Source organism: Manis javanica, chromosome 7 (assembly GCF_040802235.1).
Source record: "Manis javanica isolate MJ-LG chromosome 7, MJ_LKY, whole genome shotgun sequence".
Lineage (NCBI taxonomy): Eukaryota > Metazoa > Chordata > Mammalia > Pholidota > Manidae > Manis > Manis javanica.
This window is the reverse complement of record NC_133162.1, coordinates 78502186-78563133: the sequence shown is the minus strand read 5'-3', so window position 1 is coordinate 78563133 and position 60948 is coordinate 78502186. Positions and strand designations below refer to the sequence as shown.

General features: G+C 38.4%; 1 protein-coding gene across 2 annotated transcripts; it reads right to left on the bottom strand.

Annotated features, from left to right (window-relative positions):
* Positions 1-1092: 1092 nt before the first annotated feature.
* ZNF33B (zinc finger protein 33B) lies at positions 1093-53950 on the bottom strand. 2 transcript variants are annotated; one of them, XM_036999322.2, is made up of 5 exons: positions 53208-53950; positions 52287-52342; positions 41525-41669; positions 41165-41260; positions 1093-10200 (listed from the first exon to the last, which is right to left on the bottom strand). In XM_036999322.2, exons 1-5 carry the CDS (start codon positions 53497-53499, stop codon positions 8135-8137), a joined length of 2655 nt encoding a protein of 884 aa, XP_036855217.2. In that variant the 5' UTR covers positions 53500-53950; the 3' UTR covers positions 1093-8134. The 2 variants fall into 2 exon arrangements, with proteins under 2 accessions (XP_036855217.2, XP_036855216.2); XM_036999321.2 differs by having other exon boundaries at positions 1093-10203; positions 53208-53948.
* Between the last annotated feature and the right edge of the window lie 6998 nt (positions 53951-60948).

The window sequence follows — 60948 nt, the reverse complement described above, 5'->3', positions numbered from 1 at the left end:
TACTTTGTACACACTGGAAAAGATATTTACTCTGTGCACGGATTTGCCTTCTCTGTCTGCATGTGTCGAAACATCAGTGAATTTACAGCATGCCTCATCCACCACCATCATGTTCCATAAAGCTTTGGACCGAGAAACTCTACATGTCCTTGTAATCATTGGTTTACTCTGTTCCCCATCAATGATATAACATGGAGTGGCCATCTGAACACTCAGAGAACTAGGTAGGTGGGCTTGTGTAACATCTTTCAAGTTGTGGCATATGCTTAAAATCAGTACCCACTATTTGGTCCTGTTTCTCCCATAGTCAGAATTTATGGAGCCGGAGTCAAAGGAGTAGAAATGGGAGAGACATCTCTATTACTTTCCTGGTGATCTACTGGCAAAAATTTTGCTTCCGATTGACTCAACTTTAGGCTCTGCTGGTCTAGAGGTCTTATTCCAATATAAAGAATACTTCCACCATGAAACAAAATGATTCCACTGAACTGGAAGCTTAGACCTGGCCACTTACAGCTCCACAAGCCAATGAATCAACAGGCAAAAGAGATCACTGTACCAGCTGAGTGACTGATCCTGACTACTAATGGGAAACTGATTAACTTCTATCCAGAGTGGGTAACAAGGTGTATTTGACTGTAAGAGATCCTCTGCAGTGATTCTTATTACCCTTGTGCCCTATGATTAACTTAATGGAAAATTGTGACAATTCAATTCAGGCTGGAATGCTAATGGCCCAGATACTTCAGGAATCAATGTTTGGGTCAACCCAAAGAATCATGACAAGCTGAGGTGCTTGCTCAAAGCAAAGGTCAATGGAGTATGTAGAAGAGGTTCACTATAAATACCAGCTATACCCATGTGATCAATTGCAGAAATAAGTACTGTAACAGTTATTTGTACTTCTCACTTATTTTGAAATGGCAGTTTGTTTATATATTGACCAAATGTTTTTCTTTACCTTTCTCACCCCTTTATCAATTAACATCAGGTATATTAACAGTAGTTACTATTTAATTATGTCAGTATTTAAATTACAGGCTATCAGTGGATGAGTATGAGTCAGGTAGAAAACTGAACATCACCCAAAGACAGAAAACAACAAACACAACTTTGTTCCCTCTCCTGAGGAAAGCAGAAACATGTTTTTGGTTGTCTGCAGGACAGTTGTTCATGTTAGGTAAAAGCATGACTTTGTTTTTACTTGGAGATTATGTATGGCTTGGCGTTGTTTATAGGCTCAATTTGACAAGAGATGGACTGATGTGGAACTGTAATGTGTGAAGAAGGTTAGGTGAAACTACATTTCCCAAAATTTCCTTTCCTATGTTTCTAGTTGCAGTGCACCACAACTGAGATTCCTGTGCAAGAAGGGAATAAGTGAAGCTGCCACCATTTGCAAGTTCACACCCAGTGTCACTGATCTACTGACTCACTTCACCATATAAGTGGCATCTGGGCCTGCACATTCTCCTGTAGCTACTCCACTTTCCTTTGGATCCTACTTGAGGCTCTCCAACTCCTGAGGAGTATATGTTTTTTTACTGACGAAGGGCCCTGGTTTCTGCAGGACTCCTATACTACCAGGGGCAGAGGAAACAGAAACAGACCTCGGTTTCAGTTCATCCTTGTAAGTTCCAGCTTTTCCCCATGGGTGCTGGCTTGTTCTTGCTCTCCCATGTCACATCTATCTTCCTTTGACAATCGTCTGCTCTGTGGACTTTCAAGCTCCAGTATCAGATGTGCAGACAAAAGCCTTTCAGAGACTGCTTAACCAGCTACATTGCCTAAGGTCAAATTCCTGTAAAAAATTCTGTATTTTTATCTATGTCCTAATGGTTCCACTTCTTTGATTGAACCCTGACATATACATTCTGGTCAATGCAGCTTCAAAATTTGTGATTTCATGACTATAACTAGGATTAGGATTTCTGGTTCATAGGTAGGTACTCTTCAGAATGACTGCTTCCATTTATCCTCCCAGTGCCAAGAGAATTTAGGCAATAGTTCTTCTGCTGGTTAAGGTGAAACATACCTTTTTGTCTGAAATGGCTTGCTTTGTTTGGGCTGATGTAACAAAATACCATAGACTGGGTGGCTTATTAACAACAGAAATTCATTTCTCACAATTCTGCAGGCTGAGAAGTCCAATATCAAGACACCGGTACATCTGGTGTCTGGTGAGAGCCCACTTCCTGTTCACAGATGGCTTTTTGCTGTGTCCTTATATGGCAGAAAGGCAAAGGAAGCTCTCTGGAGTCTCTATTATATAAGGGCACTAAATCCCATTCATGAGGGTTCTGCCCTCATAACCTAATCACCTCCCAAAGGCCCCACCTCCAAATAACATCACATGGGGGATTAGATTTCAACTTATAAATTTTGAAAGGACACATTCAGTCTATAGCACCCTTTTACCTTCAATAACTTCTCTAAGATTTTATGGACTAACAAGATTAAATTTATGGAATGTCCAGGTGTAACTGTAATTTGAGTCCCATATTAAGGCTATGAAAGTTTGCCAATGGTACATATCAATAGATATTCATGTTAATTCAGCAATTATATAGTAGAGGTGGAAGAGCCAAAGGTGCCCTTTTATCATTTGTTGTATAAATAACTTTAGTAAAGTTTTGTATTTCCACTTTGGTCAATCTGTGGACCTTTCCTCTCCCTGTACCTAAGTCTTCATCTTTCTATCCCTTCATTCTTCCATTCTTTTTTTTTGTGCTCACCAGATATACTTCAGGGGTTCTTCCTCCTCTTTCTGATCAGATTTACAAATCTCCAGAAGGATCATCAGGGTTAAAGGCCTGCTCCATGGCAATGGCTGCTTCATATGGCTTCATTAAGTTGCATCTGAATTCCACTTTTGCTGGGCCACAGGGTGCTGGTGCGGGATGAGGGGTCCCCTCTAACCATGATGATGAGGATTCATTTTGTTTATTTTAGGAACAGCAAAGGCATTGCTTTTGGTTGACTGAATATCTGCTCTGCCTTTCTCTCCTGCCATGCAGGTTTCCTTCTCTCCAATCTTCCTCTGTACAAATTTCCTCAGAACACTTTGGACAACTAGGAATGTAAAGTCCCAGCTTTCAGCTTTGCCTCTATCCAAGCACCCAGGGAATAGACCTGCAGGGTGTTACAGAAGAAAGTACCAGAGCCCAGCAGTTGGCCTCCAAGGATGGGGATGCCAGTCAATCTCCCTGGGATCAAGGTCATTTTGTCTATGGCCTGAGTCAAGGCCAGCAGGCCCCACAATTGCCAAGATTAGTCCTTTGAGGTAAACAGCAGTGCCAGGCAAAACCCAGGTACACTGGCTAGGGGCTTTGTATTCAAAGAGCAGTTGAGATACCTCCTCTCTAATGTGGGAGTGGTTCCATTTTCCTTTCTCATCAGTGGGCCACAGCCCCCCTGACTGTGCTCCTCAGCACCCCTAGCATCAGGGGAGTATGTGCAGTGGCACCACAAGGAACAGCAGAGGGAGTGGGGAGGTTGTACCTGTGCCTGAATAATAACTCACAAGCAACTGGGCTGCCCAGGCTTAATTCTCCCCGGGGTGGCAGTCTCCTGCCTTTCCACAGACTTCACAAAGGACCACGACATGCCCATCCCAGAGGTACACAGAAACAAACAATGGTATATGTGGATACCCCAAGCAGCCATGGATGGTCACCAATCTAGCCAGACCCCTGGCAGATGGGACTCAAATGCTGAACAGTTGGGGCGTTGTGTTGTCACTGCCTTTACTGGTTGGAGCCTCAGCTGGCAAACAGACTGAATCCAATGGCAAGTCACCCAGGGTTACAGCCAATGAACCATTCTCCCTTAGGGACAAGAGCCTTTCAAAAAAAAAAAGAATGTAGTGCAGGTCCAAGTGCAAGTTTGCCAGCCATTGATAGTTCTGTCCCAAGTGTCATTTGCTGTATCACAGAACAAGTTAGCCAAAAGAAACTAGTTAATGCTGACTCGGTGAATTCGGTCATAGATCCCTTCTACATGACGACTGCGTTGCCTCCTATTCACTCTGTTGCTAGAGGAATGCCTGCCCTGGGCTTATCAAATGGTTGAACACATGACACCTGACACTGGAAAGACGAGTTCTACATAAGTTTATTAGTCACACACACTCAACAGACCAGGGGAGGACACCACATGCCAGGCAGGGCCACACAGGTTGTTACACATGCAAACAGAGGGACCAACTAGAGGTTTGGGAAAGTGGCTCTGTAGTATCAGGAGGATGCTGTGAGACCTGGGTCCTCAGAGAAAATGTGAATGGCTTGTTTGGAAAATTCTGCAGGCTGCCAGGGAAATACAATTTGCTAACCAGGGATAAGAAAGAACTACACCTACACCTGGTCCCCTTGATAAGGCAAGAGGATCATCTGACTACAGGACCTTACCTATAAGGAGAAGAAAGGAGAGGAAAGCTTACAGTTAGGCAATTAGAGGCCCTTTCAATGTCAAGAGATCCTATTATACCGGGCATTAGTTCTAGATCACAGTTAACTCTAATTTAAAACATTTCAAAGACTATAAAAACACTCAAATGTTTATCATTGATGATTATATCTGCAGTGCAGAGACATAAAAACTTTAGTACAGAAACAAGATATTACCAAAAGAGCTAGAAACTTAAAATTCCAAAAAAAAGATAATAACACTTACAAAAGCAGAAAGCTAGCACTTTAGTAGTGTCTTTGTATGAATTCTGAGAATGCATTTCCTCCCCCACCATGGAAAAACTGGTACTGAATGATGTGAGCTTTTAATTTAGTAAATACATAATAAAAAGGGTATCTTATAAATACATAAGAGGGTCCTCACAGATTCACCTATATTGCTGTATGCTGACATGATCATTTATTTAATATACTTTAGTTTTTAGAGTAGTTTTAGGGTTATAGAAAAATTGAGCAAAAAGTACAGAGTTCCTATATACCCCTTCACCTCTATCCCCTTCTAGTTTCCCCTATTATTATCATGCCTTAGTATGGTATGTTTGTTACAATTGATGAGCCAATACTGATTCATTACTATGAACTCAAGTCCATAGTTTACATTGGGGTTTACTCTTGGTGCTTTACATTTTAAGGGTTTTGACAAATGAATTACCTGTATCTATCATTAGTGTCCTACAGAGTAGGTTCACTGCCCTGATAAATCCTCTATAACTTATTTTCTTTCCCTAACTCACCCTGAACCCCTAGCAATCACTGATCTTTTTACTATCTCCATAGTTTTGCTTTTATCAGAACATATTATAGTTGGAATCAGAGTATAAAGCCTTTTCAAATGGTTTCCTTCATTTAGCAGTATGCATCTAAGGTTCCTCCAAATCTTTGATAGCTCATTTCTTCTTGGCACCCACCCAGGCATAATGCCCTGTAACCTAACTATAATTGCTAACTAGTGTTGGGAGCATTTTTCATTGCTGATTCTTTGTGGAGTTTTCTACATAAACAATCATGTTATCTGTGAACATAGTTATTCTATCTCTTCATCCAAAATTTATGTGCCTTTTATTTCTTTTACTTGTCTTACTGTGTTAGCTAGGACTTCCAGAAGGATACGGCAAAGGAGTGGTGAAAGAGGACTTACTTGCCTTGTTCCTGATCTTAATGAGAAAGCCATTAAGTCTGATATTAGCCATAGGGTTTTTATAGATGTTTTTTACCAAGTTAAGGAAGTTACCCTGTATTCCTAGTTTTCTGAGACTTTATCATGAATGGGTGTTAAGATTTTGTCAAATGCTCTACTCCATCTATGGATATGACCATATGATATTTCTTCCTTAGCTTGTTAATGTGATGGGTTACATGAGCTGATTATCAAAAATTGAACCAGCACTGTAAACCTGTAATAAACTCCATTAGCTCATCACATATGATTCTCTTTATACACTGTTGGATTCAGTTTGCTATTTTGTTCAGGTTTTCTACATCTATGTTCATGAGAGATATCTGTAGTGTTCCTTTCTTCTAATGTCTTTGCCTGGTTTTGCTACTATGATAATGTTGGTTTCCTGGAATGAGTTAAAAAGAATTTCATTTGCTTTTATTTCTTGGAAAAAACTGTAGACAATCAGTATAATTTCTTCCCTAAATGTTTTGTAGAATTCACCAGTGAACACATCTCTCCCTGACACTTTCTGATTTGGAAGACTATTGATTCAATTTCCTTAATAGATATATGCCTATTCATATTTCTCCTTGAGAGTTTTAGCAGATTGTATATTTCAAGGAATTGGTCCATTTCATCTTGATTATGAAATCTATGGCACAGAGCTGTCCATAATATTCCTTTATAACCCTTTTGATGTCCATGGGATCAGTAGTTTGGGCTCCCTTTTCTCTCTGATATTGGCATTTTGTGTTCTCATTTTCTTAGTTAACCTGGCTACAGGTTTATCAACTTCATTGACATTTTCAAAGACCCAGCTTTTGGTTTTATTTATTTTGTTTTATTTTCAGTTTCACTGGTATCTATGCTAATTATTATTATTATTATTATTATTATTATTATTATTAATTTTTAGGTACCTTGAATTTAATTTGCTTTAAGTTTCCTAAGATGGGCACTCAGTTTGTATAATTTAAGATCATTAATCTGTATGACCTTATTATTTATGTAATCTGATCATGTGATTTAATACGACACCTTTATTTACACTGTCAACAAAAAACCCACTCTAGCTCTCTTCTGGCCCTGTTTCAGCCTCAAACCTCCTTCTCACCTAGAAGACTCTAAGGGCCTAAGATCCCTCTTGGTACCTTGGACCCCAATTTACAGACTTGGGTGTCATCCAGTCTGTTTGTGGCTTCTTTTCTGGACCCTGTCTTGGAGGGCAATTGCTTACAGAGGGTTTGGACAAAATTTAGGCTGAAAGCTAGACAACTGACAGTAGTACATTCAAAGCGCCTCATGTTTTGGAATAAAGCATGGGTAAAAAACAGGAGGCAATGGGTTTAGGGTGTGGATATCCCCATGCATGGAATATGTTTTAATTAACATTCTGTTATTCTGATTTGTAAGTTTTAAGTGATTAGATATTATCTTTGTGGGCCTCACTTAAAACTGTTGCTCCAGGCCCTACACACCAACAGCAAAACTAGAAGTATCATTTCCTATTCACAATTGTATTAAGTTCCATTATGCATATGAAACATCCAGTTTATGCAACATGCCATTTATACACACATTAGTCCTGTAAACTAAAGGGATAGTTCACATATGCATTAAATGCTGTTGCCCAATTATTCAATCTGCCTCTGCTTTTAAAAAGCTTCATATTCAAAGGGCTGCCAGGATTAGGGTTGCAGAAAGGGTATGATTGTTAATGCACAGGAACCTCTTGTAGTGAAATCCTGATTCCTTTGTAATGATACAACACAGATTCCAAATTTCTTTCTGATTTTATAAACTGTTATTGATTACTAAAATATATGTGATAAAATTTCATAAAACTACACACACAAACATAAACTGCATATAAAAACTGGTGAAATCTGAGTAAGTATCTGACTTCATAGTAGAGTACCAATGATTCCTTGTACTTGATAACAAAGTACTGTTATGTCCCATATTATCATTAGAGGAAGCTTGGTGAAGGGCACCTAATAAATCCATGTACTATCATTGCAACTTATTGTGAGTTCTTTTCCATCTTCTTTTTTAGTTTGTCAGAGCTTATTGTATAGTACACATCTATAAATTATAATTTGTTACTTTTCCTAAAAATAACTATGGCATCAAAATGAAAAATACAAATTCTAAGGTCATATTCTAAAGAAAATGTTCAAGCTATATATCTCCATTGACAGATTTTTCCTCACTATAAATTCCAACATAACCTAGTTTTTTGCAAAAAACGTTTACAAAATCAAAAAATCGGTAAGATTTAATACCAGTATTGCTACCTGACATTCAATGTCATGTTACTTCTTAACAAAACCATCCTACATTTGTTGCAGTCTTTGGATTTGTCCTGTTACCATTGCTTTGGAGTAAAATAAGGCCAGTTTGTAGATGAAAGCCAGTGAACATTCAAGATATCAAAAGAGCTTTTTCCACAGGGTAAATTCTCTGAAGCAGTGAGTGCTGAACTGAGGTGACATTTCTAATAGTCACCTCAATTAGATTTTTCTTCTGTGTGTGTTCTCTGATGTACAATGAGGTTTGACTTCTGAGAGAAATATTTTCCACACATGTTACATTCATAGGGCTTCTCCCCTGTGTGTGATCTCTGATGTTTAGCAAGATCTGATTTACGGTAAAAAATTTTCCCACATTCATGACATTGACAAGATTTCTCCCCTGTGTGAGCCCTATTATGCACTGTGAGGGATGACTTGTGGCTAAAGGCTTTCCCACATTCAACACATTCATAGGGTTTCTCCCCTGTGTGTTTTCTGTGATGTAAAATAAGTCCTGACTTCACACAGAAAGATTTTCCACATTCATTACATTTATAGGGCTTTTCTTCTGTATGAGTTCTCTGGTGTACAATTAGAGCTGATTTATGGCAGAAAGCCTTTCCACATTCATGACATTCATAAGGTTTCTCCCCTATGTGAGTTCTCTGGTGCTGAGTGAGCTGTGACTTCTGGCAGAAGGTTTTCCCACACTCATTGCATTCATAGGGTTTCTCCCCTGTATGTGTTCTGTTATGTTTAGTTAGGTATGACTTGTTATAAAAAATTTTTCCACACTCTTGACATTCATAGGGTTTTTCCCCTGTATGTGTTCTGTAATGTTGAGAAAGAGTAGACTTATGGCTGAAGAATTTCCCACATTCAGGACATGAAAAGGGTTTTTCCCCTGTGTGAGTTCTCTGATGTACTGTGAGGTCAGACTTTAAGCAGAAGGTTTTCCCACATTCATAACATTCATAAGGTTTTAACCCTGTATGAATTATCTGATGTCTAGTGAGTACAGACTTGCAATAGAAAGTTTTTCCACATATAGTACATTCATAGGGTTTATCCCCTATGTGAATTCTCCGATGTTGTGTAAGATGTGACTTCTGGCGGAAAGATTTCCCACACTCAGGACATTCAAAGGGTTTCTCTCCTGTATGAGTTCTCTGATGTACTGTAAGGTGTGAATTCATACAAAAGGTTTTCCCACATTCATAACATTCATAAGGTTTCAGCCCTGTGTGTGTTCTCTGATGTTTAGTGAGATCTGACTTCTGGTAAAATGTTTTCCCACATGCATTACATTGATAGGGTTTCTCCCCTGTATGTGTTCTTTGGTGTAATGTTAGGGCTGACTTGTGGCTGAAGGCTTTCCTGCATTCCTTGCACTCATACAGTTTCTCTCCTGCGTGTGAACTCTGATGTTCAGTGAGGTTTGACTTCTCCCAGAAAATTTCTCCACATTCATTACATTGAAAACACTTCTCTTCTGTGTGTATCCTCTGATGTCGAATGAGGTGTGACTTCTCCCAAAAAGCTTTCCCACATCCATTACATTCAAAGTGTCTCTCTCCTTTATGAGTTTTCTTAAGTTCTGAGAGGTATAACTTCCTCCTGAAATAATTCTCACTTTCATTACATTCATAATGTTTAATATGATGTTCCAAAAGGGTAGAGTTCACACAAAAGGATTTCTCACAATCACTAAATCTATAGTGATTTTCCTTTGAGGAATTTATCTGATGCAACAAGGATGAGTTATCACAGAAAGTTCTCCCATATTCATTATATGCACAGTCGTTCCCTTCTGTGATGTCTTTCTTTTGTGTATTAAATAGTGCCTTTTCAAGGAAGGTTTCTTGATGTATGTTATACTCAAAATTTTGCTCTAAAGTTTTTATCTTCTTATGCTGAATAGGGTCATTATGACAGAAAGTTTTCCCATATTTAAAAAATTCACCTTTCTCTCTAGTCTGAGTTTTCTCATGTTTAATACTGAGTAGCAATTGTCCACAAGCATTAAATTCATCAGTCTTTTCTCCTGAAGAATTTTTCTTATTGATAACCAATTCTGAAATGTAGTTGAAACTCACTCCACAGGAGTCACACTGACAGAGTATTTTCCTGGAAGGAAAAGAATCTGTGCCCAAGTTAAATGGTTTCCCTATTACATTACCTTGTTCTTTAGTCAGCATTTTGTTATTGATGAAAACAAATTCCCACACAGGTTTATTCTGGTTATCCTGGTTCCTTCCTTTGATGTGATCAATTTTCCAGACTTCTAGAAATAAGAGAAGTTAATCTTACCTTGTAAATATTAACACATTTCTTATAAAAGGTGCTCTACATGCATATGCCCTGTATTGTAGCTGACTTTGATTTCCTGCCTAGTCTCCAGGGCTGTAAATAACTGTAAACACACAGATTTTTATTCTCTTGATTTTGAATTGGAAAAATAAAAAGAAACCTGGTTTAGTGAGGAAAAGGAGAGAAAAGTTAGAACATATATATTTGGTTTCCAATGTCTAAGGAATAATAGCAAATTCTTAAATATGAATGTGTCTATGTATCCTCCAAAAAACTGTAAGGGTTGATAAAAGGAGAGGAAATACAATTACCTACACCAACCCATGACTTCGGCATAACTATGAGATACAGAATACTACACTTCAAATCCCTACTAAGCAGGGAAGTAAATACTCAAATATAGAAGAAACTAATATAGAGCCCAAGTCTGTGAAAAGACTCAGCTAGTGACTGTGGCAACCACATGTGAAGGAAGATACAGAGAACTCAGAGATTATTAAATACAAATAAAATGACTCCCAGAAAGGGAAAGTCCCACTGTGAGTGAGATGATGGTTCAGACTACTGGGTAATACAAAAGAAGAGACTTATACTACAGGGGAGCCAAGGAGGCAAAGGATATCAAAAAGTGAGAATAAAATTATGAAAAGAACAAAGTGATCCTAGAATGAGGACTTAAAATTACAAGGAGCCTGTTATGAACTGAATTGTGTCCCTTCCAAATTCATAATGTGGAAGCAGGCCTAACCCCAATGTGACTGCATTTGGAGATGAGGCCTACAGGGAGGTAATTAAGCTTAAATTAGGTCATAAAGGTGAGCCCTAATCTGATAGGAATGGTATCCTTATCAGAAAAAAGAGACAGCAGAGCTTGCTTGCTCTCCAAACATGCACAGAGGAAAGGCCAAATGAAGAAACAGCAAGAAGGTACTGTCCACAAGCTGAAGAGAGCTCACCAGAAACTAGCCCTGCTGGCACCTTGGACACAGAGACTGTATGTGTGAAAAAATTAATTTCTCCTGTTTAAAACATGCTATCTGTGATATTTTGTTATAACAACCCAAGCAGACCAACAGGGCCCAAAGGGAAAATAGACAACTTAAATTTTAATAAGTAGCATTGAAAAAACAGGTATGAAAGCAGAAAAAAGAAAGGTTAAAGAAAGAAAATGGGATCAGAAATAAAGTTCTGGAGAAGAAAGGTGGCCTGTTAAAAAAAAAAAACAAATAAATAAATTTTAATTTAGTTATATATATTTATGATTATGATCTCTAAAGATAAAAAAGTAATCTTGTATAAAAACCATAACTAATAAAATTGTCCAGAAATAAAAAAGATTTGATCCATTATATTAAAAAACTGACATGCAGCAGTTAAGACATACCTTAAAGATGAAAAAGTCTTCTGGGCAAAAAAGATGAAGTCTCAACGAACAAAAATAAGGTTATAGCACTTATTTTTTCACCAATAAAGCAAGCCTAAGCACAGCAAAATTTTCAAGAAAAGGAAAATTATAAACGCTATTGGAAAAGGTATAAAATAGGTTTAAATATACAAGTAATACGGTGATACTATAATCATAAAACCTTCTAGAGGACAAACTTTAAGCAACCAAGGTTTGGACAGGAAAAACTGGCAGGAATCTGAGCAGTGCATATATTTACTGGATATCTAAGATCAAAACAAAGGTGAGAACAAGAATAGAATAATAATACATAAATGTTGTATTTTATGGTGAAGCAGAAAAAATGAAACAAAAAAAGCTGTAAGACACCACTCAATTTTATCAGACATTTGGAAAACACATAATACCCATTCTCCTTACAGTTTTCTAAAAAACAGAAGAGGAGGGAATACCCCAAACTCATTCTATGAATGCAGCATCACTCTAATACCAAAACCAGGCAAAGACACCACAAAGAAAGAAAACTACAGCCCAATATCCCTGATGAACATAGATGCAAAAATACTCAACAAAATATTAGCAAACCGAATTCAAAAATACATCAAGAGGATCATACAACATGATCAAGTGGGATTTACCCCAGGGATGGAAGGATGGTACAACATTTGAAAATCCATCAACATCATCCACCACATCAACAACAAAAAAAAAAGGACAAAAACCTCATGATCACCTCCATGGATGGTGAAAAACCATTCGACAAAATTCAACATCCATTCATGATAAAAACTCTCAACAAAATGGGTATGAGGGCAATTACCTCAACATAATAAAGGCCATATATGACAAACCCACAGCCAACATTGTACTTAACAGTGAGAAGCTGAAAGCTTTTCCCATAAGAAGGGGAACAAGACAAGGATGCCCACTCCCCCCACTTTTATTCAACATAGTACTGGAGGTCGTAGCCACAGCAATCAGACAATGCAAAGAAATAAAAGGCATCCAGATTGGTAAGGAAGAAGCCAAACTGTCACTGTTTGCAGATGACATGATATTGTACATAAAAAATCCTAAAGACTGCACTCCAAAACTATAAGAACTAATATCTGAATTCAGCAAAGTTGCAGGATACAAAAATACACAGAAATCTGTGGCATTCCTATACACTAACGATGAATTAGCAGAAGGAGAAATCAGGAAAACAATTCCACTCACAATTGAATCAAAAAGAATAAAATACCCAGAAATAAACCTAACCAATGCAGCAAGATCATGTTTTACAAAATGTATAAATCCAAACACATGCCATCTACAAGAGACACACTTTAAAAGAAGAAACAAGGTGAAAATTTTTTAAATAGGAAAAGATATTACCAAATACACAATATCCATAAGGAGGCTGGAGCAGCTACACTAATAGAAAAAAATACACTTTAATACAAGAAATGTTAGTAAAGATAAAGAGGAGCACTATAAAAGAAGATATAAATCTAAGTATACATACTGCTAACAACAGTCTCAAAGTGTAACATATACCAGATGGACTTACATTTACAGAACATTAAATCCAAAGTAATCAGAATACACATTCTTCTCAAATGCACAAGTGACACTTTCAAGGACAGATCATATGTTAGGTCACAAAATACATCTTAGAAAATTTAAGACTGAAATCATACCAAGTTTCTTTTCCAACCACAATGGTAAGAAACTGAAAATCAATTACAAAAAGCTAGAAAATTCACAAATATGTAGAGATTAAACAACACACTCTGAATACCCAATGAGTCAATGGAGTAATTTAAAAAAATAGCCTGAGACAAATGAAAATGAAAATCTAACACATAGCAAAACTAATGGAATACAGTAAAATCAGTTCTAAGAAGGATGGTCACTGTGATAAATGCTTACAATCAAAAAACAAGAAAATTTCAACCTCACTTTACAACCTCAAGGAATGAAAAAGGAAAAAATGAATCCCACATTAATAGAAGGAAGAAATATCAAAAATAAAAATGGAAATAAATGAAAAAGGAACTAAAAAGGTGACAGAATAGATCAAAAAAACTAAGAACTGGTTCTTTGAAAAGATAAAATTAACAGACCTTTAATCAGACTCACCAAGAAAAATAGAGGACTCAAAAAAAATCAACAATGGAGATATTATAACAGATACCACAGAAATACAAAGGATCATAAAGACTACTATGAACAATTATGCCATAACAAATTTGACAATCTGGAAAATGGATAATCTCTACAAACACACAACCTACCATGACTGAATTTTTAGCAAACAGAAAATCCAAACAAACCAATTATTAATTAAGACTGATCAGTAGTCAGAAACCTCCTGCCAAACAAAATCCAGAACCTGAGAGTTTCACTGGTGAATTCTACCAAACATATAAAGTAATTTATGAAAAAGGAGCCAAGGACATACAATGGGGAAAGGAGTCTCTTCAATAAATGGTGTTAAGGAAACTGAACCATTATCTTCCACCATACACGAAAACAAACTTGAAAATAAAACTTGAGAGTAAACCCTGAAACCAAAACTACTAGAAAACATAGGCAATAAACTTCTTCACTTTGGTCTTGGTGATTTTTTGGATTTGACACCAAAAGCAAAGGCAACAAAGAAAAAATAAACAAATGGAACTACATCAAATGGATAGGAGAAAATATTTGTAACCATATGTCTGATAAAGAGATTAATATCCAAAATATATAAAGAACTCAACAGTCAAGAAACACAAAGCAACCTAATTAAAAAATGGGCAGGGGATCTGAAAAGATATTTTTCCAAAGGAGACATAAATGTTCAATAGGTACATGAAAAGGGGCTCAACATCACTGATCATCAGGGAAATGTGAATCAAAATCATGAAATGTCACTTCATACCACGTTAGAATGGCTTGTAACAAAAAGGCAAGAAATAATATGGATTGGCCAGGATATAGACAAAAGAGTATCCTTGTGCACAGTTGGTGAGAATGTAAACTGGTGTAACCAGTATGGAAAACTGTATGTGGTTACTCAAAAATGTTAAAAATAGAACTGCCACATGGTATTTTGGGTATTTATCCCATGTCCAGCAATGGATGAATGTAAATAGAAAATGTGGTGTGTGTATGTAGACAATGAAATATTCAGCCATAAAAAGGAAATAAATCTTGCCATTTGGGACAACATAAAGGTACCACGAGGGTATTATGCTACATGAAATAAGTCAGAGAAAGGCAAATACTGTATAATCTCATTTATATGTCTTGTTAAGATATATATCTTAAACAAGATTATATATCTTAAACAAAATTTAAAAAATCCTGAACAAGACAAAAAAACTCACAAGTTCATAGACATAGAGAACACTGGTGTAATTTTCGACATAGAGGCATGAATGCCAGAGGCATGAACCCCTTACAAGAATGGGTTAAGGGGATCAAACAATATAAATGTACAGTGTGATGACTATAGTTAACAATACTATACTGCACATTTAAAAGTTACTGAGAAATGGATCTTAGAAGTTAGTATCATAAGCAAAAAAAAAAATCTGTCATTATGCATGGTGATGGATGTTAACCAGACTTAGCAGGGTGATCATTTTACAATATATGAAAACATCAAATCAGTATGTTGTACACCTGAATTAGTACGTCAATTATACCTAAATAAAGGGTGAAAAAGAAAATAGATACAAATATATGTCTCAAAAAAATAAAATATTAGCTCAAAAAATAAATCTTTAGGAAAACTTAGAAAGAAATATATCTTTTTGTTTTGTTTAAATTATCAGGCCACATAGTAACTATAGCCATTTGCATAGCAGGCATTCTTACATATCATTTGTTCACAGGAACTCTGTGAAGCTGGTATAGTCACAAAATGTTAACAGCATTACAAATTATAAACTTGATCCTTAAATTTCTGCAAGTAATTGTTGAAGATCCCACAGAGACAGACCTTCCAATTCCAATTTCATATTCTTTTTTACCCTACATCAAAACATGAAGGACTCAGCTGAAACTTACATCCAGAAATTATACAAATAAAGATTCTTGGCAGTATGAGATGGCATAATAGACCACAGCTAGTAAGATACAAATTCTATTCAAATGAATGGCATACTGCACACCTTGATGTTCTCTAACTAGCTACCTAGTGACAGAATTTAGTTTTAATGAATACTGTACACAGCAATTAAGCAGATAGTAAATGGCTTTAGTTTGCAGTATTAGTTTAATTCAAGTATGTTTGTGACTATCTGATGTAAGGCTGGCTCTGAAGGATACAAAAGTGACTGAGATATTTTCCCTGCCCACAGAACTCAAGATTTTGAGTCATATTTTAGCATGTATACTGATGACTTAGGAGCCGCCCACACAAAAAAAATAAAATCAAGTAATAGCCAATATGAGTAAGAAAAAGGACAATAGCCACCTGGTCACCTGAATACACACAGAAAAAGTATTTGACAAAATCCAACACCCTTTGATAAAAACTAACAAATTGGAAATAGAAGTAAACTTCCTCAACCTGATGAAAGGCATCTATGACAAGCTCATTGCTAACCACATGACTGATGGCAAAGATGGAATGTTTTCCCCTCAAGATCAAGAACAAGACAAGAATGCCCCCTTAACCATTATACAAGAAATTCTAGCCAGCAGGGGGAAAAGTTAGGATTGAAAAAAAGAGTAAAACTGATGTATTTGCAGTTAACATGATCTAGTACATAAAATTTAATCCATTAGGACACTATTAAAACTAATAAAGGAATTCAACAAGGTTACAGGTTATTTCCATCTACTAACAATGAACAATCTATAAATGAAACTAAGAAAATAATTCTACTTGCAACAGTATCAAAAAGAATAAAATACGAGTAACTTTAGGCAAGGAGGTATACAGCTTATAGTCTGAAAACCACAAAACAATACTAAAGGAAATTAAAGAGGGCCTAAATAAATGGAAACATCTATCTCATGTATTAAAAGACTCTATACTGTTAAAATGGCAGCAACTGCCAATTTGACACTAAATTTGACATAATCCCATTCTAAATGCCAACTGTTTTTCTGCAGAAATTAACAATCTGATCCAAAAATTCATTTGAAAATTCAAAAATGAAAGTAATCAAAACAGTCTTGAAAAAAAGTAGAAAGGTGGGAGATTCTTACTTCCAGAAATCTGTTACAAAGCTACAGTAATCAAGAGAGTGTGGTATTGGAATAAGGAGAAACTTACAGATCTAAGGAATTAAATTTAAAGCCACAAATAAATATGAATATGTGTTCATTTCCATAAGATTCAATGGTGAAAAAATACCCTTTCACACAAAAAATGCTGCTAAGGCAATTGGATATCTACACGCAAAATAAATAAACCTCTTCCTCATACCATATACAAAAATGGGTCATAGACCTAAATTTAAGAAAATATAGCACTGAACTTTTATATCCTTGGGAGAGAGATACAGCTCTTTTAGATACAACACGAAAAACAAGTGACAAAATATATGATTGATAAACTGTACTTCATGAAATAAAAAACTTTGCTTCAGAGCACAAGGCCAAGATAGTGAATGACAACCCACCCAGAAATGGGAGAAAATATTTGCAAATTATATACCCAACTAGGAATAGGTATACAGGATATATAAAGGACTCTTACAACTCAACAATAAAAAGACAACTACAACTTAAATAAAGCAAATAACCTTTGAACAACATGCTTGTATCCTGCAACCTTGCTATAATGACTTACTCATTTCACAAGTTTGCCAGTTTTAGGTTTTTCTACTCAGATTATCATGCCTGTGTGGAAAAAGGAGTTTTATTTCTTCCTTTGCTATATGTATACCTTTCATTCTCCTGTCCTATTGCATTACCTAGAACTTCTAGAAGGATGTCAAATTAAGAGCGGTAAGACAGGACTTCCTTGTCTTGGTCCTGACCTTAAGAAGCATCCAATTTCTTTCCATTATAATGTTAACAGGTTTCATGATAGATGTTTTTCATCAAGCTCAGAAGATTCTCTCTTTAGTGTGCTCTTTTATTCATGAATGGGTGTTGGATTTTGTCAAATGTGTCTTTGGCATCTACTGATGTGATCATATGATTTTTCTTTCTGTAGCCTGTTAACAGGATGGGTTATATTAATTGATTTTTTAATGTTCATCCTACCTTTCATGTCTGGAATAAGGCCTACTTGGTCATGGTATGTAATTCTTATACACTACTGAATTCTTTTTGGATTTTTGGATCTACACTCATGAGAAATACTTGTCTATAGTTTCTCTTTCTCATAAAATCACCATCTGCTTTTGGGATTAGGGAACTATTGGTTTTCAACAAAGAGGTTCCCTCCAAATACAGAACATTCTATGGCATCTCAAAGAAAGCTCCTAATATACAAATTTTCAGCAAGGTTGCAGGGTACAAGATCAACACCCAAAAATCAATTGTGCTTTGTAAGAATGGACATAGGTTAGCATAAGTGTAGCCATCTTAAGGGCCTAGAAGCCATTTTCTGAGTATGTGACTTAGAAAGAAAAACTGGAACTGGGTAAGGCCTTGAAAAACAAGCTAATCATGAACACCAGGTGGTGGGCAGCTGTAAACCTTGGTCAGCTAACCTTGGTCAGCTAATCTTACATACCAAGCTTATCATGCAGAACCTCCCTGACAATTGAGGAGTGGTCTTATCTTGCTCTCGCTTAACCCCAGGACTTGCAAAAATAATGTGCAGCTGCGGGAAATTACTATGAGTTAAGTGTTTTGAAAATGCTATATAAACCCTTGGCTTTGAGTGCTCGGGGTCCTTGTTGAAACCTGCTGTGTCGGGCAGACACTTGGACCCCAGCTAGCTGGAACAATAAACCTCTTGCTTGTTGCATCGATCTGCTGTGGCCTTCGTCTCCTCACTGGGGGGAAGCGCAGACCGGAATAGGCCGTTGGGTCTTACAGCTTCTATATACCTGCAATCAACAATCTAAAAGGAAATGAAGAAAACAATTCTATGGAAAAGAGCATCTTCTTTAGCCTAACTATGGTGGATTATGCTGATTTTTGAATGTTGAACCAGCCTTGTATACCTGGCATATACTCTACTTGGTCATGGTATATAATTCTTTTTATACATAACTTGTTTCCATTTACTAATATTTTTTAAGGATTTTTACTACTAAATTCATTGAAAATATAGCTCTGCAGTTTTTAAATTTTTGGTACTATCATATGGCTTTGGTATCAGAATTATAAAAAAAACTTGTTAGTGTTGAAGTGTTCCTTCCTCTTTTATTTGCTACAAGAAATTGTGTAATACTGTTAGCTTTTATTTAAATATTTGGTAGACTTCTCCAGTGAATACATCTGTGGTAGACTTTTCTTTTTTGCAACTCTATTTAAAATTAAGTTTCTTCAATTCAAACTACATTATCTTCTATAACAATCCATGGATCATTCAAATTATCTGCCATCTTAATTGAGTTTTGGTAGTTTGGTTACTTAAGAATTGGTCCATTTCTTCTAACTTATCAAGTTATGATCATAAAGCTATTTACAGCATTCCCTTATCACCCTGTTAATTAATTCAAGAGTGATATCCTATGTCGGCTCCCCTCTGCCTCCAACCCATAGATTGGGGGGAACACGACAGACAGAATGCTGAAGATCTGAAAGGCCAGCCAGGGGACTCAAGGTGTCACAGCACAAAAGTAATGCTGAAAAGGCACTCTTCATATTTATTGAGCAAATGAACTTAAAGATCTAAAGAATTCCGAGTAGGGGGTTCAACACAGGATCAACACACAATCATTATCTGACCTTGAGTCCAGCCCTAGGGCATGATGCTCCTCAAGGACACCGAAACCATGTGAGGGCGGTGACAAGTTGTAGGAACTGTTTTGGCTCTAATTCTGTTTTTGATTACGCAGCTGGAGTTGTAGGAAAAACAATCAAGTCATATGTATTTGTACATTTGATTTCTATATTACTTGATTTATGTATTAATCTCATTAATCCCACCTTTCCCTCTTTTCTTTTAAGTAGTAGACAGATATAATAAAAGAATATAGCAAGTAGACAGTTTCTAACGGAAGGCTTTTTAACATAGCTTACTTCTTGACATTCTGAAGTATAAAATAAAAATCTACTTCTTGAATTTATGTGATGTAAAATAAAGATAGAAAATAGACTTACTGCAATTAGAAGGTAATTGCAGGTGATCAGGTCTATGCCTACAGACTGAGTTTTGATCTGAGCTGGGCAAAGGCAACAAAACAGCCATGGGTACAGAAGTTTTCTCTCAGAACTGGTGGTGTGAGGTTCTAAGCCTCACCTCTGTTGATCCCCAATTTCTCACCTGATGGCCCCTCTACAACTGTGCCTGTCTTAGGTTATTCTTCCCTTGAGGAATCTTACCCATCTCTGGCTAACCAGCCATCTTCCAGGGCTACACAGGGAGATGTAAAGTTGATAAATGAGAGAGAAGTAGTATTCTTTGAAGAGGTTAGCTTTCTGCGTTTTTGAAAATTTATGCTTCATGGTTACTATGCCCAGCACTTATATTGAGGCATCCTCATTAGCTGGGAAGGCTTCGATACAATATAATTCTATGTATGAGACACAAATTCTAGAAAAAGGGTTATATTCAGGAAAGGAGAAGAAAAGTTACAGAAGTAGCAAACAGAAGAAAAATGTGAGATTATTTCTATGATGTAACTTCTTGTAGAGTAGCATAAGCCTGTATAGGTTTTAACAGACTATTAACTTACGTGCACACATTAACAGAACAGGAATACACATACGTAACAAAAGCAGACCTAAAATTAAGGACCATATCCAATGAAGCCAGTTAAGTAACCCAGGCATTCGTGAAACTTATTAATATTATTATGAATATTGTCTAGTTGATTTTGAATGGTTTGAGAGAAGTTAGACAAATTAAAACAACACATTCCTGGAAGTTGTTCATATCCCATATATTCTTTTAACAGCAGACAGTCTATAGTAGCACGATTTTGAAGTACTGAAATTCGCACTTCTCCTAGCTCTTGATTGAGTTCAGATAATATGGAAGCAGTCAAATTCGTTGTCTTGCTATACACACAGGCCAGCTTAGACATTTCCTTTTGCATTCCACCGACAAGTCCGGGAACCAGCAGGATGAATGCATCTGCAACTCCAACAGAGGTGGGATCTAAAAGCTTCATGTTGTCATCACAATCAGATGGCAGAGCTCAGAGCAATCTTTCATGACTATTTCCGGGATAATCTATTAGAGCAGGAAGGATGCATCCCATGCCACATATACCTTGATAATGTGAAGAGAGGGCTTAGGGTGTGGACTTGGACCACCTGCCCTGCCGCTAAGGTGCACTGGGTTGTTGTCTGTTTGCTAGGGCTGTTTACAGTGAAGTCACGGGTTATGCTGCAATACCCTTCTTTATTTGCAGAACACTCAAACATTTCAGGCCAAGTTGTTCCTGGCCTTTTGAGCTTTAACTGATCTCACTGAAGATGTCTATATTCCTAGTTGGGTATCTTTACTCTAGAGAATTAGTGTGACCTTGCGTAATGCTTAACACAGTTTTGATAGGGACTTCTTTGTCCACTGTTACATTGCTGACTGTAAATATCCTGCCTTGCTTTTTCCAGAGGCCTCACCCTATTCTGACTATACCCACGGTCCCTGTCTCATTCCCCCATCTACAGATGGAGACCCTAGCTGCTGCCAGGGAAAGGGGGTGATGACGACTCTGGCTGCTTCATACTGAGATGAGGCGCAGTAAAGGGTGGTTAGGTCTCCAACACTGGTGGGTCAAGAGGCCTCGGGAGATGGGCACTTTCATCTTGGGTTCCATTTCTATTACTATTTGCAGTTTTATGGATTTTAAGGCAAGATAGAACAAGTCGTGTTATTAGATTAAGTAGCAACATCTGGAGTTGGATTTTCCATTTTGGATCAATTTGACGAGATTAAGAATGCATGGCTGAATATGAGAACTAGAAATAGTAAAACTTTTATTGAAATAATAAGAGAAAACTAAAATATCTGGAGAATTCATAGCCAGATATTTTGGGGAAACTAGAATTATGGATATAATCTATGTCCCAATGACTAGTATTAGGTTTCAGTATAGACAAGGTTGCATTATTGAAACAATACTTTTCTCTAAAATCACCTTCATTTTTATTAGAAGTAACCAGACTAAGAAAATAATTAACACTTGGCTTGATTATTTGCATAAGTGCAGCCAGAAGAGCAATTGATTATATAGGCTCTTTTAAATGTGCTTTGCTGGTACTGAGACAGAGACAATGGCTGTAGTCAGAGTAGGGTGAGGGTGTCCAGAAAAAGCAAGGCAGGATATTTGCTGTCAGAGCAATGTAACTACATGCAAGGAAACCCCCTACTAAAACTCTCTGTGTTAAACATTCAGCTCTAAAGTCATTCTTCAGTGAGATCAGCTAATATTCCCCAGATAAAGAAGAGTAGCACATGTTTTTATTATGCTAATCATTTATAATTATGTGTAAGATTCACTTTAACATGCTAAAAGGCCCAGGCCTATGTGCTGTCTTTCCTTCTTCAGATCTGATGAAGTGATTTTGCAAACTGGGCAAACTAATTTAGCAAGTAAGCCCAGGCATAAACAACACAGTAAAAAACAAGGATTCCACCTTAAAGATAAAATTGCATTTTAATACCCAAGAAGTTAAGACATTAGAAATTCTTAACTTACTCTTTAGCAATCAATACCTTAGCCCACCTTGGGGGCTGAGCGGGTGGCCTTGTTTCATATGCCCCCAGACCAAGATGCTGGTATCTCAAGGAGAAATCATCAGAGCAGGAAGTTGCTTGGGTTAAGTTCATTCTAAATATTCAGGGACCACTTAATAAGTCCACACCCCTAAGCTTTTTTACATGTTCTCGAAAAAACCCTCAACTGCCTATAAAACCCCTAGACAACGCACCACCCCAGACTCTCTTGTCCCCTCCTGGCGTAAGCCAGGAGCTCTGTCCTTTCACTTTATCTCTAAATGAAAGCCTGTACCTGGCTCTCCTACCTTGAGTGTTTGTGGAACTCACTCTTCGGCTTCGTGAACAAGAACCAGGCATCAGTACTTTTTATAAGGAATTTCAGATTGGACTTTTAAAGGCCTCTGGAGGCCAGAAAGCCAAGCCAGGCTTGCCATCATGTTTTGCCTGCAGTACCTGTAGATTTGGGCGAACCGAAGACATCCTGAGGTTCCTGCACCTGCCAGGAAGTAACCTTCCTTAGTTTACTTAATCCTATGTAACCAATACTTGTTCTGCTGAAATCTAGTTCTTTACTAGTTTAGGAGTAATAAAACAGTGACTATAAATGACAAAAGACTTCCAAATAACAATGGCTAAGGATCTGTTGTGAGCTTACTGTAAGACAGTTGACATAAGGAAATTTGTATATTTCTGTAACACAAAACATTTAGTAACAAAGTTTAGCATCATTCCCTTTGACAGTCCAGGTAATTAAGCAGGTAATTATATATCAGATAAGTAAGCCAAATTAGCCAAATACTTCCCCAATAAGAAAAAAGTTCCTCTGACATGTTCCAGGGGCCCTCTGGAAAATATCAGAGTTAACTAGAGATAAAAGCACCTTTTTTGGATTTGATTTTCAGAAGTTGTCAGAAGGAAGTTTCTTTGGCACTTGCTTAACTAAGATTATAGGTTGCCATGAAGCAACACATCCATTTAACCAGAATGACAACAAAATACCTCAAAGGCAAATACAGAAGGTTACACAGTTAGCAAAGTTTAGCTTTTAGTCCTTTTAATATTAAGATCTCATATTCTTAAATATTTAGACAACTCATTTAGACTTTAAGCACAAGAAACTGCTTTGATAAAACAATTAGAAAACCTTTTGCAGTTTTTCAACATTAAGAGCAGACTAACAGTTTAAGAAAACTTTGTCCTTTTAACTGAAAACAAAATTCTAATTTGCTGTGCACCTGATATTGAGACTTACTTGCTTTAATTTCACATAGCATGACCTTATCAATTCTTCTACAGTTTCTACAATTTTTTTTTCATTTAGAGTTCTTCCTCTTTAAATAAACAGCTGTACTTTAGAACTAAGTTATTTTCTTTTATCAAAAGACATATTCCTACAACGAATTTGACCGGATCTGTACTGTTGGAACTCAACCAGGAGTTGGGAGGGGTGCAAGTTGTAGCACTCCAAAATCTCATGACTATAGACTATGGTTATAAGAACATATGGGATGTGAACAGATCCCAGAAATGGGCTGCTTTAATTTGTCTGATGGTTCAAGTACAGTTGGACAATATTCATCATATCATAGATAAATTTTCACAAATGCCTAGGGTGCCTAAATGGTTTTCTTGGCTTCACTGGAGATGGCTGGTAATTATAGATTTGCTTTGTTTATGTCACCGTATTCCTATTATGTTAATATGTGTGTGCAAATTAGTTAGTAGTTTAAAACCTATACATACTTAAGGTACTATACAAGAAGATATGTCAAAGAAATAATCAATCCTCCCAAGTTTCCTTCATATGCTACATCTATAGCTTTTCTTCTTCCTTCCTAATTACAACCCTTAAATAGAATTCGTGCCTCATATCGAATTTACCGAGTATCATAATTCCTCCAGGTGGTAAAGATACCTCGAGACAAGTGCTGGGCATAGAAGCCACAGGGCATAAATCTGCAAAGAAGTAAAAAGCTAACCTTTGCAAACAATATGGCTTCTCTCTCACTTACCAACTTTACATTTCCCTGTATGGCCCCGGAAGATGACTGGTTAGCCAGAGACGGGTAAGATTCCTCAAGGGAGGAACAACCTAAGACAGGCACAGTCGCAGGGGGACCATCAGGTGAGAATTTGGGGATCAACAGAGGTGAGGCTCAGAACCTCACCCCCCCTGCTTTGAGAGAAATCTTCTGCATCCGTGGATGTCTTGCTGCCCTTGTCTAGCCTGGATTAATACTTAGTCCATAGGCACACACCTGATCATCTGATCATCTACATTGGCCTTCTTACAGCACTAAACTATGTTTTCTACCTTTATCTTGCATCTACCTACCACTTCAGCATTTTATTAAAAATAAAAATAATAATAATAGGAGAAATGTGGGATCAACATATAAATCAAGTACAAAAATCAAACGAATATTCATATTTGACCTGATTGTTTATAGGTCATATTGCATGATCAAAACCGAAAGTTTCTGTGATGACTGCCCTTGTACTGTTCACCATGTAAGAATTTATTCACTATGTAAGAATTCGTTCACCATGTAAGAACTTGTTCGTTATGCTTCAGAAGATTGGAGACTGACGAGAATTAGGCTTGAGATGGATTAATGATTGTACATTGAGCGTTGACCCCCCTATACTGAATTTTATTGTTGTTAACAACCATTTGATCAATAAATATGAGAGATGCCCTCTCAAAAAAAAAAAAAAAAAGACATATTCCTTAGCATGCAGAAAGAAATGGTTTCCTTATTATTTTAAATAGCTTTAATTAGAACTTAAAATGATTAGGAACTTTAATTTTCAGTGAACACTGAGAAGTGGGCTATTGTAAACTTACACTAGCATTCTTTAGATTGACAAACTTATTAACACATTTCATAATTTCTGGAACCATGTGCTTTACAGCACAATCTCTCACTAAGCACAAAATACGTCTACTTACTTAGCAAAACTTTAAGATTTTAGGTTACCACAAAGATTCTCAGGCTGTTTGTAGGTATACACACTGTAACACATAATTATTAAGATGTTTACTTGCTACACTTATTTAGTTTACTCATTCCTAACAACCATGCTGCCAAAACTTTTACCAAACATTAGACAAAGTCAAGCCTCTTTTTAAGCATTTTTTTCTTGACAGATTTAACATATGACATCTGAAGGGACCCCACCAGTAAGATGGCAAACTTCCGGCTTCTCTTCGGGGTCCTCGGTTCCCGCCGGCGCCACCTGAAGCCCAATCACCTCTCGCCCCCCTCCCAATCCCAGCACCTAGCCAACAGCCACCAGCCCCGTAGAAGTGACACCTCAATCAATTCATGCCCCTTCCTATATAACCCAGCACCTTTCCCTAATAAAGCGGAACTCTCCGGTGAATTGCTGCTGTGTGTCGCTCCTTTCCTTTCATTGGTGCCGAAACCCGGGAGACGGGGCACCCCAACTGGGCCCTGTCTTCCCCCCGACACCAGCAGCAGCTTGCCCTCGTCCTCTTTTTTCTGGCGCTGGCTCATCACACTCACCACTCCTCTCTGGCCTTTAGGTAAGTTTTCCCCCCACCGGAGCGGGCCACTCTTCCCTGAGCTATCGCAGTGCCATTGACCGTGATCGTCCGGCAAGGCCCTGACGCTCGGGGATGAGGAGGGAACTTTCCCCGCCTCAGGCCTTCACGGCTGCGGTGGACCCTCAAGCCCCTCCTCCAACAGCCATAAATCCCCGCCTCAAGCCTTTACGGCTGCGGCGGACGCTCAGGCCCCTCCTCCGACAGTCATAAATCCCCGCCTCAGGCCTTCACGGCTGCGGCCGACTCTCAGGCACCCCCCACCAACAGCCATAAACGAGGTGACTCCTTTGTGGATGAGAACGCTCCCTTTCCCCCCCCCTCCTCCTGCTCCGTCCGCCGAAAACACCTAGCGCTAGGTACCTCGTGACTCCGGTGTTGGCAGCCGCGCTCAGAAAATAGCGCCCAATGCAGGGCAGCCGGAAGGCCCCGAACTTCCTAATGACAAATCATCCCACACCACTAAACTACATGCTAATTGCGCCTTGGCATAAGGACCAATGAGACCCACCAAATGGTTATGCTAATAAGGCATATGGAGCCGCACCAACCAGGTCAGAGCATGAGAACTATATAAGCAAGCCTCTCCTTCCCCTCTGGGTCCTGCCCAACTCATTTGTTTCACAAAGAGCTGAAGAATAAAGCTTTCTGCAGAAGAATCCTGCTGTTGTTGCGTGCTGTTCTTGCTGGCGAGGACGGGGCGCGCGACAAGTGGTGCCGAATCCCGGGAACCAGAACATCACCGGCACAGGGAGGACCCTTCAGACATCTGGAGAGGATTCAGAACTGCAGGTCAGAAGAAAGCCCGGAGGGGTAAGTTCCGAGAGGCCCCTGCTTTTTAGGATGATGGTTGATGGTTCTCTGTAAATAAGGAGGCACCATGGGGAATGCACCATCATTAGTCACGGCGCTGCAGACAGCTCTCAAAGAGCGAAACTTGAAGGTCTCCAGCAAAGTCTTAGGATCTTTTGTGAAGGAGATAGACCGTGTGGCCCCCTGGTTCATTTGTTCAGGGTCCCTCTCAATCCCGAGCTGGGACAAACTGGGGAAAGATCTTGATAGAGAGGAGGAGGAGGGTAGCCTGAGGGGAGGCACCAGGCCCCTCTGGAAACTGATTAGAGCTTGTCTGCAAGATGAGAGATGTGAAAAGGTAATAAAAGAAGGTCAGAGAGCATTGACAGATATCCAAGAGAGCATGTCAGAAATGGAACAGGAAACAGAGAGCGCGCGCGGCCGAAAAAAGGCCACAAAAACGAAAGTAAAGAAACCCCAGAGTGAGGGAGAAAGCCCGCCTAGGGCAAAAGCGAAAGAGCCCCGAGAAGCAAGTGACGATCGCCTCGGAGAAAATAGTAAATACCCCTGGAAAGAGTTGAGGGACCTCCAACTCTCCAATAGGGAATCTGAGGAGGAATTAACGTCCGCAGAGGAAGGGGAAGAGAATAAAACCGCAGAGTGCAGAAGTAAGGGAACCAGCAAAGTTGAAAAGCGGACCAAGGAAAAAATGAAAGCAGGGTGTCCCCCGACGCCCGTTGCCCCGCCACCTTACGTGACTGGCGCACTCTCCTTTTGCCACCCAGATACTCTTCAGGCAATTAGACAAATGTTTCCTGTATTTGAGGATAACGGTGTACGCTCTCACCAGCCCCTGAGCCATAAACAAGTTAAGGAGTTAGCAGAATCCGTTCGGGCTTATGGAGTCAGTGCTAACTACACCATAGCACAAATTGAAAGACTAACAGAGACAGCCATGACACCCGCAGACTGGCAATATGTAACTAAGGCATGCCTTTCTAGTATGGGGCAATACATAGAATGGAAGGCATTGTGGCATGATATCAGTATGACCCAGGCACGCGCAAACACGGCCGAAGGACAGCCTGCGTGGTCATATGATATGCTGACGGGCCAAGGACAGTGGGTAGCCAACCAGACCGCCTTCCCCTTACAGGTATACGCACAAATAAACACGTGCGCTGCCAAGGCATGGAAAGCCCTCACCAACAAAGGAGAAGTGTCCGGCAATTTGACAAAAATTATTCAGGGGCCGAGCGAGCCATTTTCTGACTTTGTCGCTCGTATGATGGAGGCCGCAGGCAGAATATTTGGAGATCAGGAACAAGCAATGCCCCTAGTGGAGCAATTAGTATTTGAACAATGTACCAAGGAATGCAGACAGGCGATAACACCCTGGAAACAGAAAGGGATACACGCTTGGTTGAAAGCCTGTAGAGAAATAGGAGGACCACTCACCAACGCAGGCCTAGCCGCAGCCATATTACAGAGCCACAAACAAGCCAGGATCACTAACAGAAGTATTAAATGCTTTCACTAATCTGTCACGAGACCTGTCCCAGTATCTTTCAGGAAACTGGTCCCAGGACTTCGATGGAGCACTAGAAGAGCTGCGGCGAGAAATTATCCACATCAACTCCACCCGTCTAGATATCTCCTTAGCAGAAGGACTCTCTTCCTGGTTCCTCAGAGCTCTCTCCCACGTCAAGGAGTGGGCGGGCATGGCTGGGATGGGCGTGTTCCTGCTTGGAGGTCTCATGCTCTTACTCTGGTTGTTATGCAGACTCCGCAACCAACATAAGCAGGACAAGGTGATCCTTGCTCAAGCCCTAATGGCGATAGACGTTGGCGCCTCTCCCCAAGTGTGGCTCAACATGCTTAAGAAGGAAGCTCGGCTTTAGCTTGAGGTAGTTCTTGCACCCTGAGCCCATGTGGCACTGCACCAGGCCCGAGTACCTCAATGCTTAATCACAGCTTTCTTTAAGAAGCTCATGGTGCAAGAGGGTTGAGAAAAAGGGTCCAAACCCTTTGTACCAAGCCCTATTACAGTATACCAGCCTAGACCCAGAAACACCTAAAGGAAGACATGTCCTTATGACATACTTCCTAGCTCAAAGCTACCCCGACATTAAAACTAAACTCAAAAAGTTAGAACAGAGCCCCGCTCCTAGCCCGAAGCTACCCCCTGAGCCTTTCACAGACTGAGATCCTAACAGTAGCCTTTAAAGTCTTCTATAACCGGAAGGAGGAGAAAGCAGGTCTGAAAAAGGCAGCTCGTAAAGTAGTCAACTTTCAAAAGCCGTTAAAACTAAACTCAAAGCTGATAAAACCACAACCTGGGCACCCCTATACAAACAAGCCCCCCCCCAGGAGCTTGGTTCAAGTGTGGAAAAGAGGGACATTGGTCAAGGGCGTGCCCCTCCCCCAGATCTCCTACCACCCCATGCCCCAGGTGCCACAAAAGGTGCCACTGGGGGTCTGATTGCCCAACCACCCGAAGGGGAGGCTGGACGAACAACCCCCATCCTAAGCCCGCCGTAGTGGGGCTGGCAGAAGAAGATTGATGGGGCCCGGGGGCTTCTCGCCCGACCATTTCCATCACCAAACAGGAGCCCAGGGTTACTTTAACAGTAGACGGTCGCCCCATCTCCTTCCTCCTAGATACAGGAGCCACCTTCTCAGTCTTGTGAGAATACTGGGGCCCTACCATGCCAGCCATTACTCCTATAGTCGGGGTAGGAAGTAAACAGATTTTCCCATTAAAGCCCCCCCCTTTTATGCACAATCCAAGACAATCCCATACCTTTCTCCCACTCCTTCCTGGTTATGCCCCAGTGTCCCATCCCTTTACTAGGACGAGACATCCTTTCCCTCCTCCACATTTCCATAACTATATCCACTCCCACAGCCCCCAGTACTCCCTTTCTGATGGCCCTCATAGCTGACGACCCCCCTCTACCCAATGAAAGCTCCGGTTCTGCCCTCATACACCCTGTAAATCCCAAAGTTTGAGACATTACAAGCCCCTCCGTGGCCCTATGTCCTCCTGCCTCTATCAAATTACGTGACCTCTCTCAGTATATCTGTCAGGCCCAATATCCCCTAACCACTTCAGCCCTCATAGGCCTCCAACCCATCATTCAAGATTTCTTAAACAAAAATTACCTCAGACCCACTCACTCCCCATTTAATACCCCCATATTAGCTGTTAAAAAAACCAACGGATCTTTCCGCCTTGTCCAAGACCTTCGCCTCATCAACATAGCCGTTGTCCCTATCCATCCCTTAGTTCCAAATCCATACAGCCTTTTATCGCAGATCCCTGCCTCAGCATCCCACTTCTCAGTCCTAGATCTCAAAGACCCATTTTTCTATCCCTCTAGACCCCTGCACCTGGACGGACCCATACACAAGACATTCTAAACAACTCACTTGGACAGTTTTGCCACAAAGCTTCCAAGATAGTCCCCATATTTTTAGACAAGTCCTAGCTCAGGACCTCAAACAGTTTCATCATGATCACTCCAAGTCCACCTTATTATAATACATGGACAATCTTCTACTATGCAGTCTCTCGTGAGAACAATCTCAACTTGACACTGCCTCCCTACTTAACCTTCTAGCTTCCAGAAGTTACCGAGTATCCCCCGTCAAAGCTCAAATCTCTTCCCCTCCTGTCACTTATCTCAGATTCCTTCTATCTCAACAAAGAAAGTCCATTACCTTAGACAGAAAATAGCTCCTCTCTGACCTGCCCATTCCCAAAACCAAGACAGAAATCCTTTCCTTTCTAGGCCTGGCTAGATATTTTAGAGCATAGATCCCTAACTTCTCCCTGCTCCCTGTTAGCAAGACCCCTATACGACCTCAGCAAGAGCCCCCCTAAAAAACCATTATCCTCCTCACCCCGACACTCCTTCATTAAGCTCCATCAAGCCCTTGTAGAAGCCCCAGCTCTCCATCTTCCTGATTTGTCGAAGCCCTTCTCATTATACATTCATGAGAGGTCCAGTCAAGCTCTAGGAGTCCTAAGCCAATATTATGGCCCATCCTTTGCCCCAGTAGCTTATCTCTCCAAGCAATTAGACCCCATAGTTCAGGGATGGGCCCCCTGCCTACGAGCATTAGCCGCTAGACAGCTCTTGCAGAAAGAAGCTCATAAACTGACATTCAGGGCGCCCCTTACCATTCTGTCCCCACTTCACCTAAAAGATCTCTTAACCTACAAAAGTTTACAGACTCTCCCTCCCTCCAGACTCCTGACCTTACTGTCCTCTTTCCTCCAAAATCCCGTTCACCCCCTTTGCCATCCATACCCGAATCATGACTTTTTCCTCCTTTACTGTTCTCTTGCTTTTTTTCCTCATTCCTATTGTCTTCCCCGCCACCCCAGCCTCCTCTGTATGGCGATTCAAAGTCAGAGAGACTTACACACAGCATCAAACAAAAGTTACTGCCCCCATTGCCACACACCAGACTGCCCTCTGAAAAGCTGCTCTGAGCCTTTATACCTCCACTTTCCTCCCTCCACCGAAGTGTTCACTAGCAGCTACCCTTATTCTCCTTACCTCTGCTTCCTCTATGACCAAAAACAAGCCTATTGCAGGTGATGGCCAGACACCTACAGGAGATGTCCCTACTGGTCTTGTGCCATTCACTACATGAGTAACTTCCAGTACCCACAGTATTACTCCTCCAACCGTTTCATGAAATATCCCAACGGCTCATTCTCCTTATCAATCCCAGATCCCTGGGACTCTCGATGGGCTGCCAGAGTCACAGCCTCAGTTTACTACGGGGGGTCCTCGACCCCCCACGGTACCCTTCATATCTCTCGAAAGTATGTTCCCTCTCATTCCCAGATCTCTCAAGTTGCATCAGATAGCAGACATTCCGAAAAAGTCATTATCCAAACTCTTGACAGCGCCTCTTCATCTTCTTATCCCCGCCCCTCTTCCCATTTCTCCTACTCTTCGTTACAGCTCATTCAGGACACCACCATCTTTCTCTACACACCCTTAACACCGCCAATTGTTTCTTGTGTGCATCACTACAGCGCCCACTGCTGGCCGCCGTGCCCCTTAATATTTCCAACTACTCCTTCCATGCAGAAAGACAACCCCTCTGCCCCCTGGCAGACATACCCCTATGGGAACCAGAATACACAGATAATCTCACCATCCACCACTGTGTAAGCCCAACTCCACCCCCCTCCAGCGCACTTCACTGCCTCTCTATCTACACCCCTACCTCCGGCTCTAAGACTTTCACACAACCGGGACACTTCTTTTAGTGTAATGGCAGTCTTTTCAACTCACTGCCTCTCAACTCCGATACACCCTGCATTCTCGTCACCCTAATCCCACAGCTTACACTTAACAGCATGGCAGAATTCCTTGAGCTCCAACCTCCCTTGCCCTCACGCACAAAAAGAGCTGCTTTCCTTCCCATCATGGTCAGTATCTCTTAGATCACCTCAGCCATTGGAGGAGGGTTTTCGGGAGAAGCCTTGGGTCACTCTCTATGGGCAGATAGAGATCTCGACGCCAAACTTGAGGGAGCCCTGACATCCACTGCCAATTCCCTAGCCTCTCTCCAAAGACAGGTCACTTCGCTAGCTAAAGTCACCCTTCAAAACCGGTGGGCCCTAGATCTGCTTACAGCCGAGAAGGGCGGCACCTGCGTCTTCCTCCGGGAAGAGTGCTGCTATTACATCAACGAATCCGCATTGTAGAAACTGACATTACCAAAGTCACCGACCTTGCCTCCAGTCTCCACTCTGCTTCCAATTCCAACCCATTCTCGTCAATACTAACAAACCCCTTCCTCACCTGGCTCTGGCCCATTGCAGGCTCCATAATAATCATTCTTCTCACCTGTCTCTTCTTACCCTGTATAATAAAGTTCATCAAATCCCAAGTGGGAAAAATCTCTAATCAAGCTTTCAACCAGCTTTTACTCAGTAACTACCAGCTTCTGGCCACAGAAGATCCCTCACCCTCACGTGACCTCCTCACCACACGCTGAGATGGACCCCTCTCTCCACTGGAAACTGTTCCTGGAAACAATGGCCGCAGACGCCTGGCTCCTGACACCCATATCCTCTTGGCACCATTGGAATCAACAGGTCCTCGACCTATGGTTACAGGGAACCTTCACTGATTTCCAACCTGAAGAAGTCCACATCTACTCGTCCTTACTGCGGGGAGTCCTATCAACCCTTTCCTCCCAATCCTCAAGCCCTCACTCCCTTCTCCGCCCCTGTTCAGCAGGAAGCAGTCAGAGAGAAAGCAACGTCCACAACCCCATAGAGGAGAAAGGGGGGAATGAAGGGACCCCACCAGTAAGATGGCAAACTTCCAGCTTCTCTTCGGGGTCCTCAGTTCCCGCCGGCGCCACCTGAAGCCCAATCACCTCTCGCCCCCCCTCCCAATCCCAGCACCTAGCCAACAGCCACCAGCCCCGTAGAAGTGACACCTCAATCAATTCATGCCCCTTCCTATATAACCCAGCACCTTTCCCTAATAAAGCGGAACTCTCCGGTGAATTGCTGCTGTGTGTCGCTCCTTTCCTTTCAACATCAACTTAAATGACTTTAGGTAAACTTGGGCAGCTGATAACCATAATGACATGTCTGTTTCAGTTCAACTTAAATTAGCATTAATGCTTAATATCTTCTGTCAAAATTTTCTGGAAGTTTTAGAATGCCCAATTTTTACAAGTGCTTGTTTTTAAATAAATTTTTATTAATACCATCTGGAGGTAGAAAAATATTGTTCATTTATACACTTAGACACACAAACAGATTGAGACGTAATGACTACAGTTAGCAACACTTTTCATAAAAGAACATATACACAGACAAACTGATAAAAAGATTTGAGTTACTAATATTCAATTGCCTTCTTTCTTTTTTAGCTTATTTGATTAAAAGTGTCTCAGTTTTCAAGAATACACTCTAAGGGCAAGCAGTTTACATAACTGGGTTAAGGTTTAGACGGCCCCAGATGAACAGGGCCGATGAAGGCTCTGTACTGATAGGGACTGTGTGTGTCTAGGGGGCTGGAAATGAAATGCAAGTACAATTCTAGCACTAGTTATTTAAAGCCAGGCTGTATTGCAGAAGATACATTTCTTCCGCTTCAGGGAGTCGAGTTTAAAAACCTCCCAATTTCTGAGGATAATGATGAACCCATTAAGTAGAATGGATTTCCACCAAAATAATTTAGAAAACTAGTTCCATATTGTAGTAGTTCACGGGACTTTTGACTATTTTCTTACCTTGCATTAAAATAAATTCAGCTGCATAACCTTATAATATTGTATACTTCTCTCAGGGGCCAAGCCTCTCCATTAGAGTTTGTACTGAGGCCAGGCTTGTGTGCAGAAGATAAAGTGTAGGAAATTTGGCTCAGCCACTCCGACATTTCCATCTGGAGGCGGGGGATCAAGGAGGGAGAAACCTTTCACCCAAGACTTAAGACTGGTAGCCAACACTAATCAACTTTTAAGTGGCTAACAGGTGCCCAGACACATTTTATGAGATAAAGAGTACAGCATTTAGTCAGGAATAAGAGCAAAGTGTGGATCTCCTACCTTGCGGTGGTGGTGGGCATCAGGTTCCGTAAAACTGGTGAAGTAAGAAGAGAATTAGGAATGCCCCCTGCCTCACTCAGAGGCCAGGGTGGCCAGAAGAAGCAGGCTGTAAGTCAGAGATAGTCACTCCTTGTGGATACCCAGTTGGGCAGTTGGGGTCTGATTCCAGACATGCAGACCTTTGAGAAGCCGCTGAAGTGTACCCTCAGCCTAGACTCTCACAGTTGCCCATGGCTTCCCTCAGTCCCTCGCAGGCAAGGAGATACCTCTGAAAGGGAATCCTGGCCTCCACTCAGGTGACTTTCCTGACTCCCAAGTGGAGATGCAGGGGAACCTGCAAGTGGGCTAATCCCGTTTAAGTGGCTGATGAGCACCAGATGTTCTGTGCCATAGACAGCTTTCTTCTATAAAGGACAGTGAAAGAAAAGGCAGGCTTGAATGCCGATACTTACCTCCTTAGTTATCCCCAACGAGACCCCAAAAATGATGCCGGGATTCTTGTTTGCAGAGTTGAAGAATGAACTTAGCAAACACCCAAGGTAGGAGAGCCAGGGAGAGGCTTTTATTTAGATGAAGTGAAAGGACACAAAGAGCTCCTGGCTTATGCCAGGAGGGGACAAGAGAGCCCTGTACACATAATTTTGACAAATTGTTTGGCTATTTAACATTCCTTGAGGAAATACTTTCCATTGGAATCTTTCTGAAGGAGCTTGTAAACTTAAGGAGGGTACAGTAAAGGCAAACTTTTCCCTGCCAAAGCTAAAGGAATACTGAAAAAACAATCTTTAAGATCAATGATAGCCACGTCCCAGTCTTTCAGAATCATAGCTGGAGAAGGCAGGCCTTGTTGTAAAGGTCGCATAGGTTTAAGGACTGCATTAATTTGTCCTAAGTAATGTAAGAGTCTCCATTTTCCTGACTTTTTCTTTATAACAAATACAGGGGAATTCCACGGGCTTGTGGAAAATTCTAATCTATTCAACTGAAGCTGTTCTTGAACTAATGTGTGTAAAGCTGCCAGTTTTTCTTTATTGAGGGGCCATTAATCCACCCAAACAGGAACAGGGATAATGTTTCCCTGTTTGTGGGCCTTTTTGAAATCTCTTAATACATTAATCCAATCAGCTTGTCTGAGGGTTCCTTGTGGGGGCAACCAGTAACAATTTTTTAAAATATATTTATGAGGTTGCACAAAATCTTTTTCAGAAATTTTCACTCCTGATGTTTTTAGGAGGGCACGGAGTAATTTTAAGTAATCCTCCGGATTATCTGCTTTAGTTTCATGTTGGCCCATTATAGTGTCCCTGACATCTCTATCCTGTCCCTACATACGCTTGCCCGGGAGTCTTACCGGATTGATGACCTTGAGGAGCTTTCCCGCTCTGAGATCCCTGTTCGGGCCCCACCTGTTGGCTCCCCCCTGCCTCCAACCCACAGATTGGGGGGAACCCGACAGAATGCTAAAGATCTGAAAGGCCAGCCAGGGGACTCAAGGCGTCACAGCACAAGAGTAATGCCGAAAAGGCACTCTTCATATTTATTGAGCAAATGAACTTAAAGATCTAAAGAATTCTGAGTAGAGGGTTCAGCACATGATTAACACACAATCATTATCTGACCTTGAGTCCAGCCCTAGGGCGTGATGCTCCTCAAGGACACCAAAACCATGTGAGGGCGGTGATGAGTTGTAGGAACTGTTTTGGCTCTACTCATTCTGTTTTTGATCACGCATCAAGAGTTGTAGGAAAAACAGTCAAGCCATATGTATTTGTACAGTTGATTTCTACATTACTTGATATATGTATTAATAATCCCATTAATCCCACAATCCTCCATTTCCTTCCTGATATTGATTTGTCTTATAATTTTTGTCAAGATTGCTACTTGATCAATTTCATTAATATTTTCCCAAAGAACCAGCATTGTGCTTCATTCACTTTGTTTTCCTATTTTCAGTCTCATTGATTCTTGCTCTTAATTTTTTAATAATTTTCTTCCCTCTACTTGCTGTGAATTTAGTTTGCTCTCTTCCAGTTTCTTGAAGTAGAAAGTTAATTATGGAGTTAAAATCTTTCATCTTATATTAGCATTCAGTGCCATAAACTTCCCTATCAGCCCTGCTTTAGTTGCTTCCCACATACATTGACAAGGTATCTCATTTTCATTCAGTTTTATGTACTCCTAAATTTTCCTTTGAGCTTTCTTTGACACATATTTTACTTAGATGTGTTTTAATTTCCAAGCACTTGGGTATTTTTCTATTGCCTTTGTTATTGATTCATAGTTTGATATCATAATGGTCAGAGAACATATTCAGCACAATTTTAAAAAGTTTTCTTTTCTTATTACAATTTTTTCAATTAAGGTATTATTGATATACATTCTTATGAAACTTTCATGTGAAAAACAATGTGTTACTACATTCACCTATATTATTGAGTCCCCCCACCCCCACCACACATGCCGCATTGCAGTCACTGTCCATCAGTGTAGTAAGATGCCAGAGTCACTACTTGCCTTCCCTGAGCACAATTTCAATTCTGTAAACTTATTGAGGTTTGTTTACATCCCAAGGTATGTTCTACATTTCTGAATGTTCCATGGGCACTTGAGAAGAATGTGTATCCTGCTGTTGGGCAGTGTTCTATAAACGTTGCTTCAATCCTGTTGGTTGATAGTGCTGTTCCATATCTGGGACTCCCGGGCAAGCGTATGTAGGGACAGGATAGAGATGTCAGGGACACTATAATGGGCCAACATGAAACTAAAACAGATAATCCGGAGGGTTACTTAAAATTACTCCGTGCCCTCCTAAAAACATCAGGAGTGAAAATCTCTGAAAAAGATTTTGTGCAACTTCATAAATATATTTTTAAAAATTGTTACTGGTTGCCCCCACAAGGAACCCTCAGACAAGCTGATTGGACTAATATATTAAGAGATTTCAAAAAGGCTCACAAACAGGGAAACATTATCCCTGTTCCTGTTTGGGTGGATCAATGGCCCCTCAATAAAGAAAAACTGGCAGCTTTACACACATTAGTTCAAGAACAGCTTCAGTTGAGTAGAGTAGAATTATTCCTTATTTGCTGATTTAATATCTAGTAGTCCTACCAAATGCTGAAAGTGAGGTGGTTAATTCCCCAGATGTAATTGAGGGTTTATTTCTCCTTTTAGTTCATCTGATTTGGTTTGTATACTTTGAGGTTCTACTGTCTGGGGGGACCACATTTGTCTTTATGTTGGAATGTCCCTATTTTGTCTAATAATTTTGTTTGCTCTGGAAACTACTTTATCTGATATTAATAGGGCCATCCTTGCTTTTGTCTTCATTAATGTTTGTATGATATAACTTTTTCTATTCTCTATCAACTTTATTATGGTGTATTTGAAGTGGGTTTCCTTATAAATAACCTATTTTTTAATCATGTTTTTGGTTTGATCCACTTTGTCAGTTTGTATTTTAATTGGTGTACAAGCGTACTTTATTTTATTGCACTTCACTTTATTATGCTTTGCAGATATTACATTTTTTCCACAAAGTGAAGGCATGGCAGCCCTGTGTCTATCACATTTACTAGCATTTTTCCAGCATTTGCTCACTTCATATCTGTGTCATGTTTCGATTATCACAGTATTTCAAACTTTTTTATTATTACTTGTTACGGTGATCTGTGATCAGACATTACAACTCACTGATGACGGTTAGCACTTTTTAGCATTAAAGTATTTTTTAATTGAGGCATGTACTTTTTTTCAGACATAATTCTATTGTACACTTAACAGACTATAGTATAATGTATAACTTTTACATGCACTTGAAAACCAAAAAATTAATTTGACTTTATTGTGATAATTCATATTACTGCCATGGTCTGCCAAATCCATAATACCTCTGAGGTATGTGCCTGTATTGAAATCATATACACCTAGTGTAAACATTGCTAGAATAGACTTAATTCTGCTACTTCATTTGTTTTGTTTGTTTTGTCAAGTTTCTCATTCATAGGTTCCAAATTTCTTATTTTCCTACTGGTTACTTGAACATTTTTTAAAGATTCCATCCTGACTTATTAACAGTATTTCTAACTGTACCACTTTCTGCAGTTTTCTAGTGGTTGTTCCAGGTATGTTAGGGCATTTCAACATAAATTGTACATATATAATATCATAGTCTTCTAAGATCAACATTTTACCATTTAAAACTTTACCTCTACTTAAATCCCTTTATCCTCCCTACTTTTTAAACGAATTATTTCCTCTACACACAGAAAATATCAATATATTATAAATTCTGCTCCAATCATCAAATATGATTTCAGAAACTCATGAGAAGGAAACTCCATTATATTTACCCCTAATTTTTCTACTTTTGTTCTTTTCTGAAGTTCCAAGCTTTGTGTTATATTCTATTTAGAGAAGTTCCTCTAGCCATTTTTTATGGTAGGTTTACAAACAATATTTTCATTTCATTTTCCTTTGTATAGTATCTTTAGTTCCCCTTCTTTCATGAATGTATTTTCATAATATAGAATTTTTACTTGACAGCTTATTTCTTTTAGTACTTGAAAAAAGGTACTATTTCCTTCTAGCCTTGTGGTTTCAGATCATTCCCAGTCCACCAACATTCCCAAAAGTAATGCATTGTTTCTCTCTAACTACTTTCAAGATTTTTTATTTTTAGTTTTCATAAATGTAATGCCTTGAGCATGAATGTCTGGATTTATCTCATATGGAGTTCACTCAGATTCTTGAATGAGAGGTTTTTATGTCTTTTGACAAAGTTTGGAAGTTTGCATTATTCCTTTAAATACTTATGTGCTATCCTATCCTCTCCCTCCATTACTCTGATGAAACAAATGTTAAGCTCTTTTGTTATTGCCCCACTTTCCAAATACAGAGAATCTAACCTCTTCTCATTACTCCATGCCTTCTAATTTTGTCTAAGCAACCACAATAGTAAGGAAAACTCTAACAGTCCCCTAATGAGCTATTTAAGACCTATGTTATCCCCAATATTTTCTCTATAAAGGTAAGAAAGATCTTAGACAAATATAAATCAGATGTTGCTCATTTGCCAAAATACGTTAATAAATTAAGAATAAAATTAAAACCTTAAAAGGAGTTATATTCTCATCTTTTGGACCACAGCTGCCTGACATCACTATCTACCCCTTCTCCTATCAACTACTCCCCTTTGTCAATTGCAACTTTTTGTTATTTTTCAATAACACCAAATGCATTCCTGCCCTGGGCTTATTAAAAGTTGACGTTACTCCTGTTGAGAATAGTCAGAATCATTATGGCACTTCATTCAAATTCTGTTCTAATGGTAGTCTCTTTAAGGTTTCTTCTGACTTCTCTTCTTAAACTAACACAATCAATTTAACCATTCTCCAATTTGATAGTTTTTACAACCAGAGCATTTAATACATAAAAACATGTTTATGTATTTATAGTGTTTTTTGTTAATGTACATATGATTTATAACTGTATTTATAGTGTACAATTTAAGGTGTACATTATTTTGATACTTATATATTATACTACTACAATGATTAACACTGTAGTGATAATTAGCACCTTTTTCATGTTATGTATTTATTTCATATTAGTGGCTAGAATAATTTCTAGTCTTTTAGCAAGTTTGACTATAATACAATATTGTTGTCTATACTCACACACCTGTGATATTGATGTATAGGGCTCATCTACTATTCAGTACTAAGTCTGTCCTCTGAGACAATATCTATTCTATTCCTCCACCCCCAACCTCTGGTGACCACTATGTTACTGTTCCCACAAGTTTGGCATTTTAGATTCCACATATAAGTGCTACTACACACTACGTGTCTTTCTGTTTGACTATCTCGCTTAACATAATAAACTCAAGGTTCATTCGTATTATCATGAATGGCAGGATATCCTCCTTTCTCATGCTAAATAATATTACATTATACATTGATACCACACCTTCCTTATCCATTCATCTGTTGATGGGCACTTAAATTGTTTCCATATCTGGCTATTGCAAATAATGCTATGATAAACATGGAAGTGCATATTACTCTTCAATATCCTGTTTTCATATCCTTTGACTATGTACCCAGAAATGGAATTGCTAGACAATATGCTAGGAACCTCCATATTGCTTTACATCATGGCTGTACCAATTTACATTACCACCAACAATGCACAGGTTCCCTTTCTCCAACATCCTCGCCAGCGCTGGTTATCTCGTCTTCTTGATGCTCACCATTTAAAGTAGTGTAACATTCCATCCAATTGTGGTTTTGATTTACATTTCCCTGATGATTAGTGATGTTACGCATCATTTTATGTAACTGTTCACCATTAGAAGTACTTATATAAACTCATTACGACACACATTTTTTTCACTATTATACTCTCAGCTTTCAGTACTCAAAAATTACTTGAGTCAAAAAATGAGCATACAAAAGAAAACCTGATAATAGCAGGAATGCAGAGAAAATAGAGATAAGGTGGGCAACTTAAATTACTTTCAGAGATGTAGAGTAACCAAGAAAAACAGCAGTTGAAGTGGGCAAAGACTGGGCTGCTGATAGATTTAAGAAAGGTAAACATTCAAAAAGCAAATCAAAAGGAACATTTTTTGTGAGTACAAATATAAAAATCAGTATTCTCAGTCACTTCCAAGGATTAGGACTTCTAAAGAGACACTCTTGAAAAAATATTTCAAAGTTGTCAACTTCTGAATTAACCACTGAGAAATAATAAATCCCTAATGCTCATCTGTGCAGTATACATTAGCTCACTTGGATGGGTCTGGCTTTGGAATTCTTCCTCCAGGATCCATGGGTCCTCTCCTTGCTCCAGCCTGAAGATCACCTCTGGTTTGGTAACACAATAACCTGTCACAGTGAAATAATTTAGGACTTAAGACCAACTTCAGGGATTCTAAAAGAGGAGGACCTCTAGAGCTACTCAATGAAGGCATGACTGAACATTTTACTGGAGAGGTAAACACAAATCTCCTGGTGCCCCGAAGTGATAAATCAACAATGACTCTTAAATTCTCATTTTAAATATCATTAAACTCAAAAGAGTGTACCTATGCTTCATAATTAAAAGAATTTAAAAATGCTATTTAGAATTGCATAATAAACAGACCTTACCCACTGAGACAAGGTGGCCATAGGTCTCCAGCATCACGTCCCTGTACAGGGATCTCTGAGTTGGGTTCAGGTGCTGCCACTCCTCCTGGGTAAAGCCCACGGTCACATCCTTAAATGATACTGATCCCCAGAATTTCTGTCCAATCTGAAATGTCCAAAATGAGATGACATGGTAAAAGCTGTATGGGAACTAATCCTCATCATGACTACTGTTTACATTTTGCAAACCATTCTGATCTTCGCTGGAGAACATCTGTTGGATGAAGAGTACTACCAGGTTTTTCAGGAACATAGGACCAAGGCACAAGCAAAGGCAGATGGCCTCTAACACACTCAGAAAATGAGCAAAAAGGCAAACAGCATAGGAGGAGTTGAGAATACAGCCTGGAGCTGTGATGAAAGAAAGGGTCATGGAGGTATTGAGGGAATGAACTACACACTAATTTTAGACTAAAAGTCTCCAAAATATATGATCAATTTCCACCTTGAACAGTATTTTTAAGAACTTACACTTATATTTGTAATTTATATAATTAAACCATCAATAAATTTATTACAAATGTTGACTCTATACTTAAAACTTGAAAATATAAAAAGATAGCATATTTTATTTCACTGTAATATATATTTTAGGTTCTAACCCTTCAATTCAGAAACAATGATTAGGATGTGGAGAAAATGAGAAGTGAAAGATTTTGGAACTCTTATATTTGAAATATCAGTAGAACACATAGATATCCAATCAAACTGTTATATTGAACTTTAGGGATCACTGTTATAGAGAATGGGGACCCAAATGAGAAGTTTGAGCATATTTTGGAATTATGTGACCAGATTTTTTACTTGTAGAAGCAGTTCTTTTGGAAAAGGGAAGGGGGCATTATTAATGTACCAATGTAACATTAGGTAGGTTATATTGATAATTATCCTTATATATGTTCAATTGATAATTATACAATATATACTTGTTAAAAAATGTATTTCTTCTGTCTTTTTTCAAGATGGTCTTGTCTATTACAGACAAGCCCCTTGTCTTAGCCTTTGCATTTTCATATATTTTAGAATTAGCTAGTCTAATATCCAAGAAAGTATCTGCTGTGATTTTGTTTGAAATTACTATGAATTTGTATGCAGCATGGGAAGAATTGACATTTTTATATCGAGCAGCCTATCCAAGAATTTGTTATATCCTTCCATTTATTTGTGTCTTCCTTATTTCCTTGCATAATATTTCATAATTTCCTTTGCAGAGATTTTCATATTTTTCATGCTATTAATTATACCTTTAAAATTCTTTGATTGTCTGAAATGTGTTATTTTGAACTTGTATTCAGTTTCTAAAACCTCTATTTTGGATACTTTTATTTGGGTTTTCTGTGTTATTGTTTTGTCATATTACTCTAAGAACTTTGGGAAAATGTTGAATAAAATTGAAGACAGCAGACATCCTCATCATGGTCTTCGTTTTAAGTTACACTTTCCATATTTGACCATAAGTGTGATATTTGCTGTAGGTATTTGCAAAAATCCTTTATCACACTGAGGAAATTCCTTTCTATTTCTAGTCTGGCAGTTTTTGCTAATCATGCTCTTCTGTGTACTAATATGATCATATCATCATCTCTTAGTTTTAAAAACTATATATTGTTATTTTTGTTTCCACCTTTCAGAAAATTCCTTTATGGTAGTGTGACACAGGCATAAGGATTTTCAAATGGAAAATGGAATGAATGAGAGTCCAAAAACAGACCCATGGTCATCTGAAGAATGACAAGAGTAATAGGACAATCAATTCAATAAATGGTGCTGGCTTAATTATTGTAAGCATTTATTGCTATCCTAAGTGAAAGCAGAAATCCATTTCGGGCAGCAAACTGATCTAAATTTACAAACTAAAATAAAAATTTTAGTAAATGTCATAGAAAATACTTTTACGACCTCAGGAAAGGCAGATTTCTCAAACAGGACACAAATTATATTAATCATACTGTATTAGAACCCAACCTTATCAAAAGAAAAAGAATAAAAATGGAACACAGAGTGGGAAACAACATTCAGAATACACATATCTAACAAATAAATACTATCACTAATATAAAAATTTCTATAAATTAATGAGGGGAAAAAAGGCAAGCCATCTCAATAATAAAACTGACAGCAAACATTTCAATAGAAACCATGGAAATCAGAAGACAGTGGGCAAAAATTTGAATAGGCAGTTTTGCAAGTAAGAAAATCAAAAAGGAAAGTCATTTTAAAAAGCTAACAAAAATGTCACCAGAGAATTCTAAATCCACCAAAAATATTCTTCTAAGTACATTTTCCACATAAAGGTTGAAAAATTTGTCAACAGTACACACACAGAAGCTCACATATTTGTTTACAAGATTAATGGTTTATTATGAAAAATACAACTTAGGATAGCCAGATTAGAGACATAGGACAATGAATGGGGGGAGGAGTACAGAATGCCCATGCACCCTCAGGGCACACTACCCTCCCAGCACATCCAAGTGTTCACCAGCTCCAAAGCTCTCTGAATCTCATAGTTCAGGATTTTTATGGAAGCTTCATTACATGGGCATGCTTGATTAAATCATTGGCCATTAGTGATTAATTCAGTCTCCAGGCCCTGAACATTTTCCTAAAGACAATGTACAAATGGCCAATAGGTATATGAAAAGGTGTTCAACATCACTAACCATAAAGGATATGCAAGTCAAAACTACAATGAGATATAACCTCATACCTGTTAGAATGGCTAATATGAAAAAAAAAAAGAGATAACAAGTGTTGTTGAAGATACAGAAGAAAAAAGAGCCCTTGTGCATTCCCCTGGGGGAGGACAAAAATTGGCTCAGCCACTATGAAAAACACCACGGCAGTTCCTCATTAAATTACAAATAAAACTGCTATAAGATCCAGCAATCCCATTTCCAGGTATAAATCCAAAAGAAATGAAATCACTATCCCAAAGAAATACCTGCACCCCCATGTTCATTGCAGCATTATTTATAATAGCCAAGACATGGAAACAGCCTAAGTATCCATCAACAGAGTAAAGAAAATGCGGGAAGGAGAGGGGATGTATATTTATATATGTATGGAATATTACTCAGCTATATGAAAATAAAGGAAATCCTGCCATTTGCAATGATGTGAGTGGACCTTGAAAGCATTATGCCAACTGGTTAAGTCATACAGAGAAATACAAATACTATATGTGGAATCTAAAAGGAAAGAAAGCCAATTTCACATTAACAAAGAATAAAATGCATGTTGCCAGGAGAGGAAGAGGGAGACATGGGGTAATATAAGTCAAAGGGTATAAATTTTCGGTTATAAGACAAAGTTCTGAGGATCCAATGACAGCATGGTGATTACAATTAATAATGTAGTATTGTATGCTGGAAAGTTGCCAAAAGTAAATCTTAAGCACTTCTCACCATCACCAAAAAAAAAAAAAGAGTTAGCTATGTGATGTGATGGAGGTGTCAGTTATCTTTATCTTAGTAATCATTCCACAATGTATACATATATCATGGTATCACAATATACACTTTAAATACACACATTTTGTTGATTATTTTGGAAGTCAAAAAATACATAACTATTATTAAACATACTAATAAAAAACTGATGTCAATTCATTTCTTTATGTTTGGAAACAGGATCAGATGTAAGAAAATTAAGGAAGGAAACATGGAGAAAAATTCTGCTACATATGAAATAAGTAATCTTATTGATTCCTGGTTTTACCTTATAATATTCTTGAGACTTTTTTAGATAAATTTGTCATTGTCACCTTTTTGTGATTTTGTAATTTTGTTGCAGGATAATACATGCAAAAAACAATGCACAAGTGTACTTATGTGTACAAATGGCTAAATGAATTTCCAGTGAGCACACCCACATAACCAGCATCCAGATCAATCAACAAACATTACCTGAAACCCAGAAGCTCCCTCATGCGCTATTTAGTACCTACTCCCACCCTACTCTCACATGATAGCCACAACGTCCTATACAGAGATGTCTAAGATGAAAAACTCAGAAAAAAACAAATGGAGATACTGTCAAGAACATGAAGTAATTGGAGCCTTTATAACTTGCCAGTGGGAGTATAAATATATATATTTTGAAAAAATATTTGGGAATTTCTACTAAAGTTTTATGTAGCAATTCCTCTCCTAGTTATATACCCAACATAAATGAATGTTTTTACCAAACAAAAGGCCTGAAGAAAATGTTGTTTTGTTTATAAAAGCCAAAACCTGAAGATAGTCCAAATGTCTATCAACAGAAGAGAGAACTATAGTATAATCCTAAAGTAGAGTACTATATAGCAAGAGAAAGAAAAACTGGTACATTGGGAAAAATGGATAAATCTCACGCAAACTATACTGAGTGAAAGCCAAGCATACAAGCAAAACTAATCAACAATAACAGAAGTCAGAATGATGAGGAACTTGCAACACCAGTGACTCTTATGGGATACTGGGTGGTAATTACTTGGGTATATACATACATACAAATCCATCAAGCTTGGTGCTTAAGTTATGAGTATTTTACATCAATGAACTGAGAAAAAATACAAGTGTGTTTTGGAATTACACACTTGACTAAGTTCCTCAAATAGAACTAATATATTTTCATGGAACTAAACAAAAATTTCTGAAAAATCATAAAACCAAGGAGCTTGTTCGGGAGTGACATGTAAAAATAAAATCTGAAGTTCTTTTATAGCTTGGATGAAGAGGAGAAATGAACAATCAAAAGATTCTGAGGAGAAAACATTATTTAATATAAAAATACAGAGTCAATGAACAGTTAGTAATGTGCAGGTAATCAGCACTGGAAAGCAGCAATCCACCAAATTAGAAAAAAAGAAATTTGAACAGCAGTACAAAATGTAAAGAAACAGAAAGCATGACAAAGACTATAATATAAAGTAAAACATATAAAATATCAATGATGTTAAACCAAGATATACATAGTAAACTGTAAAAAAACACCTGAGCTATAAGATGGCTTTATGAATGTGCTAAATTTCTTATTGACAGATATTATCTGATTTGAAAACAAAATCTGCCACAGGTTATTTGTGAGAAAAGATCAATTATGAACTTAAAATGATGGGCAAATATCAAATAAGTTGCAGAAAATAAAGGCAAAATAAAAGTAGGTTTGGCCATATTTCTATCAGATAAGGTAATATTAAGGGCCAAATGAATAAAACAAGCAAAGATGTTCTCCAAAAAAAAGAGTTGTTTTTTTTTTTTTGGCACAAAATACCACAAAAGCCAAACAAGGAAAAAACTAAGTACAAGGACACTCTGATTAAGACACACTCATGTATCCACAAAAATACAAGAGGTAGGAAAACAAAAGAGAATATTATATGAAAACCTAGAATAGATGTTTTCTTTAGAAGCTTTAAGGAGCTACCAAAATTGACTTAGAGACAGAAAATTGGTCTAAAAACCAATAACCAGAAATACAACTTAATAATCAATTGAAGATCTTGACAATATACCATGGAAAAATCACCAGTGCCAGAAACATGACAAGCCATGTAAACAACATACCACAGAAAAATACTTGTTAACTATCATAAACTCAATACCAAACTATTGTTCAAATATCAAAACCAATACCAATACTATTTTTCAAGAACAGTTCACATTTCACATTTAATTCTGATACCAATATTCTAAAGAAACTTTGGCAAACCCAATTCACAATAGTCTATTAAAAGAGTAATTCAGCATGTTCAACCAGCACACTCCAGATTCCAAACAGCTTCCAGAAAAGCAGATTACTCTGTTCACAATATGTACTCCAAACACTTAAAACAGTCCATGACAGGTGTTCAAAAAAAAAAAAAAGACCTAGTATATTTTTTCCAAAAATTCAAAGTTAGACACACAGGAGCTACAGATACTGGAATTATCTGAAATGGAGTTAGCAACTATGATTAAAATGATGAAGGGGAAAAGATGACAAAATGGAGGATTTCACAAAGAGAACTGAATACTATAAAGAAGACTGAAGATAAATGGAAAACAAAGCAGCCAAAAATAAAGGAAACATTAACTTCAAAGGAGAAAAACGCACCCCAAATTGCAGAACATACTTCTCAAATCCACACAGACCTTTTGTACCAAAGTTGACCACAGTTTGGGCAACAAAGCAGATTTCAACAAACTTCAAAGATTTGGCATCATACAGAGAATATTTTTTTTACAGTGTTTAAGATAGCAATTAGTAACAGAAAGGTTAAGTAGAAAATTTTCCAATGTTTACAAATTAAGAGCTACATTTCTAAACAGAGAAGAGAAAAACTTTTTTAATGAATTATCAAATATACAACACATCAAAACCTATGAGATACAGCCAAAAAGTAAAAAAAATTTTTAAAACTAAATCTTGTAAGAAAGAAGAAATACTAAAGAATTCATGTTATGAATTCAACATCACCTTGATAATAAAACCTAACAAGAATATACACTCTAAAAAAACTTACAACTCAATCTCTCTCATAGACAGAGATGCAAAATATTAACAAACTAAAGCCAGTAATATATAGAAAGTATAACATGACTCAGATTAATGTTAGGGATATCTAGTTAGTTCTACATTTGAAAATTAATGTAATTCACCAATTTAAAAAACAAAGGAAACAAAGCATATGATTTCAATAGATGTTAACAACCATTTAATAAAATTTAACAGGCACACATGAAAAAAAAAGACAAAACTTTTAATAACTAGGAATAGAATGGGACATCTTTGATGTGATAAAAAATTAAAAAAACAAACAAACAGCAAAAATCACATTGAAAAGAAATTTTTCCCCTTGAGAACACAATCAAGATGAGGAAGCCGACTCTTGCTTCTACTCAATATTGTATATTGGAGGATCTAGCAACACAAAATACAGAAAAAAAGGATTAAGAATTGGAAGAGATAAATAGGAACATCATTCCCAGATTACATATTTATATATACAGAAAATTTAAATAAGATAGAGATAAGTTATTTGTTGTAATAAATTAGTGGAGAAAATTGGTGGATACAAGGTCAATATCTAAAAAAACACCTTATCACAATAAACTAGGAGGTAAAATTTAAGTTATATTTATATTAATAAATAGAAATAATAGAAATAATTTAGCAATAGGTGTGCAAGGATTCTATACAAATTTTAAATAACTACAGATTTACATAAATGTAGGAAATATACCTGTTCATGGATTTAAAAATTCACTATCCAAAAATAAGCAATTTTTTCCAAATTTATTTATAGATTCAATTCTATTCCAAAGAAGCCCCAGCAGATTATTTTGTGAATACTAGCAATATTTATATGGGAATGCAAAGGGCCAAGGGGAGCCAGGTTCTGGCTGAAGAAGAAAATATGTGGAAGGACATATATCACTAAACATATATATTAAATGCTGGCATAAGAAGAGACAAATAAATGAATGGAACAGAGTGGAGTCCAAGAAAGACCCAGACATAGATGCATACATTATTATGACATGTATCACACTACAAAAGTGAGAATAGTCTTTTTCAAAAATGACTCTCGGTAACTCATATTGGAAAAAAGTAACCTGATGTCTACTTCCTACAAAAGTAAACATCAATTCCATTAAAATAGGCATAAATGTGAAAGCCAAAACAAAAAATATTTTTAAAATAACAAAGGAGATTATCTTCATGGCCTTGGAGTAGAAAAATTAATTTTAAGCAATTATTGGTTAAATAATACCAACACACTAACAATTTAACAAACTAATCTAGGGATTGGCAAACTTTTCCTTGTAAAGAGCCTGACAGTAGATAGTTAAGGCTTTAAGAGCCAGATGGTCTTGTCACTTCACCACTCAACTCCACCACTGAAGCCACAGATTCTATGTAAATGAAACAGCATGGTGGTATTAGGGATTGTGAGAGGGGCACAAGGAAATTTTAGGAGTGCTAGAATGTTTGTTTTGACCTATGTGTTAGTTATGTACACTGGATTTGTAAAAACTCATTCAGCTCCATACTTAAGACCTATGGACTTTTCTATATATCTACTATGCATATAGAAATAAAATACACTTAATTTATTGACCAAAGAAGGCATCAGAAAAGAAAATGAAACGTAGAAAAAAAACAAAATTAAGCACTACATGTTGATAATTGGGCTTTGCAGGTACAGTGGCAAATAGAGGGAAATTATATCCTTAAATGCAAATACTAAATAAATAAAGTCACTTTCAACAAAATGTTAGAAAAAAAAAAACAGTCTCTAACCAAAGATAGCTGAAGGAATAAAGGTAAAAGTAGAAATTAATGAAAACTATAGTGAGAAATCAATGAAACCAAAAACTGTTTCCTTATGAGACTAATAAAATACCTGTGATAAAAATAGTCCAAAAAAATTTTTTAAAGGCACAAATGAAACACTATTAGGAATAAAAAGGAACAGATTAAACATTTTTAAGAACACTATAGACTAGTTTACAAAAGAAATGTCCATACAAAAAAACAGAATTATGCAGATCATTAAAAGAACACTTTCAATCAACTGGGGCTTGTTTCAGAACACAAAGATTAGTGATTAAGTATTGTGGAAATGTAGTTCAACAGATCTAAAAAGAAAAATCATATCATCATCCCCATAAAAATGTTAAGAAGGCATTTGGAAAAATTAAACTCTCATTTTTAATAAAATAAGGCTCAGGAGATACTTTGTGACCATGACAAAATCCATCTAAGTCCAAAGCAGGCAGTATGCATGATGAAGAAACATGGCAGGCATTCCCATTCAGATCTGTCTGGTAGGTCCTTGGTCAGGAGTGTTATCCTTTTATCATGCTGCTTATTTTTTACAGATGGACAAATATAAAATTAGAGCCTTTCATCACATTAAAAAAAATTCCACATGGATTAAGAAATATATTTTTTTAATTTAAGTGTTTTAATTTAAGTTTTAAATTAAAAAAAAAATTTTAGGCAAAATATAGAAAAGTTTAATTGGGCCCCTGAGGTAAGAAAAACAAGAATCAAAAATACAAGACACAAAAGGGTTGTATCACAATATTAAAGTTTTGGAAAGGATACCCTTACAAGACAAAATGCATACTGAGAGAAGATCATTAGTAACAATGAAAAGATTGCCATTTGAAACAGAGAATTCTTACAAAACTCAGTAGAAGAAAACAACCTGAAAAACCATAATTTATGAAAGCTGTACTTCAATAAACAGAAAAATGAAAATTAATTATTTTTTCCATATTAGCATAGAAACAATATTTATATAGAGAGAGGAGGGAGGAAAAGTAGTCATCTAATGAACAACAATGTACCTAGAAAAATCAGAAACCCTCATATCCTATGATTCAGAAATATTAGTCACAGGACTCTAAGGCAGTGTGGTCCTTAAACTTAGTGGGTATCAGCATCACATGAACACCTTGTTAAAACAGACTAACGCCTAGAACTTCTCTTCCAATTGGCTTGGGATGAGGCATGAGAATCTGCATTGCAAACACGTTTCCAGGTGATGCTTCCTGCCAAAGAACCTCACTTTGAGAAACTGCTCTAGAGTCTAGAGATACACTTGCATTTGTGTAGACATAACAACAAGGGCATTCATAGCAGCATTGCTTGTAATAGTGAAAAATGGAAATTTCCTAAATGCCAATCAATAAAATGTGGTATTTAGAATATAGTGTAGCCATGCAATGGAAAAAAATACAGTATCAAATGGAATGAATTACATATGGACAAATCTCAACTTACTGGTGAATTAGGGAGAAAATGTATATACATTAAGATAATTTACATACTTTTAAAAACTACTCAAAACAAAAAGCATTGTTCAACTATCTACATATATTTTTAATGTGCATATAGAGATAAAACTAGAAAACTGGTAGGCAAAGGATGAAAACTTAGAACCAAACTAGGGGGCACAATGAGAAGAACTCCAAGAAAGAGTCTTCAGAAAAGTGCTCTCAGAATTGGATAAAGGAGACTTCCCAGAAGAGAGAACTCAGTAGAGAAATACAGCACTTGTTCAAGGAAAGCAACTACAATTACATCTTCAGGAACTTCACATGGATAGATTCTGAAAAATGGAGAGGAAGAGCCAAGGCAGAATACTCTAGGATAAAATTTGACTGGGAAGCTCAGGTCCCAGAGAATTTACCATTGGACCATCGATATATACACCTGGCTAAAATAAATTAGTTATGGAGAGTTCCTGTAAGAAGCATGCAGGCCATTCATTCCTCTAAATATACTAGGTTTCACATCAGGATCAAACAAGACCACTATAAAATTGGCTGCCTGAACCATCTCTTTTCCCCTTTTACTCCCACTGAGGTAGTTTTAAGCACTCACTCCACGACTGTCACTGGAAGGTTATTCACTATGTGTTCCTATGTTAAACCCAAAAAAGTTACCATCTAGGAAGTCTTTTTGTCTTGAAAGAAATCAGTCTGTCTGTACCCAAAAGTACAGTCTCCCTTTCTGATTATTGGAAACATCAGAGACATATCTCCAGGTAAACTTAAAAACTACAATGTAATGATCAGTATATAACTACAAGCCAACATGGCCCTGCTATTGATCTGTTACTCTGTATTTTCTGTGAAGTTTGATTTTTATCCATTACTAATTTCCCTTCCTAACTTACGAACTCTTTCTAAAAATTTCACAAAATCCATTGTAAAATAAAGTAAGGAATGAACAAACAACTTACCTGGGATTTGCTCATTTTCTGGTGTTCTTCGAAAGACGTACACAACTGAAGGAATGCTGGGTTAGAAGAAGAGGAATGGGATCATGAAAGATCTGGCCGGCCTGGCAGTCCCTGAATTTCCTGGCCCTATAAAAGCTATACACACACACCAGATAGGAAGAATGTCAATGTCCCCTGGACCTTCACAAAATACAGGTGGATGTAACATGACTCTAGTATAATCATGTAGCTCCTGGGCATAAATTTTTCACTAAAAGAATGTAGTATTTGCTTCCTAGTAACTTTTAAGAGTTCAAATCTCCTTTGGTGTTCACAAAATCTTTTACATGACAAAATTGGTTAAAACAAATAACCATACACCAAATGAAGAAACATCAACTCTTCACCAAAACTGCTGTAAAAAACACTCAGGGCTAAGCTCCTTATAAGTTTTCCTACTAATGTTACTAAACCTTTGCCTAGTAACTCCCCCAAAAGCTATAAAAAGTGGAGTTCTAAGGACAGGTCTGTTTTAACTGATCTTTGCTGCTGTTTCTCAAAAGGACCTCTTCTACGAAACTTGATTTTACTTGCGTGGAAAATTATAGTACCGGCTAAGGAGTTAGGAAGATATGACTCTTAGAGGTAACGACATAATCTCCACCACTACCAAACTGTGATCCTGAACAAGTCACTAACCCAGGAGAAAAAAATAAGTTCTTAGATAGGCCAAAAATAGGCAATTCTTTAAGAGCCTTCCTAAATGCTACAGCATGTCAGGACAGAGTAACAGTACATATCCAGACGCAGTTATGGACATGGCCAGAGAGCAGATCAGAGCCCAGAAAAGGATAACTGGAGAACCAAGGGACGGGAGCCCGCCTGGACTGGGGAGCCTGAACTAGCCCCAGGACCGGCCCTCACGCACGGCCAACGCCTTACCACGGTCTGCGCACCCGTCACGCAGATGTACGTGCCCTCCAGTGGCCTCGTGAACGTGAGGCCCCGTCCGCTCAACGAAGGGGCAGATCACGCTGGGGCTCCGACCCCTGGTTTCTACAGTGTCGCCCTCGTCCTGCCGTCCTAGGACTATGCGGAGCTCCTCACCGCCACCGGGCACCAATCCCCTATCGCTCGTCGTCCGAGCCGCGGGGGCTCCCCTCAGCCGTCGTCCAACTTTCTGGGGCACACCAGCCGCTCGTTTGTCGTGTGGCACTGCCCCAGAAGAGGTCATGGACGCGCCGACCCAGCAGAGCCTCCCACGCGAGGCCTGAGGAAACAGAAGAAGGCGGAGGTGCAGAGGCCGAAGGTGGCACTAGGCATGCGCAAAAGGCGGCACCAGGCATGCGCAGAGGCCCAACCGCAGGGCCGGCGAGCTGCCCTTATCGGCTCCGCATCCCAGAAGTCTGTGACTAGCCAGCCCCATCACCGGCCAAGAAGGTAGTCTTCCCCAGCGCTTGGGAATTTGGTGTCTGCGATAGTTCCCCAAGCTGCTCACAGCCCACCAGTGGCCGCCCAAAAGTTATAGATACCAGCCAAGCTCTATGTGCAGCCAGGGACCAATTCTGACAAAGGAACCGAAGGTCAATCTTACTTTTTTAAATATTAGGAAATAGGTCCTAGCCATAAAATAAAATAGTATCTGACACCATCTGCTATTTTCTCAGGAAAAGAAAAGGGTGAGGGGCAAGAAGGCTAATTCATGAAAATCATGAAAGCAATGAACGAAAATTGTAGGTAAATCTCATTATGCTCAGTGAAATAAGCCAGGCGGAGAAAGACAAGTGCCAGATGATTTCCCTCATTTGTGGAGTATAACAACGAAGCAGAACTGAATGAACAAAACAGCAGCAGACTCACAGACTCCAAGAAGGGACTAGCAGTTACCAAAGGAGAGGGGTAGGAGAGGGGTGGAGGAGGGCAGGTCGGGAGGGAGGGACAAAGGGATTGAGGGGTATTTTGATTGGCACACATGGTGTGGGGGGATCATGGGCTAGACAGTGTAGCACAGAGAAGGCAAATAGTGACTCTGTGGCATCTTACTACAGTGATGGGCAGTGACTGCAATGGGGTACGGGGAGAGATGATAATATGGGTGAATGTAGTAACCACACTGTTTTTTCATGCAAAACCTTTATAAGCGTGTATATCAATAATACCTTAATTAAAAAAATAAATAAATAGAATAGAGGTTGCCAAGGAGCTAGGTGAATGATGGGATAGGAAGTGACTTTAATGAATATAAGGTTTGGTTTTGGGTTGATGAACTGTAATTAGTAATAACAGTTGTACAATATTGTAATGTACTAAAAGACATGTGTACACTTCAAAATGGTTAATACAGTGAATTGTTTTATGTGAATTTTATCTCAATAAAATAGGTTAAAAAAATTGTGGGTAAATCTGAAAATAGACACAATCCAAAGGGAAATATTCATTTATACAATATCCTCTGTGATATTAAAATTACTTGAATAAATGGAGATACACCCTTTTATAGAAAGGCTCAATGTTCTTTGACAAAATTCCTATAAGAATTTCAACAATTTTTTGTATTTTTTTTCCTCTCTGATTTTTAACATACTATGTACTCTACAAAGGCATTCTAAGTCCTAGGGATGTAATGTAGAGCACAGTAACTATAGGTATTTTAAAAGTTGCAAAGAGTAGATCTTAAAAGTTGTCATCACAAGAAAAAAATTAAATACATGTGGTGATGGATGTTACCCATAGTCTGGTAATCATTTTGCAAAATATACATATATCAAATCATTATATTTTTTGTCTAATATTTGAGAAATGTTATATGTCAACTGTATCTCAATTTTTAAAAAATGTTAAAGCTAACCAAAGCCATCTATATATTCAATGCAATTCTATCAAAAATCTAACAGCATTTTTCACATAAATAGAAAAAAACAATACTGAAATGTGCATGGAACCACAAAAGACACAGAATACTCTAAGTTAATCATGACAAAGAATGAAGCTGGAGTCATCACACTTCCTGTTTTCACACTCTACTACAAAGCTTCAGTAACTAAGGCAGTATGGTACTGTCATGAAAATAAGACACACAGACCAATGGAACTAGAATCAAGAGCCCAGATATAAACCCTTGCATAGTTAACTAATATTTACCAAGGTAGTCAATAACCCTCAATGTGGGAAGGATAGTCTCTTCAATAAATTGTTCTGTGAAACCTAGATAACCACATGCATTAAAATGAAACTGGACCCTTAACACCAGTCACAAAAATTAACTTGATGTGAATTAAAAACTTAAACATAAGATCTGGTAGCATAAAATTCATGGAAGAAAACAGGGAAGATGCCATTTTCATGTTAATCTGGCAATTTTTTGGATATGACACCAAAAGCACAGCAATAAACGAAAAAATCAAGTGGTACCACACCAAACTAAAAAGCTTCTTTCAACAGAATAATTTACTTTAAAAAAATAAAGCCTAAAAAGCTAAAAATTATCAGTTAGAGCTACATATATCACCATGAATATTATCCAAAACCATTATGTTGGTTTTAATAAAGGAAGTGTTCAGGATAAGGCACAAATTGTGAGATGACAAAATGTTACTAGAACCACTGAAATTCACAATAACTGGAGTATCATACACAGTGATACAAAGCAGAGAATGAACAGAAATGAGTCAAGGTGAACTTATAATGCAAGTTAATTGATTCAGACTTGGTCTCAGGGTAGGGGACACCACAAACAGTTTTCAGTGAATGTAGAATATCATAGAAAACTCATTCTGACTACTGGTAGATGGGGAGGAAACAAAATTGGATGGAAGAACACAGCTGACTCTGTTGCAGTCATTCCAAGAGCAAAGTGATGTGGATCATGGAGGAGAAGAGAACACACATGTTAGATATTTTAGGAGTTGAAATGAAAAATATTTGGTGACTAATTGTTGAAGTTCACAGAGAAAAGCAGTGGAGGAGGAATTCCAGGGTTCTGGCTTGGGCACCCAGAGGTATCCACTGAGATGGGGAAAATCACATGCTCATGTTTTTGAATAGTCTCTCATAAAAATCACTGTCTCCTTCTTACAGTGGCTTTCCCTATTAAGGACTTCAGGTATCCTGTCAAATAATATATGATTCACATAAAATGCTGTACATTTCCATGCTGTATGTCCTTCTTTTCAAATACAGGATGCATACATTCACACACACATGTAAAAATCACAAATAGTAGTTTTACAGTAGCTAAAGTTCTTTTCACTAATCTTTTACTTTAATGTTATACTATAGTTGAGTGGTTAACACACCATCCTAACATATAGTTACACTTCTCTAAGTCTGACTGTCCATTTTTCTCCATTACCAGTGTATTTTGTACTTTCACATGCTTTCGTGTTGCTGATAAGTATCTTTTCACTTCATCTTGAAGAACTCCTTTCAGCATATCTTGCAAGCATGACCAGGGATGATGAACTCCCTCAGCCTCTGTCTGGCAAAGCCTTTATGTGTTCTTCATATCTGAAAGATAACTGGCAGACAGAGTATTCTTGACTGGAACACTTCTTAAGCCTGTTCACTATCAAGCTTCTCTTTACTTTTCTGCATTTCTCAACATATTAATTTTATTTTCTCTTACTACAAATGCATGTTCTTAATATAGCTATTCCAGGGACATCGCATACCTGGAATTTAACACCTCCAATTACAAAAATCCCTAGAAAAATCTCTCATTCGCTCAACTCAGGTCAAATACTCATCAATGAAATCTTCAGTGTGGGACTAGGTGGGTGGTGCTTTATGAATTGGCCCATCTGGGTTATGTACCAGCAATAGCATAATGTGGACAGGAATTCAGAGCCTACAAATGCAATACCCATGCCAAAGGATAGTTCTGTACACAATAAAAATGGGATTTCAAATCAGTGAATTAAGGGAGAATGAATCAGGTGGTGAAAGGCCAACTGGCTATTCATTTGGAAAAATAAAAAGTTGGATCTTCACTTCACACCATATTTAATCAAGCAACAACAAGGAGGGGCCAAAAGTCTAATCTAACATCAAATAAATTAGATTATTCAGTTTAATTTAAACACATTTGTTTCATATATTTTAGAGGAAAACAAACCAGATAAAATACTAAGTTCTAAGAAGAATTTTCTTGTATCAATTTATGAACCTGAAATTCCTTTCATACAATGGACTGATAGACAATTTCATTTCTAATATTCAAGTTCTGATCATAAATGCTCCTATCTCTAATAACAGAAAGTCCAAGTTCAGTAATTGTGAGGAAGGTAATATTATCTCTGTTTTGCAGATGAAGAAATTGAGCCACAGAGATGAAATGAGTACCTAGATCACACAAATAATAAGTGGCAGAGATTGAACAGCTTGTCTGAGAAAACTATGCCATGTTGCATACTTCGAGGAAGGAAAATGTGGCATTCTACCACACTATATACAAATACAGATAGTTCTCGGCTCACACAGAATCTGGACTTCACACCTAAATTTTAAAACATTTCAAAAAAATTTGGACTGAGACACAAGGGTCCCCTTATATATTTAACTTTAGGTTTCAGTAGTTTCTCAGGATCAAAGTGCCTTTTCCCTACCTAGTTTGTGTGAGAAAAAATGTGGAAAAAATGGAGAAAAACTATAAATAAACAGACATGTAATTATTCAGCACTTTATAAATAAAACTTTCAGAATGATCAGAGTTGAAGATATGAATTTGAGAAAAAGTAAACAGAGAATGGAAGATTTTACAGGAGTGGTATATTCAGGTTGGAGGGCAATCACACAGAATAGGATGGGTTCAATCGAGCAAAGGAAGAGTATCAATGACAAGGAAAACCAGAAGACAAAGATGCTTGTGGAGAAAACATGAAAAACTGAAGAGGAGATTCTCAAGACGGCAGTGTGAGAAGGGCAATAGAAATCTCCTCCCAAAACCATATATATTTTGAAAATACAGCAAATACAACTAGAACCTGAGCACTTCCCTCACCCCAGCACACCAGTGGGAGGAAGGGAATCAGAGTGGGAAGGCAGTGGAGGTACAGGAATGCTAAATAACCAGCTCTGGTGGTCGGCCCCGGGAGCACAGACACACATTGCATGGTGCACAGGAGGATATTGGAAGAACAGAAAAGCCCGGTCCGAGACTGAAACTGCAAACAGGTTCCCACAGCTGGCTGTCCTGGGACAAAAGAAAAGCAGATGCTTTAAAAGTCTTAAAGGGACAAAGGATTAACAGGTGGAAAAATCGTCCTGGCACACCCACCCCAGCTGGCTGGGAACTTTAAGGAACTTCAGGCACCCTAACCCCCTGGGTGGCAACGCAGCTCCAAACCTGCTCACGGTGATGAGCAGCCTGCTGTTCCTTTTCCCCTGCTGGCACTGCAAGCCAACCAGCTGACACGCCATTGGTGTGGAACAGCTGGGAAGCAGGCCTGTCTACAGCAACCACACAGCTTAGCAAAGAGGCTTCTCCCTATGGGCGGCAAACCAGCCCAGACCCAAAGGCTGCTCCCTGTGTGCAGTTGACTGACACAGACAGCGGAGACCAGCACTGAGTCCAAGAGGCACAAAGGGGCTTTGTTCTCACAGCAGAATACGCACCGCTTGCCTGCAACCCCTGTTAGTGCCCTAGGCCATCCCAAGGACCACCCTGCCCATGGCAGCTCAGGGGATTAAACCAGAGGCTGCTCCCTGGGCACAGTTGACTGGCACAGAGGAGATGGGAGCAGAGTCCAGAAGGCACGAAGGGGCTCTGTTCTCGCAGCGGAACATGCTCCACTTGCTTGCAACTGCTCCCTGTGTGCGGTTGGCCAGTACAGACAGCAGAGACAGGTGCAGAATCTGGGAAGCATGAAGGGGCTCTATTCTTGCAGCAGAACACACGCCACTTGCCTGCGCACCCTGCCATTGCCCTAGACCATCCCAAGGGCTGCCCTGCCCATGGTAGCTCAGGGGATTAATCCAGAGGCTGCTCCTTGTATGCATTGACCAGCACAGACAGTGGATATGGGTACAGAGACTGGGTAGGCATAAAGGGGCTTTGCTCTTGCAGCAGAACATGTGCTGCTGGCCTGCAACCCCTGCCAAGGCCTCCCCACCCATGGTAGCTTAGGGGATTAACCCAGAGACTGCTCCCTGTGTGCAAATACATGGCACAGACAGGCAATGCAAACAGTAAGCAGGAAGGGACATTGTTCTCCCAGCTGACACATGTGCCACTCACTGGTGACCATTCCCATTGCCATGAAAAGGCAGAAGAACCCTGTTCAGTCCCAAATCCCTCATACATGAGAGAGAGGGCTTGGTGAGACTGAATCACCAATCTTCCTGAAAAAGAATTCAAAATAAAAGTCATAAGCATACTGATAGAGCTACAGAGAAATATTCAAGAGTTAAGGGATGAATTCAGCAGGGAGATAACAGAAATAAAACAAACAATGGAAGGATTTAAGAGCAGACTGAATGAGATGGAAGAGACTGTTAATGGAATAGAAATTAGAGAACAGGAATAGAGAGAAGCTGAGGCAGAGAGAGATGAAAGGATCTCTAGGAATGAAAGAATATCAAGAGAACAGTGTGGCAAATCCAATCAGAACAATATTTGCATTATAGGGGTACCAGAAGAAGAAGAGAGAGAAAAAGGGACAGAAAGTGTCTTTGAAGAAATAATTGCTGAAAACTTCCCCAAGATGGGGAAGAAAATAGTTCCTCAGATCATGGAAGTCCACAGATCTCCAAACACAAGGGACCCAAGGAGGACAACCAAGACATATAATAATTGAAATGGCAAAGATCAAAGAGAAGAACAGGGTATTAAAGGCAGCCAGAGAGAGAAAAAAGATCACTTAAGAAGGAAAACCCATCAGGCTATCATCAAACTTCTCAGCAGAAACCATACAGGCCAGAAGGGAATGGCATGATATATTCAATGCAATGAAACAGAAGAACCTCGAACCAAGAATACTGTATCCAGCAAGATTACCATTTAAATTTGAAGGAGGGATTAAAACAATTCCAGATGAGCAAAACTTGAGGGAATTTACCTCCCATAAACCATATCTACAATGTATATTAAAGGGATTGCTCTAGATGGAAGTATTCCTAAGGCTAAATAGGTGTCAACAGAGAATATAAAACTACAGCAAAGAAAGTAGACCAACCAAATACTAATTAAATGCAAAATAAAATCAGCTATCCACAAAATCAGATGAGGGAAATACAAAGAGTATAGAATAAAATACCTAAAATATAAAGAGTGGAAGAGGGGAAAAGAGGATGGAGAGAAATAAAGAATCATCAAACTGTGTTTACAATAGCATAAAAAGTGAGTTAAGTTAGAGTTAGATAGTAAAGAAGCTTTGCTTGAACCTTTGATGACCATGAATCCAAAGCCTTCAAGGCAATGAGTACATATCTATCGATAACCACCCTAAAAGTAACTGGAGTGAATGCACCAATCAAAAGACACAGAGTTATAGAATGGATAAAAATCTACACCTATCTATATGTTGCCTACAAGAGACTCACTTCAAACCCAAAGACATACCCAGAATAAAAGTGAAGGGATGGAAAAAGATATTTCATGCAAACAATAGGGAAAATAAACAGGTGTTGGCAGTACTTGTACCGGACAAAACAGACTTCAAAACAAAGAAAGTAACAAGAGACAAAG

What these genes read in the sequence shown, in the direction of transcription:
- ZNF33B (XM_036999321.2), bottom strand. Translation starts at nt 53,499, where the DNA reads ATGACCTCTTCTGGGGCAGTGCCACACGACAAACGAGCGGCTGGTGTG. An exon ending in TGACGGGTGCGCAGACCGTG is followed by an intron (nt 52,343 to 53,207) that starts GTAAGGCGTTGG and finishes CTTCTAACCCAG; the next exon opens with CATTCCTTCAGTTGTGTACG. An exon ending in CCAAAGCCAGACCCATCCAA is followed by an intron (nt 10,204 to 41,164) that starts GTGAGCTAATGT and finishes TCTTATTTCTAG; the next exon opens with AAGTCTGGAAAATTGATCAC.